The following is a 72,089-nucleotide window of genomic DNA, read 5'->3' on the forward strand; positions in this document are numbered from 1 at the left end:
CGTCTCTGTGAGTATTACAGAGAAAACAAAAACAACACACGAATTTCTAAATCACGGCAAAAGAAAATGCAAGCGAGTGAAGGACAGCTCAGTTTCGATTTAAAATATCCATTTATTGTTTCGAGGCAACTATAACGTTTAAGAATATATAATATAATATAAATATATTATATAATATATTTATATTATATTATAATATAAATAATTAACTTACTAAAGTATAGGATTGTTTTCATATTAAAACAGGACTCTTTAGGTTTTTGCCTATCTCTGATACGAAACAGCTGTCAAGAAACCTTCATTAACACAAGAGGAATATACGAGCACCTGGGTACGGCTAGCGAAACATTTTAAAGCTCATTTCTATACGTGGTTATAAAACGTGGACGGATCTATGATATCCTACATTTTAATAACTTAACATAATAAACATAATGCAGTAAGTTTAATCATTATGATATTTAATTTTCTGGTACACATCTAATGAAATGGGAATTCATGAAAATTTAGAAAACAGCTCTAAGCATAGAAATCTCTCCTTTAAGTGTTCAGATCTTGTTTTCCAGCGATTTGTTGGGAAACAGGTGGAGACAAGCCTGTTTCCCTGAAGCCGAACTATGCACTAATTTCTGAAGTTTACTTTTACATTAATTCCAACAGCGACGGTGTTCAAATGAAATGCATTTTTGCCACGACAGGAAGCATTCAGCCAGTTTCAAACTTAAAAAGATGACCTTTGAAGCCTTCACTCGCTTTGGTTTCGGCTTCTACTATACAGAAATGCACATTTCTGAAATTTTCGCGGTCATCCACGGACAGGTTTTCAATACGGTTGCCCACAGTTTGCAAATGTGTGTTGGATGCTGGCTGTAAACCGCGACAGCTTTGTAAATGTTGGCAATGAACACAGCTGTCGTGATTTCCAAGGGATGTGTAAAAGGAAATTTGTTTCTGAATAAGATGCAGCGTTGTTAACGTTTCACGCTGAAATGTGAACTTTTTTTTTTTTTTTGCTTATAAATGAATAAATGAGATGTGTCCGATTGAGAGGAACATTTTAAAATATCGATGCTGGGCTGAAATATTTGCTACCACACTTCGAGCATTGCACAATCACAAAAGAGTCCCTGCTATTGAATTTATTCGGTATGTACGAACGAAACTGCTAGTTAATACTTTCTCTCTCTCTCTCAGATTATCCAGTTCCTGCTTTTGTAATAACTGACTGCAATTCCGTGTGCAGTGAGTCCTAAGCGAATAAACTGCTTTACACAGTGGTGATTTTTATTACCAGAATTTTGATATTTCAGCGAGCGATATGTTTAATTTTATTTTGAAAGTAGGTAATGCGGCTATTATATATTTCAACAGGAGTGATCAGCATGAAGACTGAGATAATTCGCTCTTGTTTCATATATTATGATACTGTTCATCCACTAAATAATTTTCCATCCATGCCTTCTTACTAATGTTGTTTTACTACTGGAAACGATTCGTTGTGCTGCATGAATAGCCTTGTTAACAGGGCCGACGCTACAAATTATGTCGCCTGGGGCAAGACATGCATTTAACGCCCCTTACATACAATGAATTTTTTTTTTTTTCCGAAATGCCTTACCTATTAGAAATGGGAAGACATTTTCCAATGGTTTTAAATTTTAATTTTATTTTCATAAATAATTGATTTCACTGAATTTCATTAATTTCACTTACATGACTATAATAGTTTCACTGTTAGTTATTTTCATTCACGCAAACGAAAAGGCAGTGCTAAAAAATGTTAAAAATGTACTTTACGAGCTTTCTAGGCTGCAAATTCTTTAACAATTTCCTTGAAATCTAAATTTGTGCGAAGCTTTTGTTCGATGGAAATAGATGCCAAATCACGAAGTCGTTGTTCAGACATCGACGATCGAAGATAATTTTTAATTAATTTTAATTTGGAGAAGCTTCTTTCAGAGCTTGTAACACTTACTGGCAATGTTAATAAAATTCTCTAAGCCACTGCCACGTTCGGGAATAATTCATGTTGACTACATAACTCAATATTTCTAAGGGTGTGCTTTCTTTCTTAATAGAGCTAGATAAAACATCCAATTCATCTTCCAGTTCTATTGCATCTCTCTCTTTTGCATTTTTGGTGTGATCAGATAAGGCACTTTCTAAATCTTTACATTTTAAATCAAGATCACTTTTCTCAATTTCTTGTAATTTGTGAAGGCCATATAAAAATGAAAAACATGTACTATGCGTTAGAACAGGGCCGAAGGAAGCGGGCATGCAGAGCATGCGGTGCATGCGGGCGCCGCTACGATGGGGGCGCCGCCTCCAGGGTACGGTTCATAAGTTAATTTTTTAAGAAACAAAATTTTTATCATGAAAACAAAAAATTCTTAGAATGATCAATATTAAAATAAATAAGGCCGGACACACCGAATAAAAATTTAAAAAAAAGTATATTGCCGCCTCTTTAATCAGCCGGCTGTTTACAATTTTGCAGCGAGAGCAGGTTAAATGCTTCCTGCAGAATGTTGTGTCTACTGCAATCTATCGAAAGTGAAACGAAGAACGGTTTTTATGCACAGAAACAAATTTTCGTACAAAACATTTGTTGCTAGTTAACCAGTCATATGGTACGCATCTCAGTAGGCTACTGACAGTAGCGCAGTGCCGACTATTATTTCGTCTCTGTGTCGTGTTGTGTAATAATTTCTTGTGGGTATAAAATAGAAATGGAATCAAAAATTAAAACAAAGTTGTTCGGTGCACAAAATCATAAGCGTCATGCTGCGAAAGAAGCAGAGATTAAGAAACAAACTGGGGCTCTTAATAGATTTGTTAAAATATTAAAATATTCTGATGCAGATTGTAACGAACTCGATACATCAGAAATCAGAGTTGAAGAACCGTGCACATCATCCAGTATGCATGAAAGCATTATTGCAACTATTGATCAAGATAATTGAACATGATTTAAGTGAAAAATAGTTAGGATTTAGTCAACTACAACAAGATTTAGTTGTAGTTGACCACGAAACTAACACATTGTTAGTCTCTGTAAATTTAGAAGATCCAGGTGAATGGGGAAATATTGATGAAAAATTACGAGTTGGTTTAATTGAAATGGGGCCTGTTCAAAAGAAAAATATAATATATCCCAGAGAAACATATGGTCGTAAATTTGGCGACACGTATTATAATAGAAAAATGGAAAACGGGGAGCTCGTGCCAAGAACATGGCTCATTTATTCCGAAGCTTTAAATTCTGTTTTTTGCTTTTGTTGCAAACTTGTCGCACCTACTGAATCAACTGAATCACCTACTGAGGCTTGTAGAAATACAACTGAATCACCTACTGAGGTTATAACGATTGGAGAAATGTAAGTACAACTTTACATAGACATGAGACTAGTTTAACTCACATGAAAATTTTCTTAAAATGGAAGGAACTTGATAAAAATTTAAAAAAACAAAACTATTATTGATTTCCAGACTCGAAGCATGCATGAAATAGAAAAGAAACAATGATCGAATGTTTTAGAACGCTTGATTGAAATTATAAAATTCCTTGATAGTCGAAATTTAGCTTTTCGCGGATCATCTGATAAATTATATGAAAGGAATAACGGCAATTTTTTAAAATTGGTCGAACTGTTTGCTATGTTTGATCCCGTTATGGAAAATCATGTTGAAAGGGCTCTACAACGAAACAATAGAGTACACTATTTGAGTAAAGACAGTCAAAATGAAATATTGGAAACTTTAAGTAACGCAATCAGGGATACAATTTTATTATCAATTCGAAAGTGTAAATATCATTCCATAATTTTAGAATGCACACCTGATGCAAGTAAAACAGAACAAATGACCATTATTATTCGCTTTGTTTCCTGTGACAATGGAATTGTCAAGATCAGCGAAAATTTTTTAGGTTTTGCAGATATATCAGATTCCACAGGACGTGATTTATGTGCAACAATAATGGAACAACTGGAAAAATGGAACATTCCCATTGAAGACGTGCGAGGTCAAGGGTATGACAATGGGCAAATACGAAAGGGAAAAATATGGGCTCCAAAATTTGCTTTTGAACAAGCATCCTCGAGCTTTTTACGTGCCATGTGCTGCTCATACTCTAAATTTAATCATTAACATTAACATAATACAGCCAAAGTGAATGCAGATACAATTAGTTTCTTTGCAGTTATTCAAGAAATATACAATTTCTTTTCATTCTCTTACAAACGTTGGGCAATCCTTTTAAAGTTCGTAAAAAATTAACATTGAAACAGCTCAGAAACGCGACGGGAAAGTAAAATTAATGCAATCCGCCCTCTACGATATCAATTAGGAGAAATTTATGATGCTTTTTGAAATTTTAAATAATGAAAATTTTAATAAAGAAACTCAGCATGAAGCACATTATGTGCTAAAATACAGGACTACAAATTTATTTACTCTCTTATAACTTGGCATGATTTGCTTAACAGAATAAACCCCGTGAGTAAAATGCTTCAAGAGAAAAATATGAACATTATACTTGCTTTAGAATCTATCGAAAACTTAAAAATATTCTTACAAGAGTATCGATCAGATACAAATTTTAAAGAAGTTCTAAAAACAGCAAAAGAACTCAGTGAAGAGGTGGATGGAGAACAAGAATTTAAAACTGGTACGGAAGTTCGACGACGAAAGAAGACACTACAATTGGACTACGAGCATCATGACGAAACGCCACAATCGCCAGAAGATAAATTTAGAGTGAATGTGTTTTATACACTTCTAGAAGTTCCAATGTGTTAGTTAATAGAACGTTTTGAACAACTAAAAACATATTATGATAATTTCAATTTCTTGTATAGATTACTACAAATTAATAACGAAGATTTACGATAAAATTGTGACGGTTTAAAGAGTCTCTTGAAGGTCTGCGACAATAAAGACGTAAATGCAATAGAACTATATGACGAGTTATGCGCTTTCCGGGATATTTTTCGGAAGGATAATTTAAATATTCAAAACCCTTTCGATATTCTTAATTTTATTGTGTCCAATAATTTATCTTTCCCTAACTTTTCAATTGCTTTAAGAATACTATTAACCTCAACTGTTAATGTAGCGAGCGGTGAACGTTCCTTTTCCAAGTTGAAAATTTATTAAAACCTACTTAAGAACAAGCATGTTACAAAAAGGGCTTGTTAGTTTGGCGTTAATAGCTATTGAAAATGATATATGTGCGGAATTAGACGGTAAGACCATTATTTCTAATTTTGTGAATATGAAATCAAAAACCTTAAAATTTTAATTTAAAAAATTTCAAGTATATTTATGTAATTTAATTTTTTTTCTGTTATTCTGTAAATATGTTATTTTTTTGAATACTTATATTAAATGTTCTAATTATTTCTGACTTTTTTTCTTATTTTCCCATCTATCTTGAGTTTCTTTTATTTTCCTAAAAGAGAGTTCCACTTATAAAAATTAAGATTCAAGATTCTCCGTTGGGTCGCATCAATAGTTGTTTCGGACTTGACTCTAACTTCTATTCATTTGTTATGTGCGATTAAATGACTCGTGCTGTTTTCATGGTCAGTTAAAATTTCTGAATAATGTTTCCAGTCACTATTACCTGAACGCAATTTAATTGGTCGAAAAAAGCTTACAACAAAAGCAAAACACCGTATTGTTTTTACGGGAATATATTAACTACTATCTTCGCAATACTTCACCATCATGTAATTGTCTTTTGTAACATGATGGTTTGAAACGGCGACCACGACTGTCTTGCGGAAAATTAAATTTATTTTCTTCATAAGCGTTACCAATTTGTCCCGGTCCCTTCTCTGCCACAAACGCTCCAAATGAATCATTAATTATTTGAGGCCATTCTGCAGGGTCGTATGAAATTACACTTCTTTGAGTTTCGCTAGCGGCGCTAGTGCGTGTAAATTCTTGTGATTCTGTATTTTGCTTTTCTTCTAACACTTCGGAAACTGGTGTTTCGGAGATCGGTTCTTCCGTAAGTTCTAACGTTACGTTTTTCTCATTAGTTTCTCGACTTTGCGAAGTTGAAGCAACTATTTCACCAACACTATCATTAGAATTATCTGATTTTAAGAATTTACTCAAGGAACCACTCATTGCTGATTTGATTTGATTTTGACCACTCTTTTTTTTTTTTTTTTAATATTTGCGTCTTTTTCCGCTTCTCTTTTAAGGTATTGAGCCCCCGATAACCGTTTTCTTCCGTATTCCGACATAATTAAGGAGATTTGTCAAATGCTTCCCTATGAAGTTAGTCACGCCACTGCGTGCCACCAAAAGTCCTAAGATGCGCAAAGTAAGCAAATCTGCGCGATTGTGAATGTCAGCGCACATGAGGAAAACTCAGTCAATCAATATTCAACTCGCGCCGTGTAATATATATAAAAAATATTAAAAGAATAATACGCCTGAAAATTTTGTATAAATTTTTGAAAATTTGCTGCCCTGGGCAAATGCCCAGTTTGCCCATTCGGTACTGCGGGCCCGGCTTATTAACTCCACAGCGATGAGGCGATCGGTATTACATGTCAAGAGAGTCATTTATTTTGTCAGCCATACTTTCTAGTATGTCGTTTTCTTTCTTAAAGAAAACGACATCCAGCTTCTTATTCGATTCTGCTGAAGTTCCATTTTGGCATGGCAAAATTTACGGTAGCCTTGGCCATAACATTTAAGACGTTCTCCTTCCTAGGTAAATGTGAGGAGTGAGAGGGAGGCTCCTTGTTCTATGGGCACTAAGCTGTTCCCTGTCAGTTTATGCGTAAATCCAGCAGTGGATTTGAAGCCTGTTATTGATGATACGTTGAATTTGTTTTTCTTGTGCAAGAAGATTATTGAAGACAAAGTACTTGTTCATGTTTTTCTTTCGTCCATATTTATAATAAAATTCTGAATTTTATTATAAATTGCTATTATTTTATTTTTAATGCCCGTTTATTTCAGTTATACTTTATAATTTAATAATAATGCAGCCTGGAAGTTAATTCTTTGTTACTTTACGTTTCACGGCTAACTGAAGTGATCTGTAATATTTCTCGACGCTGTGGACAGCGTCATTCGGTACTCTTGTAATCCCCCAAGTTCTTTTGGAAATTCCAGAACACTGGCAGTGTTGCCACTGTTGACAACCTGTGCAATATGGCCCGTCCCCTTCTTCACACAATGGCTCACAGCACTTGTGTGCGTCACCTAGACTTCTCCGCGATCTTTCGACTTCTGTTCAGTCATCAGCAATTCACCTTCTTATCTCGGTTCACGTCACATTGTTGGGGCAATGTAATAGCTATTTCCGCAGCCTGTCTAATTGATATGCGATAGTGAAGAAAATGTCTTCTTAATCTGAATACTTTATCGTTGAAGAGAAAGATTTACGCTTCCTAATCCAAGCGGTTACGATTGTCACACTTCAGATTTCACTAAAAAATAACTTGATTTTGTAAGGAGTATCACAGTAGTCTAACAACTAGAGTTGCATTCCGATCCGCTAACTCGTTTCCCAATAAATATTTGTCATTATTTCGACATGTGATATCTTTTTACACTATTTCTCATCCCCGCCTTCTTTGGACAATATGCGGCTGGTTCTGCTTTGTGAATCACAATCCTCGAAAGTGTACACGAATTCCATTATCACCAAGCACCTGCCTAATTTTAACTGGGCTGCTTCTGTAACGGCATGCTTTAGGGCGCGATGCACTAAGGGAGCTTATTTGTAAATAAACTCGTCAGTTGGATTTTCCGTGTGTCCACATGCAAGCTTATCCAAATGTCGCAAGCCATTGTGGACCGGAGCGTGTGCTGCTCTACAATTCATGCCCATTGTCAGTATAACAAGTCTCCAAAATTATTGAAAATTTAACAGCCGGCTCGGACAAAGGGGGTGCTTGCCGCCTTCAGCACACTGGTTGTAGGTATATTTTATCGCCCAGTGTGAGACCACCACTTCGCTTGAAAATTATTGAAAATTCTGCTGCCTGCTTTTTGCAGATAGCGACAGCTGTTCAAAAGGTATGTTTCAAAAATATTCTGAAATGAAAGGTAATGATGCATTCATAGTTTATTAGTAGTTTTGATTATGATACGAACAACAAAGTTTCATTTGTTGTTCGCATTGAATAATCTTCATAGCCTGGTATGTCTCGAAGATCACCGCTTTCTGATCGAATAACTCCCAATGATTTCATTACCTTCGGCGATTCTGAAAGCTAAATGAGGTGCCTTATTACGAAAGAGTAAATACTTGACGAAAGAGAGAGAGAGAGAGAGTAAACCTTGGGAAAACGTCAAAATTCATTTGATTTGTATAAAAATAGAATAAATAAATGGGTCTAAATGGAAAAGCAAGTTACTCTTGTTTAGTTATAAAATTACTATTATGATGAATCACCAACCAAAACCTGAAATACTCTGTGCATTTGTATCAGACAATGAATATTTCATTTGACGGAGTAGCAGCGGCCAGAAAAAAATCGTATGCCTTGTGAATGATAGGATTATGACAGCATGCGGTGTGCTTAATGTAGGAAACAATGGCCTCTGCGAAAAATGTACTTTCATCGCACAATCTGGCAACTGGTAATTAAGTGGCGACAGTCAGGAGTTCGACATTTGGTCGTGCTGTTGAGAAAAATACATTCTTATTCTAATTCTAAGGTATTGTATCAACCGAAGGTATAATTGGAGGGAATGGTTAATGCAAGCACGTAGAGTCTTCTGAAATATTTATATTGTCATGGCGGCGTGATATCACCTCAGTGGGAAAGCGAAGTCTGCGTTTTGAAGGATGAAAGTCCTAATTGGCGTTTCGTTTCGTGATGAATGCCATCCTACAATCAGCGCTCCTTTTAATATTCGAACAATAATTCTGATAACAACTGAGAGCAGGTCGGTTCCTACTTGTGATAAATTCCAAAGGAACTGAGGGACTGCAAATGGTCTGGGGGAACATTTTTGCTTTTGAAGAGCATATTTCATTCTAAGGGACGCAACTGTAAAGTTAATGAAGACCATCACGAAGTCTAATGGATGTTGCATGATCTTATGTCGTTTGACTGTGAACATGCTGCGCATTCCGTCTTGGAAACGAGGTGTTCCCTTAAAGCACGTAATATCATTATCAGATACAAACAGAGCAGGATACAAAAATCTTTTTTGCCCTCCAATCTTGTTTAGTAGGAGGATATGGAAGTGTGAACTGCCTAGAGATGAGTCAAAATTGTGTTATAATCGGAAAATTTAAAACGAGCCAGAAATGTTGGTGATATTAAAATGAAGAAAGAATTTTATTAGTTTACGGTCACTGATTTTTAAGTTCAATAAATCCTTGACTATCTCTTCCGATTGGATAAACAAACACGTAGAAAGTGACTGGAATTGTACATACGTTCATCTCTCAGCTGAGAATGATTCTTTCTGTGAAAATAATAATCATAAATGAGCATCCTCTTTGTTAAATTTGGATTTACCGTAATTAAAAAATGTTATAAACTCATGTACACACAGGAGTATTTCGCAATCCTAAAAATTCTGCTAACATCCCAACGACATTCTTACTGTTGCGAACCAAGCTGCTCATCTTACCGTTCACGCACGAAGTTTGCTAAATGTTTCTTTTCTGTAGAACACGGGCATATTTGTTCAAAACGTTACTATAAACGCTACTATAAAGACAACCTAGAGCATTGAAACAGAACGCATTTGGCCAGCGATTTGCTGCAGGTCGCTCTTTCTACCCATTAGTTAATTTTGTTTCAAGACATTGGCTGATGGAGTGATCGTCGGGAGTTTGATCAAGCTTCGCATTCACGCAGTGATGGTGGTGGACAGGAAATCGAAACTTAGGGAATATTTTGCGATGGTGGTAAAATGTAGTGCAAAACATAACTGCCGTGCTGAAAAAATAACTAATTAGAAGGTAAAGTATCTGATGAAGAAAGCCGTAGTTTCCCAATAAAGTGACTTCATAGCGCTGTTCACAAGCTGACGCTTTTCACCTTTTTCAAGATGAAACTTCCTGTTGTTTGTTACTTCAGTTTTTCACATTGCTCTTGAGCAACAAGGTTATTTAATCATCTTCGTAAAGTTGCCTTTTGCATTAACAAAAGGTGGTCTTCCATAATATATGGAGCTTGAGTAGCTCAGTGGAAGGGGCTTTTGCACTCCTCAGCGCTAAACCGCACATAGATAGATAGAAAAATAAATCTTTCTACATGTCAGTTAGAATGATCTCTTAAACAACATAACGAACTGAGATATTACATACCCTCTTTTCCGCCTAACCTCTAAAGTTCATCCCTTCAAGGTTCCACTCTATTCTACTCGGAGCAGTTCCCGTCTTTCTCACTTGTTTCTAAATCCTATCCAGCAGTCCCTGAGTCGACCGACTGTATGTGTGTACAGTAGTAGTATTAGAGATGTTGAAGTACCAAAGCCACAATAAAATAAAATAAAATTAGTGTAAGCTGATGTTTCTAAATCAATATGAATTTTTTGCATCAAAACAGGAAGCAGCCTCACCTGGGGAAACAAGTTTTGAGCCTGTATAGCTCAAATCATCAGTGGATGTGGCGTTTGCATACCACGGCGCTTAGCCGCACTAAGGAAGACTTGATTTTGAGTCTAGTCGGCGACTAGAGGAAATTTTTCGACCGGTTCCCGAGTTAGTCGATCTCTGGCACGGGCAAGCGGGTTTTTTCTCCCGGAAACTCGGGTTTTTCGTCCCGTAAACTCAAGAAAATCGACCGTAGAACCGTAAAACATTATTTCACACATTAAATACGAGTGTTAGAGTTAGTGACCACGAGATGGCGACACTTGTTGAGCCGTCTCTCTTCACTGAGTGCCGCTTAATTAGTGATAGCCTTGGGCTAGCTATCTCTGATTGGGTACCAATGGAGATTGAATTGCCCACTCAGTCTCCAAAAGTTAGATAGGGCTAAAAACGGCCTCGCCTACTCCCTATATATACGGGAATAAAAAAGCCGTTAGCTGATTTTTATTTTTTTAACAGGAAGCAGTCCTCTCTAAGACTGCCACTTCTTTTGCCTCAGAGTGTGTGGAAGCTTTCACAGATCAATCAGAAATCGATGGTCAGAGATAAAATATACTCATTCCGAACTGTTATCAGTCTTCCTTTATATTTTGGAATATTTACCGTTCGCTGCTTTACTAGAAAATCTGCAAACAGATAATTGCGTCCAGAATTTGCGATCATCAAGGTGGACATGAGTAGGATATTTTAGTAACATTTTTCTTTTGGCATAAAATAGGAAGCGCTGGCTGTCTAACTGCATTCGCTCTCAGATTGGATACCGATGATGAGAATTATGCTTCAACACGCAATCAGAACTCTTTTTCGCGCTGAGGTCACAGCGATCTGTCAGGATACTTTGAATATTTCAGACGACGCATGCACTTCGGTCGTTCGTGCTAACGTGAAGCGTCCTTCCCAGTTATGTTAGAAAAATCCTGTCAGGGTTTAGAATTGAAGTAGGCGTGTTGTCTGTCGGTGATCAAATGTGGAAATTCTAATGACAAGCCCGCACAAGTCAGCAAATCTTAAAAAAAAAAAAAAAATGCAGAGTCTACTGCTGTTCCCTACTGCAGAATCAGCAGCAGTTGTAAACATCGATGACATTAATAATCATACGGTTTACTGCGTAGTCGCAGATTTTGAAGCAATCATGACCTCGTTTTTCCGATTCTCAATCACAACCACAGCAACACCCTAACTAGGAGAGAAAGTGCGGCTCCACTAATTCAGGTGAGTTCACTTCTTTCTGAATAGCACCGTTTTGTGTTCTGCTTTCGTTTATTTTTTTTAGATTTCTGAGATAAACATTTCACAGTGATTTGGTCATGCGGACGAAGTGATTCTGACTACGGTTAGTCTGCGGTATCGTATTCTATGCAATCGTTGACAGTAGTCATCGCAAGTTATCTTACACCAGAAGCAAAATTTACAAATTTCAGAATTTACCACGTTAACACATACATACACTATTGTTACGACCTTGTAGGACAAGGCTTCGTATTCTTACGTCAAAAAAATATTCGCCTTTCCTCTTAAATGCACGATTCAGAAGGCATGGCGTCTAGCATAGTTGAAAGTGTTTTCTTTTTTCTTTTTTTTTATGCCATAATATTTTACAGTTCGTTCACTGCTGTAATAAATATTGACCCTAAGCGAAAAGATGCTTATAAAAATTGAAGGTGCTTCGTTAGAAGATCAAATATGATGTTAAACTAGTGCGTGATTTTTGTGTTTTGTTCTCTATTTGTCTCTCAATAACTCAAATTGCCATCATACACTTCTACAAATTTCACCAACGTACTTTATTCATTTTCTGTTTTCTATGAAGCTTTCAGATAATGATGAAACCATCAATAACAGAAGTCTTTTCTAAATGTTCACTCCAAATTCAATGACCGCCATCACAATTGTCTAATATCTGCCCTTGCACGGTAGTAATGTACTTACTATAGGTTGCTCACCCTTTCGTGATTGGATTACCAATAATAATAATAATAATGGATTTGAAACATCTACATAATTTGCTCGATTGTTATTACTTTATGACTAATAAAAGTTGCCTCTTCATAGGGTTGGCCGCCTGTGCCCTACCTGCAGTTTTGCCTTAGACCCATCTGTATCTACGAATTTTATGCTTCAATGATCTTTTTCACTTTATCTTGAGTAAATAATCATTCACTTTATCTTGCGTAAATATGTACACTGCATGATGCAATATTCGTGTCCTCTCTACCACCTCTATCCGCTGGATTTTTCAATATATTATTAACCTTGCTATTGCTTGGTTGATAAGGTTGGTAAGAGCGCAAAAAGAGATCTGCTGTGGAATGAGAACGACGGAATCCTTTCTCGTGATCATGAAATAATTGGATGGCATCAGGAAGTGAAGAATTGACTCTTGATGACTTTGTCCGTAGTCTTTGAGATAACTGACGTTAGGGTAATGAGAGGAGAAATTAATCACTGACTTTAATCTCCCCTTATCAACGAGCAGGTTGGATATAAGCTGGTCTCATTAATCAATAATTAATGCTAATCAAATTACTGGGTGACGATCCATCAGCAGAACGCACTGTAGATAAGATTACAGTCAGTGTTACCAGGAGAAGAACCAAAGACATTTCAGGTATAATTTGAAATGCCTTTGGAGAAAGAGCGAGAGAGAGAGAGAGAGAGAGAGAGAGAGAGAGAGAGAGAGAGAGAGAGAGAGAGAGAGAGAGAGAGAGAGAGAGAGAGAGAGAGAACAACTGTATAAGGAAAGATAGGTGCTTAGGATTTGGGGTTAAAATGGTATTATCTATTGAAGAATCGCGAAAAGAACTGCGATTAAGGTACTTCTCGCGTTGGATGAGAAGATCCTTTATCACGGGTTTTCAACACTGGAGATAAGGTGCAGGTTCTCATACGGAGATACAAAGTTTTCCCTTGCAGAAGTTCTAGTTTTGTCACCCTATGAACAGTCAATCAGAGCACACGCAATTTACATACAAAAGGCTACTTATATTCATTGGGCTAACCAACGTATCCTCGAATTACCGTTACGAAACTCAACGATACTTGGAAGGTCGTGAGCGTTTAAGTGCTTATTAGAACTACTGATGATGATGATGATGATCAAGAGATGAAAATTTATGAAAAAATAATGCAACTGATCACTACTAACAGTAAATATATATTCCTTCCTAATCTACGAAATTAGAGAAAAAATGAACTCGGCTGCATTAGAAACTTTGAATCCTGTTTGGGAAGAGCAGAAAATGAAGAGAAAAAGAGCAGAAAAATGTGGTTTCCAATGAGGACTGGCATGGAATGTAAGATCAGATTTCATAACCAGTTTTTTTTTCTTTTGTTGTTATTTATTAAAGTAATTTATTTTTGCTTTTTTTTAAAAAAAAAAGCAGTCATGCAGAACGTTGGCCGAATGAGTTTTTATAAAAAAATAAAAATAGTAGACTTATGTACAAAAGATCAATCGGATTAATTAACATGGATATCTCTGCATTCTGGCAGTGAATTACGCAGACATTGAATGTTAAATGTGGCACTGAAGGAAATCTGTAAAATCAATTTTGGAGTAATTCTTCACAAGGTTCTAAACCATTGAATTCGCAGGAAAATTTCTTCCCTCCTTTTTTGTGGGGGCGGGTGGGATAATGCTGCGGCCATGAGGATAAATAATGCAACCGATGGGTGCGGATTCGAATCCAGCTGAGGGAATGGATTGTTGTGATTGTCTTTTTATATTGGAATCGTGTGGTGGCTTGAAAAAGTTCTGTGTTTCCGGATTATGTAAAATATATAAACAGTAAATACTGTATTAATAATTGAAAAAAATACTTACCCATTCTCGTACTAAATGTATTATTTGTTTATAATGTTTTGTGCGAGGAAACCGCGCGGTTAGCCTGGTGGCTTTGCGCTTCGCAACCATATGCCTGGGGAAGGAGTGTCCCAGGTTCGATTCCCGTTGTAGACGTGAGGAATTTGAGGATCTTCCTCAGGCATAGCCAAGTTAGCCGGTCTTGGGCGCGGTCAGTAGGGTTTTTTCCGCCAGTTCATCTGGCGTTTTTCATCCCGCAAACAGGCAAACCGGCCCCGTGAACATACCCATCTACAGTCAAAAATATATCCCCCCCAGCGGCAGACCAGGCGACGGGTCGGTTGGGAGTAGTACTAACAAGAAGTCGCATCTAAAGTAACACGCGGACCCTGCATGGGAAGCGGGAATAACGCGTAGTAGAAGAAAAAGAAGAAGAATGTTTTGTGCGAGGGTGGTCTGAAAAGTTCTCGACCTCAACGATAAATGGCAACACTATCAGCAAGTGTTTTATTATTATTATGATTATTATTTTATGTAACTTGGTACATCAGTAATAAGCATCGATGTGAAATTGCAAGTCATTCTATCAAGTAGTTGTTTTTATACAGATGTCGGAAGTCAAAGTGTCTGTATCCCTTGAAATGGATAAAACTGAGTATGGTGCGGTTATAAAATTCCTTGTAGAAGAAGGTTTAACGCCCAAAGAAATTCATTAAAAGTTCAAAAAAGTTTATGGGCACTCTTCTCCTTCGTTTTCGACAATTAAGAAATGGGCCGCAGAGTTCAGTGTGGCCGTACTAGCCTTGAAGGTGATCCACGTGAAGGACGTCCAAAAAGTGTATCAACACCGGAAATCATTGATCAGTGCACGATATGTTATTGGATGACCGGCGAGTCAAAATGCGTGAAATTGCTGAGAATATTGGCATCTCGAAAGAAGTAGGATATATTTGCATGAAGAATTGCAAATGTAAAAGCTTTGCACAAGATGGGTGCCGCGGAGATCAAAAACGCACTCGCATGAAAATCTCTGAACAGTGCTTGGAGCGTTTCAACAAGAATAAAACTGATTTTTTGTGTCGATTTGTTACCATGGATGACACTTGGATTCACCAGTACATACTAGAAATCAAACAGCAGTCAAAACGGTGGACAGAAGCCGGTTGTTCAGCGCCAAAGAAGACAAGGTCATGGCATCGGTGTTTTGGGATGCTAAAGGCATTTTTTTGTATTAATTATCTTTTTTTTTTATGTTGGGCCCATACACAGGAGGTTGATTGGTCAACCTATAGTACATTAGTACCGTGTATCGATGGTGGGTTGTGAAAGGAGGAATTTGTTTACATTTCATTTGAATGACTGTAAATTAATTGTATTCGTTGGGAAACACAGTAGGTGGGAGACTGTTCCACAGTGCAGCAGTTGCAGGAATGAAGGAGGAGGAAAAGAAATTTGTTCTGTTTGTTTCTAGGTGTACTGTGAAGGGATGTTGTGCAGCAGCTGCACGTGTTCCAATGAGCTTAGTACTGAGCGGGGGAATTATTGATGTTATTTCGGATGAGCATTTCCCATGGAAATATTTTTAGAATATACTTACTGCAGACTCCAAACGTCTGTGTGAAAGTAGGGGGGGGGGAGGGTTGGTAAGGGATGAATCATTGATAAATCTAATTGCCCTCCTCTGTATTGAATCGAGCATTTTGAGAGAGCTTTTAGGGGCCCCACTCCATATGTGGGAGCAGTATTCAATAGTTGGGCGGATTTGTGACTTGTATAATGTTAGTAGCTGTTCGGGGGTGAAGTAACGTCTTGAGCGGAAGAGAAATCCTAGTTTTTTTGAGGCTGAGGATGCAATGTTTGAGATATGTTTGTGCCAGGAGAGGTTTGATGTGAGGATGATTCCGATGAGTGAGATCTCAGGCTGTCTGGAAATTTGGGTATCGTGGAAAAGGATATTGGGAAAAAGTTGTTCTTTTTTATGGGAAAATAGCACAAAAACTGGGTTTTGTTGGCACTGAAATTTATGAGCTTATCCGAACCCCATTGTAGGATGGCTTGGAGATCGGAGTTGAGGGTGGTGGTGGTGGTGGTGGTGGTGGTTGATGTTCTGTAGGATGAGGTGAGTTGTGTAGGGTAAGGCTTATCAAATCCAAACGAGGAATGAAGTATGCTGTCATCTGCAAAACTGTGTATTGGGTTGGAGGTCAATTGCAGTAAGTCGTTGATGTACAGCGTTGGTGAGAGGACAAAACCTGGTGTCACCCCAGCATTAATTCAGTGGTGGAGGATATAGAGCCATCCACCATCACACACAGTGTGCGTCCAGACAGAAAACTGGCAATCCACCTACAGAAGTCCTGGGTCAGACCGAATGATGGTAGTTTGCCTAGTAGGCCTTTGTGCCAGACACGGTCCAAGGCTTTGGAGATATCCAGTGCAACCACTTGAGATTTGCCAAACCTCTCCATAGCATTTGTCCAGAGATGGGTGACGTACGTGAGTAGATCTCCTGTTGATCGGCAGTGGCGGAATTCATACTGATGGTCATTTATTTGGTGAGTATCTTCAAGATAGTGTAGGAGGTGGGAATTGATGATTTTTTCCATTACCTTTGACAGGACTGAGGTAAGCGAGATAGGGCGGTAATTGGATGCCAGTGACTTGTCACCCTTCTTGAGAATGTGTTGAATATAGGCCAATTTCCAGTTTGTGCGATAGATTCCAGTGGAGTAGGAGAGTATATACAGGTGACATAGGATAGGGGTCAGTTCTGGAGCACAATTTTTCAGAACAATTGGGGGAATGCCATCAGGGCTAGGAGACGTTTTTGTGTCTAATTGGGACAGTATTTTTCTGATTTCATCCTGGCAAAAGGATCTAGGGGGGAATTGTATGTTGGGTGTCTGGAAAGGTTGTGGGACATTTCCCATCGTCAGTTATGCATGTATTTGAAGCAAAGTATGAGGCCAGGAGATTGGCTTTTTCTGTGAGTGATGAGGCAATAGAGCCATCAGGGTGTGATAGGGGGTGGGAATAGTGTTGGACAGAAGTTGCGGCCAATTGCTTTGGCAAGAGACCAAAAGGCTCGGCTGCCGTTTGGACAGGCTGCTAGTTTCCTGGTTATTGCTCTTTCAAAGTCTGTTTTGGAAGCGTTGATTTTTTTTTTTTTTTTTTGCATCTATTACGGGCTTCGGTGTAAGCTTTGAGGGAGGATGAGGTTCTTGATTTCATCCATCTTGAAAAGGGTAAAACAATAACCAGGGAATATTATTCCGATCTTTTAACAAGACGAGAAGGAAAAATTCTTGAGAAAAGACCCGGTTTGTAGAAGAAAAAAATCATCTTTCATCAGGACAATGCACCTTCCCACAAAAGTGATTTGTCAATGGGAAAATTAAAGGATCTGCACTATGAATTGTTGGAACATCCACCCTATTCCCCAGATTTGGCTGCTTCTGACATCTATCTCTTCCCAAAACTAAAAACGTCTTCGCTGCTCATCGTTTTTCTTGGAATGAAGAGGTGATTGCAGCTGTAGAGGGATGTTTTGCAGATCTTACTTCGAACTACTACAGGAAAGGGATAATGGCGCTGGATCATCGCTAGAATGAATGTATTAAGTCTTATGGGAGATTATGTTAAAAACTAAAAATAATTTAGAAATTATAAATTCGTTTTTTTTTTTTTCATTTTTAGGCGGAGAACTTTACAGACCACTCACGTAGATTTTAGTCACACATACAAAAAATATAATAAATAAATAAATAACGTGGTTTGAATAGCCGATGTGGGACCTTGCGACTGCCATGAAGGTTCTGTGATAATAGATGAGGTATTCGCCTGTAATTTGAGAATTATTACATAAGCCATCTAGTATTAATTACTAATTAGTGAGGCCATATTGAGCAATGAATCGCTAATCTTCAACAAAGGAAAGAAGACTTTTCACATAAAATCTGACCTTAACTGAAATACGAGCAAAATTTTCTCTGTTTACTACGGGGCATCTCGTCATTGCACCAAAATGGACAGCTTGGAAGGGGATTTCTTCTAACGTGGAGTATTCTGAATAATTTTTATTTCTAGGATGGATGACTTTTAAGTAATTTTTACATACTGAATGATGATTAATATACAGATTAGTTTAATGGAATTTATTTGAAGAGCCCAATACTAAACGTTACTTTGCTCATCAAGTAGTGTTGAATTCTCGTCAGAGTTTAGAACGAAGTATGACAGATACTTTAGAAGCATTTCCAGCTTGTTTCAACTTTATCATTACTTGTCTCATGATCATTAAGAGATTTTTCAGTTCACTGCTGGACGAATACCTTTCCATGCCTTTTCCACTTTGGCCAATCTTCTGCATCTATCCACCATACATGTCCATAACATCTGGTTATTTCATCGCCCAATCTTACCACTGGGCTACCTGGTTTCTGACCACTGATTCGAGGTGTCTGTTCTGTTGTTCTCGCTGTCCATATGTTGTCGGACATTCTCATCGCATGATCTTCCCAGAACATTCTATAAGAGATGCCGTTTATTGCCTTAGTAAATGTAACATCCATTACCTTTGCTTGCTTCCTTATCCAAATATTCCACTTTTCATATGACCGAATTAATTCCAAAACGACTTCCATGTTTGTATGCGTTGTTTATTTTCCGTTTCTTTAGGTGTTTTTTTTTTTTTTTTTAGTCCGACTTCACGTTTATTAACAATAGGTGATTGGTGGAAGTGCAGCTGCTTGTGGATCTTTATTTGACTATGTTAAAGAACATCAATTGCATTTTCTCATGAACGTGGTCAACATGATTCACCAGAGTTCAGCGATCAACAAAATCTAGATATTGGCATTGATTGCTGCTGAAACAATCATCGGCAATCTGGGATTTTTTTTTTTTTTTGTGGTTCCTGAAATTAAAAAAAAACAAAAGTTGCACTCTGAAACATTATCATTAAATTTTTAATGAGCTTGACGTCGTTTTTTCAACGTAAGAGCAGTTCAGCCCATGTCGCTTTTTAAAGAGCAGTCGTATAAATCATGTCTTGTAAGCAGTGTACACACAAATTTTCAGACACCCGAATTTGAATTCAGGCATTAGTACAGGGATAAATGAATTTTACTCTGATGTCAAATACGATAAATCATAATGCAGGCAATTCGCAGACTAAATTTTCCCATGAAAGTTTCGTGAATTTTAGAACATTGAGACATCGTTCATTAGTCATATCGTAATTCAGTTTGCGATTAATAATAAAATGAAAAAAAAAATGGTGACAGTGGTATTTTTATCGTAATAACAGGGGATTTCTTCCCGTGTCCATTTCATAGATGGAGATCATAGAAAAAAATGTATCCTATCATTGATTAATCGGTCGCGCTTTATATAATCTGAGACTGCACAGGTTTGCGGAAATGTAAAACAATTGTAATGTGGTCGATGATTTTAATCCTGTACTACTGCTTCAAGCAACGCAGGAGATGAAAGCTAGAAAAGGCAAACTCAATTCGTCAAAAAAAGGCTTGTTTTCCAGTACTTTTTGGAAAATTTTGCCAATTTCATTTTCCACTTCTCTCTCCCTGCACCGAAAACCCTCTCACGGTATAAGACTCAATTTGTGTAAACTAGAAACGCATATACCAAACTGCTAAAGTTTGTTACAAAAATTGACCACTTCAGTTCACCTTGAAGAAGAAAAAATCAAACGTACCACTAATATTTACAGATGCAAATATAATTCAGCAGTAGAGATGATGGGACAAGAATTTTTTAGCGTTTTCATTTTTTAGAAATGCTGAAAACCTGTTAGAGACACCATTCGATGAAATTCATCCAGCAACTAAAGGCAATAACGAATGAGGTAATCCCATGACCCGATGGCACTTCAACCCACATTCTACTGGATATCTACTGGATAGAAAATGAATGCGCTAATCGCTTGGCTAAACCATGGCGGCAAAAAAAGTAATTTAAATTTATATAGCTGCTAGAACGAAACGTGAAATTTTTGCAGATGATATTTCTTTAGCATAGTTGAAAGCAACTGCATTTCGTTTGAAGATTGTTCAACAGTCCACAAAGAATCCTACCGACGGACGTATACGCGCAGAGCAAGAAATCCTCTGTTACTTTTGTTTGTAAATCGGATATCGAGCAGAAATCTTCAGAGAGAAATGATCATTTCGCTGTGAGGTTTCGAACTCGCTCTTCTTTCGCACTGCAAGTTTCCAGCATGAAGTTAGAAAACCAGTTTTGCTTTTAAGGATAACAGGTTTGTGTTCGCGGATCTGTAATTCATAATCTGTTTCGTCTTCTCATGAACCTTCCAGAATTTGTTTTTCATTAATGTATGCTAATAAAACTACATTTTTCATTTAAATATTATACTCTGTGAAACTCTTGTGCAGTAGAAAACTTGTTTACTGCTTACCAATGAAAATCTGCCCTTCCTTGCCTCTGTTATAGTAGAATACTAAAATTTACACGTAGTAAGTCGCAGTATTACTGGAAACAGAACTGAGGCATTTCCTTTTTAGGTTATTTACCGGAAGGAAAACGTATCCTGCGATAGCTTTTTTCATCTCGCTGCAGTAATACTCACTTAAAAAATTTCCACTAGAAATTACACCTCGTTTACTCAAAGTTGATGACTTTCAAATTTGCTATTGCTATCTCCCAAATGACGTCGTGCAGTTACTATAACACGCAACTTTGTTTCAGACACAGCAAATCAACAAAAATGAAATTATCGGAGCTATTATGGGCTAGTAAATCGAACTTAATTTCTAGGGGAGTTGCCATGGCAGTCCCCTGTGCATGATCCACAAACAATGTTTAGAGAAGTGGCTTCGCTCTTTTTAATATTGCAGAAGCATTTACTCCAGTGCGTTCTTCTCATCTCCATTATAATAGTACACCTCACTGTCCTTCGTAAAATATTGATACTTAACCTAAGTTTGAAAGACATTTTCCCTAATAAAATTTTCCTGCCTAAGGGAAAAGGTGCATCTGATTTCAAGTGTGACAACGAAACGGAACCACCTCGAGAGCCAACTCTGCCACTAAGTCGTTTTGTGCCTCATTTCATTGCGCACATCTGAAAATATACGGTTATAGTTCAGTTTTTGCAGCGACACTTGCTCATTTCTGAAGTATTAATTAAGGAAATTAGTATAAGCGAAGAAATTACGGAATCGGTCATTTCGATTCTGTAAACATTTCAAGTGACTTCGATTTTTACATCCCATTATCAGAATTGCATCGGTTATTTTCTACCTCCAATTAGCTTAAATTTTCGACAACACATGCCAATTATCAGTAGGTAATGCTCACCAGCTCGATATTCACCATTTAAGATGGAATCATCTAAGAAAGTTGTCATGCACTGTACTGCGTCTGTCACATTCAAATGCACAACACACACACACGTCTAATATTTTTATCAACATAAATCAAGATTCAATAGAATGACGCCAGTGGGAGAAATGACTTCTCATTATGCACAACTAGCGAATACTTACTGTCCCGGTAAGTTTGACAATTCTGACTAGAGACTTGAGAATTGAGTTCTTTTGACTTCGTACTGATAAACTGACTCGTCACAGCTGATTTATTTTTATAGACGCATTTCAAGTTGTTAGTCCGCGTGGTTAGCCTAGTGGCTTTGCGCTTCGCAACCATATGCCTGGGGAAGGAATGTCCTAGGTTCGATTCCCGTTGTAGACGTGAGGAGCTGAAGGATCTTCCTCAGCCATAGCCAAGTTAGCCGGTCTTGGGCGCGGGCAGTAGGGTTTTTTCCGCCAGTTTATCTGGTGTTTTTCATCCCGCAAGCAGGCAAACCGGCCCCCCCTTGAACACACAGGGATACAGCCAAGAATACCTTGAGGCATAGGAGTGACCATTCTATCCTCGTATTTCGGTTACGAAATCCAAGCATGCTTGGAAGGTTGTGGGCCTTAAAGGCCTGTTAAAACCATTGGGATAGATTTCAAGCTGTTAGTATTTTTTTCTAACAACTTGATATATTTTTCTAACAACTTGTATATATATATATATATATATATATATATATATATATTGTGAGCCTCCGTAACTCAGTCAGTATAGACGAAGCCCTTCGGTTGGAAAGACCTGGGCTCGATTCTCGTCCATGATGGGAGGAACCTTTATCTGGTTTCTTTCTACTAAAGGTGAGTTAGCCGGTCTCATGCGAAGGTAGGATTTTTTTCCTTCCGAAAACTCGGGTATTTCGTCTCCCAGAAGAGGCAAACCGACCCGTGAACACACGCATAGGACACACCGGGAGGCACAGGGCTTATTCACCTTATCCTCGATACGGTAGCCGTTAAATGTAAAATACACGGCGGTGTAAAAGAGGAGGGAAGGAATAATAATATTTTTGCTGACCTGGAGTTGTCCTGTTAAATACGAATCCAGCTACTTTAGTCAGAGAACCGCAGCGAATAGTACAGTATAATGTCACGTTGTAGAACAAACTCAATGTCATCGGAATTCAAGAAAGACACAGGAGACGCATCAAAAGAAAAGAAGTTGAAATGGCAAAGACGTTGAGAAATACCACGTGGACATAATTGGTGTTACTGAGATAAAGAAGAGTTAATCAAGATGATACCGGTAAATAATAAGCATAGGGTATTATATTTGGACAATAGTAATCTGAGAAACGAAGGGGTATCGACAGCATACAACGTGGAACTGAAGTTATGAAGGCTACTTTCAAAATGGAGAATGGGACAATGAAAAGTAAATTGTTCCTATAGTCCTATAAAACATTTTCTGAAAGAAATATAATATTTTGGTTATTTGATAAATCTTCTGGCATCAACATGACGGAAAAGGTGGTCTTGTTGGGGATTAAAACAGCAAGAGAAGAAATGAATCCTAGGCATATAGAAATGTTCTTGAAAATTTGAAGAAAAGAGCATAATAACGGTAAATGCTTATCGGATTTATGTGCAGAACGTGGAGCAGCCATCACTAACACCATATTTCCACATAAAGATGTGCACAAATTCACTTGGAGAGAAAACACTAGGGGTGCGGAAAGTCTTTTTGACTACGTTATCGTTGAATATGATGCCATCTCACTGATCCAGGATTCATGGAGGGTATTTGAAATTGGAAGTGATTATTACTTTAAGCAGGATAAAAATAAATACCGTATTAGAAAGAATATACATAGGAAAGTTTTAAAAAGAAATAAGGAGAACAGGTTTTGGTAGCGAACTGCAACCTCAACTATATAAATGTGAAGGAATAACAAATGAACCTTTGTAAACATGAGCCTAACACAAGTCTTAGTTGCAAACTCTGAAGAAAACATTGATTCAGCTGGAGATGCACGTGCCGAAGTTACTTGCAAGGATAGAAAAATCAGAACTCCATGACGTACACAAGAAGTTAAAGAGGATGTTGTGTACATCCTCTTTAATAATTACATTACATTATCTAATAATTACATTAAAAAGCGCAAAATGTGATCCACCACTGCCAGACAATCAGCATAAGACATGCACTGAGGAGTACATAGCAATACTTGAAGTAGAAAAAGTAATCAAAAACTGAAACTTGTAAAAGCAGTTGGAGTTTATGATAATTCGACCAGAAATGCTCGATAATGGACGTTTAAAAATTTTACCGTTTATAATTCAAAAAGCCTGCTGGCCGTATAATTCTGGATGGTTGTTGTAGTGCTCTTGAACACTCGTGAGCCAAAGCATAATGCCCACGTGCCTAACAGCATTCTGGGCCTCGATGACTTGTATCTGTCTTGGTATCGACTCCACTACACTATACAAGATATCCTGGACAAAGCTGACAGAATAACTTCCCGGAGGTCAGCGATTGGGCGAGGTACGGGGTTTAAAATATGAGTTTTTTTTTTTTTTCTGGACATTCGGCTTTTGAATTAAGCGGAACAGATAAAAGTTTGACTAGATACGGAGTAGGGAATACAATAGGCAATCTCGACAACCTTTGGTCTATCAGCTTAATTGTAAAAATCACAATGCTCAGTACATCAACACATTATCCTCATATCTACATAATAATGCGAGGATAGTAACTGTACATTTGGCCCTCAATGGGGAAAGGCCGCGAAACGTTTTGGCGAGAATGTTTTCGATTATGGTCGAAGCATCCCAAATTATTTGAAATGTGTTCATATTGTGATCAGGACTAGGGATTTCCCCAATGAATGTGTATGTGTCTGATTATTTACCCCTTATAGTTGTGAACCTTCCTTTCCCTACCACAAAAGAATTCAGGCGTTAGGAGTGCACAGCACGCAGATGAAAACCATCTGTACACATGCGTGTTCGTTAGTTGAACATTTTAAAGGAAAGCTAAATGTTCATAATGACGAGCATCCATTGCAGGTAGATAAAGTGTTCACCAATAGCGGTGGTGAGGGTTCGAAGTGTAGATGCATTCACATAATAGACTTGATTTCAATACTTTTACAGAGTGAAGGTCAAAAATAATGAAATTCGACTCTCATTCTGTTGAAACACGTCGGGAATTGAACGGTCATCTTCTCAGGATCATGTTTAACAAAAAACAAATGACCTAGATTTACAGTGCCTGCGCCAATGAAGAACTAACACACTGAATCATTTATATTGTCTGTCATCTTGTTTTCATGAGATGTACGTTATAAACGAGTCCCTCATAAACTACTTATTATTATGAATAAACGTTTTCAGCCATATTCTCTTTCTCTTCCTATATATATATGTATGAAGATTGATTTACTCAGTTCTAGTCATTCAATCTTTATATATATATATATATATATATATATATATATATATATATATATATATTTTTTTTTTTTTTTTTTTTTTTTTTCATATATATATATATAATATATATATATATATATAGTAATTTTTTTTCAGTTCTTTGTATTTACCACTGTTACTGCTATATCAATAATGTAAACCTTTCGATGTTCTATGATTGTGATGTGTCAGGTCTATTGTGTTCCAAATGCCGGTCCATTTGTATTCTAAATTCAAAGAGAATTTTTTCTTGTTTCGTTTTCCACTACTGTTTCTATTTTATGATGCCACCAGTCATCAGAAGTAGGAAAGCTACGTGTTGTGCATACATGCCAATGAATTATTTTGACCGCTTGATTATGGCGGTATTTATAGTCAGTTTGAGCTAGTTTGCTGCAGGCACTAATTAGATGTTCTACGTCTCATCTTTCTGATCGCATAATCTGTATTTGCTGTTATTGTTGATGTTCAAAATCTTTTATTATTATTATAATAAAATAAGCAATACTTTTAAGAAAAGTAAATACTGCTTGCACGCAGTTTGAATTAATGAGTTGATCTGTAACAGATTACCACTTGTTGGGATCATGTGGACTAGTATTGGTCATTCAAATATGATTTTAATTTCATAAAATAGGTTACTTTATTACGAAAGTCTTCAGGAATGAGTAGTCGGCGATTGATGCCAAGTTTGCACCACGATTTTTCACTATTTGGGATTGAGCTTTGTTAACATCATATTGCTGCCGAGTGCGCTATGACGCAGAGAATTGTGTTGGGTTAAGTACTTTTGTTCTCGTGCCCGTTTGTCTGTTTTACTGAAGATAAAAGAATTTAAAAAAATATATTTTCGGGAGGGAAAACTTTCCTACCACCGTATGAAACTGAAGGACTTTCATGGGACCCTTTACTTCGAATCCAAGGGAGGATTCCCGCCCAAACCTTTTCAGATAAAAGAACATCGCTGCACATGCATTCCTGATTTTGAAAGGAACTTAAAAATGTCTTTTGGTTTTAGCAGTGTGTATGAAATTTTATTCTCCTTTTTAATGTGTTTTTTATTTCTTTGTTTCTAGCTTCCGAAATGTCCGTTTGGCAGAGGAAGAGTTTTCGTTATTTTCTTCTGGCCTTGGTACAAACTATATTGCAGAAGCCCGACCTCATTGTCAAAATGAACACAGAAATCGGTAAGTTCGCCTTTAAACACACCACATTAAGTAAAATATAAAAGAATAAACACTGGGAAGGGAATATCAGTTGTTGTTCAAATTTAAATTAAAGGGGAAAACGGTAGGTTTGGCTCTTCACATTACTCGTAACATTTACTAAATGTGTAAAACATTCATGTAAAATATAACAAATTCGACCGAGTTTTCTACAGTTAGTTGCCACTTATGCTACTGTGAAACGTCAGCTAAAAATAAATAAATAAAATAAATAAAGGGAAAAGACAAACGCAATATCCAAGTAGAAAAAAAAAAAGCATTTATCTCGGTGAGATAAATGGTTTTACCAGTAAACTTTACCAGCAAAGTTTCACTATTTCAATAACGCTGGCTGCTTTGTAGCTCAATGTAGCTTCGCTGTACTTCCGATCTCATTTAGATCCGGAATACATCACAGGATTAATAAAAATTAATTATTGCAACCAAGCGTTGATTAATATAAATGATTAATAAATGATTAATTAATAAACAAAGTTTAATAAAAATTAATTATTAATAATTAATTAAAATTGTGTGTATTTATAGAACATCTTACAGATTTTTCCCGTTATAATTCCCTTTTGAATTACAGAACAATTAGAAATTGTAAGAATTCGTCCCTACCTTCGTGAAGTGTAATGATATTTGGTTTTCGATTTCTTATTTTTCGTTTTTTTGATGCGAAATGAAATAATGTCTACACTACAAACGCCTGAAGGGGCTGTAAGTTCGATCGTTGTCATAAACGGACCTCTACGAAAGAATAATTCTCTTGTAATTTGCAAATCGTCTCATGGACACTATTTTCACGAGTTTTTTATGCATGTTTAAAATTTCATTCATGAAAGTAATTCATTCGAACCATCTCTTCTCTCTCTCTCTTTCAGATACCAGAAACAACGTCCTTTCTTGGCTCCACGCGATTAACATCAAAACCGTTTCAATGTCTCGTTGGCCTTCTAATTCACGTCTACTAACAGAAATGTTGAGAAGCCTTCCAAAATCTTCAAGATATCTGCACATTTTCTACTTCCCAAATGACAATTTAACTGGTTCAGCTATTTTGCGAGAGGTGCGTATTTCTTGTCTTTCACTGTATCGCTATTAACACATTATTTATTAGTCTGCAAACAGATTTTTGTGCTCTTCTCTTTTCGTAAGTAGGTGGGGGAAAAAAACGATACATCGACGTTCTTTTTAATTTTTTCAAAAAAAAAACAAACAAAAAAACTGTGATGTAATTACCTTCTCAAGCAAGTAAGACAGTTTCCAGCTGCAAATACTGATTTCGAAGGTCAACTCTATATGTCGTACCACCAAGGATGAATTATGAAGAAATGTTAATGCGCGAGTTTCAACCAGGTCTTAAAGTATGATAATGAGTAGCTTATTTCCAGTAAACAAAAGTTTTTAGGAGGGGTATATTTAGTGACGCAAGCTCATATGAACAATACCCATATTGTGGAGAAGGCAGAATTGATTAGGTCAACAGGACGAAAGTTATCAGTCTCCAAGTATCATGGAACTATTTCGAGTATCATAAACATGAATGATGCAATATTCCAATTTCGTAGTAAACACCTGCTAAATTGTTGAAAGCATTTGCTGAATAGTTGATTTCTGATACAGAATCAAAATATGTTTTTTTTAATCATATTTCTGAGTTAAGAAAGACATCAGCATTTCTAAAGCAAACCATTGCTTTGCTTTAGAAGGACATAATCATGAGAAAACTATGCTTGTCATGCAGAAATTCCTTTATCTGTAGCACAGAGAATTTCTACTTATAAAAGCTGTTGAATCAACTATTAAGCTGTATTAAGTTATTTTCTTAATATCCTCTGAAATCACAATGAACAAAAAATTCATCTTCTCACGAAGAAGAATACTAATTGTTAGTGTTGTATATATGATGATTAGAGAAAACAGCATTCCCAAACAAGTGAGTCTTCTGCTGTAAATTTTGCCTCATTATTCTTTCCTCAGAAACTGAATAGTTAAACAGTGCCCCTCCAAATTTGTGAAATTTACAGGTGCACTCACCTTTTAATAACCGTGAGCGAGAGGGCAGAGGAAGATATACGTTATCCTAAAATCGTTGCCTGATACTTGTATTCTTCTTTCTTGCAGCTGAAGGAATGTGCTCCTTTGTCTATGAGGTGGTTTCTGTTCGTTCCATCAAATGCCTCTGCTGGTCGATTTCTGGCAAAGGCCACTGGGTCCTCTCCATGCATATACGACATCACACTGGTATACCCAACGTCTTCATCCCCTCACTTGGATTCATTCGAAATATTGCAGGTATTTAAATTCATAATTCTTAAGAGGAAAACAGTAGTACAATTATGATCACTTTCTCGTAATACATTCAAATTTATATGAATACATCGACTCCCACAAGAAGTTTCTTCGCTTGCTGGAACTGATGCTATCCGATAAAGTTCCATGAACAATGTCTTGTTATCAGGGCCACTACTTGGCACCAAACCAAAAGACGGATGGAATGCCATGGTGCAAGTATTTTACTCTCAAAACAAGAATTTCATATCTTTCGGACATAAAATGCATTTTTAAAAGTAATTAATGAGTAGCTAGTAACTAGTATTTAATTTTTAGATACTTAATATTTTAACATACTCCCCTTCTTACTGTTCAGATCCAGCATGACATGATGCGCGGTAAGCCCTACAGAAACCATTGGGATTACAAGAAAAGACGCTTCCAGAGATCTGTACCCCACACTCCAAAAGAAGGCAGTGCAGTCAGCTTAAAAGGCAGAGAACTTGTTACCACAGCGGTCGATGTAAGTTTTAAATTATATGTTTAATAATTCAACTATACCGAAACCTAACGGATTTGCACATGATTGTTTGAAATATTTAAACTATCTGCAGTTCTTTTTTATACTTAAGGTACTTTTCGCACACGAAGAGACAATCAAAGTACCTGCTGTCAATCAATTAACCAATCCAGAGTTCTCAAATCTCTGCACTGATGCTCACATCGTCACCTGGTCGCAATTAACTCTGCAATGCTTGTAATGCTTTCTAGACAATTTCAAATATAAGTGTGAGTTTGACAATATAACCGAGATTTTTCTTGTAAACGCAGAGTTGGTGGCAGAGGAAGCGACCATCACCCAATCTTAAACAACAATTATGCGCTTAAAATTTTTCAAGGGTTTGTACTACACATATTCCTTCATTTTGACCATCTACATATTCATTTGGCAGCATCACTACACCTTAGAGATTACTTCTTCGGATACAAATAAAGTTAGAAGCTAACCATCTAAACGTGAACCATCATAAAATGTATAGCAGTCCTTTTATTAATAGAATAAGGGTACAACTTCTTGTCACCTTCGAAATTTACTTACCACAATTATTTTTAGTGATCTAGGGTATATAAATGTAGACAACAGAACTCCTAATTATCATCGTGATTTGATGGTGCGAAAACAAAATTCAACCTATTAACGAATCCTTAATCGATCACCTAAATAACATACAGTTACTAAGACTATCAAAGGATTCTACGCATTTGAGAATCACTCCACCTGCAGTTATGCATTTTTTATTGACGAATTGCTCAAATGTAAATAAGTCTAGCCAATTCAATTTTCTGATACTTTGTGTTACCAGAAGAGAGCTAATAGTTTCACGTTTTTATGTTACCCATCCATGAAAGGTTCCAAAGGTACATTTAGTAACATAACTAAGCTAATAATTAGATAATCTGAATCTGGAAACACTGAACTGTAGACCAAACTGGTACTTGGGGCTCTAAAAGAAAAGTGTGAGCTGACAACAGACACCGAAAAAAATTCTACTACCGAAAGGTATTTTACAAACAGTCATCGGTTTGAACCCTACTGCAAAAATGGGTTTGATACCGGAGACATCCACTTGGCCAACAAATCCTACAAATGTTACAATTTAAAACTGTTTCTTTTTTCACTTGGTTAGTCTATAATAAATTTAGTTTAATCCTTTATCCAAGTGTAAGCAAACAAAGTTTGCGCCTGAAGTATCTTCAGGACTGAGGCAACTCGTGGTAAAGGTCGACCAAGCTCTCATCACTCCTAGTCTTAGTATCTCCCATAATGCAAAGCACATCCCCTTGCGGACATGTATTATGCTATGCATTAAGGAAAGAGCCACTACTCAGACTGGTTTCGACCTTCATTGAGGTCTCGTCAATGGGACCCTGCCAGACCCTAAGATGCCAAGTGAGATGCCAGCTCCTATTGACGAGACCTCAATGAAGATATTTCAGGAGCAAACTTTGTTTGCTTACACTTGGATAAAGGATTAAACTAAATTTATAACTTTGTTGTTATAAAGTGTAATAAATATGTACTCTTTAGGGTAATATAAAATATAAATTCAAATTATATAAAGAATATATTATAAACATCTTACAAACGGAAGTGTATTTTTCAGGCACAAACTATGTTTCAACTTAAAAACACTGAGGACGGTCAGCTCATCGGTTATGCAGGCTGCGATCATTATCTGCTTCAATTATTTTCGGAAATTTTGAATTTCACGTAAGTCTTGACTATCTGTTTAATCAGTCCTAATTTTGACCTAAAATTTGGAAAAACGTTTAAAATTAAGCATAATGTTTGGTTTGTTTACACGTGCGATATATTTATATTTTAAATTCATAAATTTTAAATTTATTTTACATGTTATCAAAATAATTAAATTTATAAATTTAAAATTTTAAAATATAAATTTTCTATTTATATTTTAAATTTACACGGACTTTGTAATAGATAGCTTGAATAATATTTACAAATATTATTCAGGAAAAAAAATAAGTTCCAAACCAATAACCTAACTTTCGAACTTCAGCGAAAAAAACCGAAGAAAACTTTCGTTCGTTCAGCAACAGAGGCACGTGTTAAGGTTATTTATAACGATAGAACATTCAGAACTCTGTGGTAGACTCCGATAGTTAAGGAAAAGAAGAAAACGTGTCGAGCATTTCTGGCAAAATTAGTCAGCTTGTGCTCTGAATACGGACATAAACGTAAGAAAGCGAAGCACTTGTGTAAAAACTTGTGTAAAGACTTTGGGAAGAACATATAAAATAAATATTACGAAGGTGGTGAAATATTTGGGAGATTATGGAAAAGATTAGAAATGCAGCAAAAAAGGAATCAGGTGATAAATCGGATGATGACATGAAAACTGAAGCCAAAGATATTCCGGATATGTTGGGAAACTATGATATTTTGAAAGATTACATTGCTAAGTGAAAAAGGTGACAAAATGGCAGTAGATAACACTCAACAGGAATGCAAACACGAGTACATATAAATACTTAAGGTAATCAAAATTCCGAAATCTGGAAAGGCAGCTGGAGTCGATGATATTTGACCAGAAATACTTAAATATGCATAAATATTGAGTTATAAAAGTTTTATATTACGTGATTCAGAAGGCCTAGTCACGTGGCCGAATTCCCGATGAGTGGAAAAGATCTGCCAAAATGGGAATGAAACTGAATGTGAGAATCATCTTTCTCTACTGAACGATCCTGGGAAGATTCATGCAAGCATACTTGAAAAGAAGCTGAAAAAAATGAGGAAGTGAAATTTGGAGAAGAACAATTTGGTTGAAAGCCAAATAAAGGTTGTCAAGATCATACTTTTACTTTAAGACAGATAGTTGCGAAATCTTTGGAATACAACAAGGATCTGTATTTAAATTTTGTAGATCTGGAAAAGATATATGACAAGGTGCCAAGAGGAAAGCTCTCCAAAATACTACAAATTTAATGGGACATTACTGTATAATGTCCCATTCGTGTAAATGGGACATTATACAGTGCAATACTTAGTCTATACTTGGATTGTAAGTCAATAGATAAAATTGAATAAATTACAAGAAGATCGTTTGATCTCAAACCAAGTCTGAGATAGGAGCGCACATTTTCTCCACTGCTATTCGTTATCTACAGTATATATGGATCATGTTATGAAGGAACTTAGCATTAGTTCTGATATCCGAATTGGAGGTGTTAATCTCAGCTCTACAATTTAAGCAGATGGTGTCATACGCCTAAATAATTCGATTGTAAGTGTGCAGGTAACTCTAACTAAACTAATATTTGATATAATACATTTGGTATGAAAACAGCAAGACGGTGAAAATATGGATAAATATTGTAAACATCAACTGCATCCTGAATGGAGATCCTATAGAACAAGTAAAATATTTCAGATATTTAGGCACAACGTTTTGTTGGTTTTGGTCCTGGCCAAATTAAATATGAGGATTGACAAAAGAATTAGCAATGCATATTTGATAGGAAATGAACTGAAAAAATTATATAGAATTAGAGAGAAATTGGTCAAAACAATAAATTGCGTGCATACAGAAGAGTGTTCAAACCAATTTTGGCTTAACGATCTGAGAGCTGGTTTAGAAATAGAAAAGACTGGAGATCACAGATATGAGAGTACTGAGAAGATTAGGAGCGTAAACAGGACATCAATAGCACTATCATATTAAAATAAGGATGTTAAGAAAAAACATCATATTGTAATAATTTTAGGACGTGTGAACAGAACCTGTCTAAGACGGGATGGTTACTTATACAAATGAGGCGAAAAATGTTAGCAAAACACTAGTTTTTTTTTCTTGCTCGGATTGCAGGAAAACCTAGTTCTAGGTGTATCAATACAGTAAGAACACCAAAATTTAAGAATTGACGTCACTAGAATCTTGGCAGAGAACATATTAATTTTCAGGAAAATTGCCGATAGGAAGTTAGTAATGATGTAACTTTTCCATCTAATACTCTCATAATATTCTTTTACATCCCATGAAGGCACAAATAATGAATTTGGTGATGATTTATTGAGGAGGACAATTGCGCAGTTCTTGCTGTTCTTTAATTTTTAACCTGATGACATGAGAAATATTCCAATATCGTAATGGAAATTAATTTATTATTTAAGATTTAAATAATTTAATGCTTCTCAAATAACATATAATTGTGCTCCACTTTAAACATTTTGGGCCAAATCTCAATTATTAAAGCTTTAAACTGTTAAAGCGGATTTATAGTGTTGTCTCCTATTTCGCTGGTACTTACTGAGCTATATTGTGTATATGAAAATCAAGTATATTAAACAGGAATTGTATCTATGATTTCAGGATATTTGAGTACTTCAAAAAAGTAGTACTTTTATTTCAAACGACAACGCAAGTGATCCTCATCAGCCATTTCGTGTCCATTGTTGAACGAAGGCCTTCCCCAAAGTTCCTCATTCATTCCTATCTTGAGCCTTTATATACCACTGAGTCCGCCATCTGTTTAACCACATCCTTCCACCTGGTCTTCCTATAGTTCTCTTTCCATCTCTACGATACCATTCTGATATCAACTTGATGGTGATTTGTGAAAAGTGCGCAGGAATGAAAGCGAACTGAAAGATTAACGCTGTTTACTAATCCAATAATTTGCAATTCTGTTCTAATGCAGGTACAAGATTGTTACTCCTTCAGACAGAGCATGGGGAAACCCCTTAAGTAACGGAACAATTACAGGAATGGTTGGGGTTGTAAGCAGAAAGGTAATGCCCAGCTTTATTTTATTCCAAAAAACTCTTTATTTTTAACTGTTTACGAGGGTGGTATGTAAAGTTCTCGACCTTGACCATAAATGGCAACACTATCGATATATTTTTTTTTTTGTACGTTGGTACATCTGTCATAAGCATTCTTGTAAAATTGCAAGTGATTCTATCAAGTAGTTTTTTTTTTATATACAGCTGTCTGAAGCAAAAGTGTTGCCTGTATCCCTTGAAATGGATAAAATTGAGTATCGTGCGGTAATAAAATTCTTTGTAAAAGAAGGTTTAACGCCAAAAAAGAAATTCACTCGAAGTTCATAAACTTTTATGGGTACTCTTTCCTCTTCGTTTTCAACAATTAAGAAATGGGTTGACGAGTTTAGACGTGAACGTATTAGCTTGAAGATGATCCACGTGAAGAACGTCCAAAAAGTGTAACAACACCAGAAATCATTGGTCATATGCCCGATATGGTACTGATTGACCGGCGAGTGAAAGTGCGTGAAATTGCTGAGACTATAGGCATTTCAAAAAAACTTGAAATGCCTATAGTCTGGATATAAGATACATTTTGCATGAAGAATTGCATATGAAAAATCTTTGCGCAAGATGGGTGCCGCTTTTGCTTACAGCAGATCCAAAGCGCACTCGCATGAAAATCGCTGAACAGTGCTTGGAGCGTTTTAAGAAGAATTAAACTGATTTTGTGCATCAATCTATTACTATGGATTAGACTTGGATTCACCATTACACACCAGTCCAAACAGCAGTCAAAACAGTGGACAGAAGCCGGTTGTTCAGCGCCAAAGAAGAGAAGGTCATGGCATCGGTGTTTTGGGATGCTAAAGGCATTTTGTTTATTAGTTATCTTAAAAAGGGTAAAACAATAACCGAGGAATATTATTCCGATCCTTTAACCAGACCAGACGAAAAAATTCGTGAGAAAAAGATCCGGTTTACAGAAACAAATTCGTTTTTCATAAGGACAGTGCACCTGCCCACAAACATGTTTTGACAATGGATCTTAAGGGATAATTAAGGGATCTGCACTATGAATTGTTGGAACATCGATCCTATTCCTCAGATTTGGCTCCCTCTGACTTCTATCTCTTCCCCAAACTAAAACTCTTCCTAGCTGGTCAACGTTTCTGAATCAGAGGTGATTGCAAATGTAGAGAGGTATTTTGCAGATCTTACTGAGAACGACTCCACGGACGAGCTGGAATCAATGTATTTGTCTTAAGGGAGATTATTTTGAAAAATGAAAATAATTTTGAAATTATAAATTCGTTTTTTTCATTTCAGAGAGCTTTTCAGACCACCATCGTTCTTTGTAGTTTACAGTGTTACGCGATGTACCTTTAGGTAAATTGATAAACGATTTCCAATGATAATTTAATTATCTGAAAGACGGTTATTATTTCTTATTTCCTTTAAGTAAAATGTATTCTTTGTCATATTATTATTATTTTTTAATTACACGATTATAAGAATGATTATCTCACTATTTCTTTTTAGTATTTTTTTATTATTTTGCATTCTTCTCATGGATAATATAAGAATTCTATGCACGGACCTTATTTCGCATCATTGAAAGAACATTGTCCAAAGAGATAATGTAAATTTTCTTATAGAGATAGCCATGGAAAAATGCTTTATTACTGAAGTTAGCCTTTTGAGGAAATCTAAAATATGGAGCTATTGCTTCTTGGAATTAACTTTAGGAAATCCTGCTGATTTCCACTAATCAAATTTATCACGCTGTATCTTCACATTGCTGAACGTATTCAAAGAACTGCATCGATCCCTCATTCAACAAGCAAACCATTGAACCAGAAGACGTTTTTCTAGGTGTGAACTAGGGAAGTATTAAATCCACGTTAGAAAGTCTTCAGTTAGAGTTTTTTTGTGCGGAAAGAGCAAAAGCACTTTCCGCACAAAAAAACAACGGTTGAATTCCAGAGCGTGTTTCCTTTCAGGAAACTTTTTCTTTTACCACGCATGTGACCTCTGAACAGAACTCGAGCAACAAAAATCATAGCGAGATCTCATAAGCTTTATTATTATTTGCGATGCAGGTACGATTTTATTCCACAGATAGTTTGTTATTCTTACATGTAGTTATTATTGCACATTAACTTCTAATATCCAAAATTTTAGATGAAAATTTCAAAATTAAATCTCAAAGTGAAATTACTTTTGTTCAAATTTTAATAGAATAACAAATATAGTTACAAACAGAAATAGATAGAAATAAAATTCATTAAATCCAATGCAGTTTGCCTCTCACACACGAAAGCTCAATGTTTCGAACAAAAATCATAAATCTTCGAGATGGCTAATTATAGGACAAAATAAATCATTCCATTTTATAAAAATTGCTCTTCGGTCACCACGGTTTAATTTCTTCAGAAAATCGTCGTATATCAAAATAAATTAATATGTAGTTATCGATTATGTTACTGTTTTTAAGAGCCTGAAAAAATAAAGCTTGCGGATCTGAGCAGGAATTCTTACGAAACTGATTATTTTGAAGTGTTGGGGATTTATTTCAGTGATAAAAATGAATAGAGAAGAAGACGTTGAAATTTGTTTATTCTGTTCATTGAAAAGTAATATATTGCAAAAATATACAATTTTAACGAGATCCAGTACAGGTTTGTTTGGCATATGTGCGCGCGCCACGATAGTTTTGATTTGGTAAACACGGGCTTGATTATATTTGCCACAGGTGAACGGACTGCATAAAGCACGATTCGTACAAAAACGCCTTCAGGTGGAGACGCTATTTCTGTCAAACAGTTTCATTTACGCCTTGGTGACTCTACAGCTGAAATGAGGTCTTGATTTTCTTCACTCCTAACAGATATTTTGTTCTTCGGGCGTATTAATGTTCCCAGTTACAGCGGACTTCCATTTGCTAACTGCGAACAGCAATGGGACTGAATCAGACGCATTCCCATTTCGAGGTTTGCAGCGCTTATAAGAGACAGTCCTGATTACTCCCCAAAACCGCTGGTGCTCTCCATCGATCAGTCGGAAAACTCTGTGCATATTTCTTCTCATGTAATGTCCAGCGTTATCCTAATGGCAGACCGCAGTCAGCGCGTGCGAAAAAAAGTTGTGCCCTTCTATTAAAAACAAATTTTATTAATACAATTAGGAACAGAATTTCCCTAATTCGCATCTTTTTCATTACTTCAAGCTAGCGGTTTAACACTGCAAGCTTAAAGTAACGAAACACATAAGAATTAGGCAAATTCGCTTCCTTTGAACCTTTAACAAGTTGAAAGGAAGCGAATGCTCTAATACTACGTCTGCCATCTATACCATCCATCTTCTAAAGTCATACACGCAATCGAAACCGCCCAATTTCTACATTATTTGTATACGATGTTAATGAGTAGCAGTCAGTTCAAATTCTATCTGGTAAGAGAGTGCGATACCACCGATATTCATTACTACTCAGTCGAAAATTTGCTGTTACGGAGTGATAATATGTTTCTCCTGTATACGCTACATTGTCACAAACATCATTGTCGGTTTTCTTAGTGTCTAGTTCGTTCATTACTGTCGTATGAGTGTGAACTATTAGTGGCAATCTAGGTTAATAATAATATATTGTCTGGTGGTAACAAGGCACAATTTGCGATATATCTGCGACACATTTAGCAGGTTAACATTTTATGAAAACTTAGCATTCAAAATAACAAAATAACTTAGAATAACAAAAGAAAATTGAGCGAAAATCTCGAATTTCAAGAACAATAGACAGTCTTATGTTTGGTTTGTTTGCGTCGTGGTTTGTTACGAATACAATTTAAAGCGCGTCAGCTTTCGAGGCAGAAAAATAAGTTTAATTTGCCTTAAGTAGAAACTACGAGATCTTTGTTTGGAAAAAGAGGAAAAAAACCGAGTCGACAAACAGTTTTCTTTTTTCTTTCGAATTTAGAAAGTATATCAAAATCACATTCTCTCTCTCTCTCTCTCTCTCTCTCTCTCTCTCTCTCTCTCTCTCTCTCTCTCTCTCTCTCTCTCTCTCTCTCTCTCTCTCTCTCTCCAGAGAAACAGCAAAAACAAAGCTGCCTTTCCTTTCACTGATGGAGAGTTTATGAACGAACATGCAACTGAAAATGCTCACGCTTTTGGCAAAGAACAAACAGGAAGAAAGTTTAAAGAATTTTGCTCTCGCATAAGAATGCGTCACGAGTTGCGGAGATTTGTGAGCATTTCAACTGCTTCACGTTAATTATGAGGAATACGTTAATAGTTTTCAAGAACTTATAAAATTAACATTCATCGCTGTTATAACCGACGGTACCAAATCTAAATCTAAGACTGGCGAACATATTAGGCTAGTGGGATTGCTTTAAAAAGACGTAATCAAGGGTCTTAAGATGGATTTATATTGAACTATCAAGCCTAACGAGGAACTTCTCTGGAACTGAGACGCATTTTAGCTAAAGAGGTTCAAGTGATTAAATTAGAGGCAGAAATACCATTCTTACGCATAAAAAATTTAAAAAGTAATTAATAAAAATAAAGCCTCAGTGCTACTTATGGCGATATAGTTTTAGTTTCGCTAAGGTCCAGTAATTGTGGAAAGAGATTTTAAAATCTCCAGAAAGAAGTTCACTTGCTTTTGTTTGTTAACAGAAGAGAGATCGCACAGAGCTTTTTAACAAGAAACGTTACCGATGTTTATTTTCTTAGTTCACAGATTTTCTTAAAGATATATTACAGAGTACTTGAAATTCTTCTTCTTCTTCTTCTTCTTCTTCTTATTATTATTATTATACCTCCAGGGAGACAAAAAGGCACTGAGGGATAGCATACATTACACAAACCAGCTGTCATACCTCCTCTTAAACTCATTCACACGAGATGCAATCACCAATTCAACAAGCAAACCTGTTCCACTCAATCATTCGCTGCTTCTAAATAATAATAATAAAATCATAGAAAAAAAGCATTTTTTAACTTAAAATAAAATCCTAGCTTTCGCCCAACAGCACATAATGTCAATTTCAGCGGATGCCCTTTGTCGTCATATAACTTTCGTCAGTCAATACGTTGATACTCTTTCGGATGTTCATTTGTGGCAATCAGTAGAAAATGTTTTCCGCACATTATAGCTTGGTTATTATACGGTCTCCCTTATATCAACGACTCTTTATTGATTACATTAAATGCTTTCTATTCCTGTACCTCCTCTTTCATATGTGAAGGTCTTTACTAATGCATACCTCTTTAGATACTCCGTTCCATTTTACTGCCGAGCAGAAACTACTAATTGGGCCTTTGAGCAATCAGTCAAAGAATTGTCAGGAGAAACCACCGTTTACATTTATGTCTCTATTGGCTAAGTGCTCTCCTGACATGTACTTCTCTATTGACCGCTAAATGTTCAGCGGTCTCTATTGATTGCTAAATGGAAAGTTTCTAGCCAATCTCTCTCTAAGAGTTTTTAATAGATTTTTGTTTTTCTCTCTCTCTCTCTCTCTCTCTCTCTCTCTTGGATTCACGCAATAAACTCATTATTTTTGGAATAGTAGATTTTCTGTGAATTCGGCCGTTTTTGTGAGCCCATTTCAATAATCTGTCAGTCAACACCGAACTAACTATACGTATAAGGATTGATTTCGCAATTGCAGTATACAGTTGAACAATCGTATAACCATATTTAGGCAGTTTAGTTTCAAAAATAAATCAGATCTATATAAATAAGTTGATTAATACCACAAGATCACAGCAGCACTAATGAGTTGGAAAATTTGTTGGAGTGCATGAGACCGCTGCAGATCCAGTTCTGCTCCAGCCACATCTGTTGCTGGAGCAGAGCTGGATCTGGCAGAAGGCAAGTTCAGAATGGGGGAGGAAAAGTTTGTCTGCGCTCGCACCTTTCGAAGATGATGATGGCGTAGTTTGTAACATATGCCATGATAAACAAAATTTCATCTATTCAACGGTTTCTATGATCTTTGAAAAAGGAATATTGTTTCCATTGTTTAACAATACTTTTACAATTTTAATAATAAATTTGCTCCGTTTGATACACTTAATCACAATATAATGTTAATATGGTGTGATGAAATGCGCGTAAAATAATGAAAAAAAAACACAAATTACAAATAGCAATTGGAAGTATACAGGACAGACGAATTGGTGCAGAAAGAAAGTGAACCGATTTATTTAAACTTCAACTAAAAGAGAATCTTGTCCAAACCAGAAAAAAATTTGTGCTTCAAATAACTTCTGTTTGGTGGTACATATATATCTGATAGCGACAACTTTCCATTATGAAGTTCATCAAATCAAAATACAAGAAATGCACAAAACACACTACACTTTTCTTTTTTTTTTTCTTTTTTTTTAATGTGGCTCCGATCCACGAGAGGTTGTAAACCTATAGGACGTTAGTGCAGTTTGTGGACACGTTTTTTTTATTATTTTTATTAATTTTTATAACTGTTTTGCATTTTAATCACTCTTTCCTTGTCCAGAAACCCTGCTCTAGAGATCGAACGTGGAACTTTTTCAATCCACCTGAGGTCCCCAACAAGCAAGGCTGTGGTATCACACCGTGAGATGAAATTCATCTCCTACCTAAAGACAATCATAAACATCCACGCTCGTGGCGGGATCGAACTTGCAAATTGTAGGTTGCAAACGGCCATTGTAATCACTCAGCCAACCAGGCCGGCTTAAAAGACCATATTGCCGCAGCTTCGTCCATATTACTTGGATTAAATAATTACATATAAATAGCTTTGTATGTAATTATTAACGCCTCTTCTTCAAAGGGAGGAGACATAAGAGAATGACGTTTGCTATCCTATCTAGCGCGTCAGAGGATTAGTTATTACAAATTTGATTCTAATCGTTAGATACAAGAACTATTTTTAGACGGTTCGCGAATTAATCGATCTTTCACAGGCAAACACTCTCGTTTTTATTTAAATCCAAACTTGGATTTTATAACCGGAACTCAATAAAATCGACAGTAGTACTCACACTATTTCAGACAATAAAATATAGTGTTAGAGTTAGGGACCGAGAAATGACGTCAGTTGTCCTCCGTACTGCCATTCCTGGATGTCTTAAAAATCCCTGACAGACTTAGCCAACCTATAGTGACAGCCAAGGATGGAGTTGTTTCTCCAATTATCTTAAAAATGTTAAAAGCAACCTTTTTTATTGCTTTGGAAATCCCACTTCATCTTATTTTGGGAATTAGTCCAAATGATCTGTCATGCCCAATAAATCTAAATAATTTTCTGTTAGAGTTGTCACTGTTGCCACGTGTGTAGTTGCGTATGTTCTACAGAGCTATTTTGCCATATTGTGCAAAAGAAATCCTTCCACTTAATTATCCCCCTATGGGGATAATTAATTTTTAATTGAAAAGTTAAGACAGTTCTTAATGCATCAGGTTCCGACCACATTTTGAAACGAATGCGTTTAGGCTACTGAGCTACAAATACTGTGGAGAACTTACTTTACAAATACAATTTTTTATAAAAATATTAATACAAGAAAATTATGTGATGGCGTTCTCTTGGGATGGAACATTTTATGATTTTTTCCATTGCGAAAAATACTCTCATCTGTTAGCTGGTTCTAATAAGATTCAATAAATTTCTATTCAACATCTTATTGGAGATATTTGGTCACTCTTGATGTAAAATCTATAAATCATCTAAAATTTATTTTAATCCTTTAGGAGGCTGATATTGCAGTCCAAATGGTTACAATCTCGGAACCTAGAAGTATAGTTGTCGATTACTCTTATCCCTATTACTTCGATGCAATCACCTTTTATGTTCGTAAACCAGGACTGAAGCCAAAAGCATTCGTCTATTTACACCCGTTTCAAGAAAAGGTGAGTACGCGACGTCTTATATTAGCAATAATAATAATAATAAAAATCAGGTAGCGCCTTTCTAATCCCGTGTAGGAGTATGCGAGGTCATTTTAGCCCTAACGTTTGAAGACTGAGTGGCAGTTCAATCTCCCCTCGTAGCCAATCAGATACAGCTGGCCCAAGGATATCACTAATTTAAGCAACCGGTAGTAAAGAGACGGCTGAACAAGTGCCGCTGTCTCGTGTTCCTTAATATTTTTAATATTAGGGAACACTATTTTTAATGTCTGAAATAACATAGGTTCTACGGTCGATTTTCTTGAGTTTACGGACGAAAAACCCCGATTGCCCGTGACAGAGATCGACTAACTCGGGAACCTGTCGAAAAAAGGCTTAGTAATAATATAAATAAAAATTAAAAATAAATAAGTTAAAAATAAATAATGATCTGTTTGTCTTTCAAAATAGCCTGAATAGTAAAATAGACAAATGAGTGTGCAAGTGATATAATTCAGAGACAGTCATTTGCAGCAAATGCACAATATACTTCCACAATAATGCTGTGGCTTATGAGTATAATCACGTTTTATTCTTATATATATATATATATATGTATTTTTTCCCATTAACAGTTATCAAGAGCAAGATCTTCGTAAAGCCTCTAAGGTGCTGTAAAATTCAATTCTTTACACAAGTTTACCAGTTCCTTACAGATGTAATGTAATCATTTTGCGTAAATTTCTTTAGCTGAAAGAAATATTGTTTATAATCTTGGGATAAGGAGTTATTTTTGAAACGTCAGAGAAATAAATGACACTAAATTGGATGAAATTAAACCAGTGGTTATTTTTTTAGATTAAAAGAGCAATCTCCTATTGATTTCACTTAAAGAAAGATCAGAATTAACCTCACTTTCATTTCCGTTATTTGCAGGTGTGGTTAGGACTAATCGTTTCAGTGCTGATTGGAGGAATAGCTGCATACACAGTCGGCTATTGGGCTTTCATCGCTTTTAAGGGTAATTTCCCTTCTCTCTCCGAGATATTTTGGTACATGTTTGGATCCTTAGTTTCTCAAGGTAAGAGAATATTTTCGCTTCGCACTTGTTATTCTAGTAGTTACAGGTGTTTGAATGTGTGTCGAGACTGGTTACTGAAAGTCATTTCAAAACTGGCGTATATTCAGTATCCTGTTTTCCTGTTGTAACTCCAAATATTTATTTTACAAAATATATTCACAGGCCATCGATACAGGTGGAACGCGTTTTCCGCTGTTCCGCAACATTTGGGTAAGTTTTGTTTTCCTGTCAGCAAACCTCTTTCTGTTTGATAAATCGCATCAGTGCTGTAGGAACCTTGTCGAAAGTTATGAAGCGTTTCTTACTGAATGGTTCTTTTGGCTTAGCAAAAGAATTCTGCACTGCTCATGTTAGCACTACAGAGAGGCTGAGGAAGCGCTTGCTATCCACACTTGTCCAAAAGATCATATGTCTCACATATAGCCTTGTTTTCTTATGCGAAATAAAATATCCAACTTGACTGGCATACTTTTCCCACTCCGAACAAGTTCAAGAACGGCAGAAACTGAAGACGAACAGGTGACGTTTTTATTCAGTTTGGCTTAGAAGCCATGTCCATATGGAAACTGTTACATCTTCCCACTGGCGACACTACGTTGTGTGTTGAACTTTTAAAATGACCCACGTATGTACGAGATAAATTTGAATTACTTTAAATTGTATAAATCTTAAGCGAGAACTTGGCTTTGAATGTCATAATGGATTTAACAGGCACTTAATCGCTCACGACCTTCCAAGTATCCTTGGATTTCGTAACCAAGGGTAAAGTGGATGAGGTGAGCAGCCGTATGTCTATACATATTTTTCTCTGTAAACTGCGTGTGTCTACTAGCTGGGTTGCCTGGTTGCAGAGGAACAGGCTGAGTCAGAGAGGAAGAAACCCTGCCACCACTGAGTGAGACAGGCGAAGTCGTCTTCAGTTGAAAAGCCCTCATTAAGGTTCTTTGCTTCCTAAACGAGATTCCAGCTCAGGTATTTCCAACCGAATGTTTTCATCTATACTGTCTGAGGGTCTTCACGTGATCTCAACTTCAGAAATATCTTGACTACAGGAATACTGTCTTGCACCTTCCTGAAAAACTAAGTACAAAATATTCTCACTTGTATTTCTTCGACGAACTACCTTTACGAAAAACAAGTGTCATTGGATTTTCTTATTCCCAAAAAATATACGAATAAACGATTGCACACCTGAAATTCGGCTCTTTTTTTAAAATTAAATTTACGCAGCTGATATTTTTCATTAATTTAATCGCAGATTAATGCGTGAATTGCAAAATAAGCATGCTCATTATTTGTAAAGGTAAAACGTTTTTGCTTTTCTAATATCTTTATTTTCTTATAAGAGGCTAATAATTTTTGATAAAAGAAGTCAACCCTAAATTTCCTTCATATATTTCTGCTTGCAATTTGCAGTGATCTTTGGTACCTCTTTTCGTGCAATTTCAGGAGGAAGAGTCTCTCTCTGGCGCACCAACTGCTTGAAAGTGTACTGCGTATTCTGGAGACTGTCGGCACTGATCGTCGCTTTCAGCTACAGTGGCGCCATCTTGTCGTACATTCTCGTTCCCGAAAGAGAGCCTCCGGTCGATACAGTCGAAAAACTCCGACAAGCTGTGATCGAGGGCCGGTTCACCTGCGGATCTGAAAGCGCTAGTTTCATGTACAACTTGCTTGCGGTAAATAAACGAAGTGATTTATTTTCCAGTGCATTTAGTTGAAGCCATCAGAGTGGGGCTGAAAATCAATATTTTTCTTCTTTTGCAGGAAGCTTCTGAGGGAATGTTCCGCATCTTTGGAAACGCGATGATGGCGAATCCCAGAAACATCTACCACTCTGACGAGGACTTGGTCTCTCGCACTTTAGAGACAAATTACGCAGTCTTTCACGAGATTTTATTTATAGAAATAAGTTTCGGCAATTTAGCGGTACGCCACAAGTTTTTACAGGCGAAAGACGCCTTTTTTATGGCCATGAATGCTGTGGTGTTCCAGAAAAGGTCTCCACTCAAGGCAGCGTTTGACGAAATGTGAGTAACCTCCACGCATTTACAAACAGTCGATAGCGCACTGTAGTAAAATGTAAGTTAAATTTACTGCTTTCTTAAGAATTGCAAGAGGGAGTCTTTACTCTAATACGGGATTCATTATCGGATAAGCAAAACAAACATAAACTTGCGTTGATTTTGTTGGTGACTTTCTCTCTCTCTCTCTCTCTCTCTCTCTCTCTCTCCCTTCACAGTTACTAGCTGTGTTTTCATAAGCTAACAATGCCTCCAGTTCTTGCAGAACTATTCGCATTCTTTTATTCAAAACATCAGAGTCCCGGTTAAGTATAGCGTGTGACTTTAAGACAGCACATTGCGTTCGCAATGCAGCTTTAAAAAGCGGGAATCCAGCAATTATATAGGTATGGTTAAGGAAAATACGTAATTTTATGTTATAACCTGACTCGGTACAAATTCATTTATATTTGGAAAATATCAGTGCTCCCCGCTGAAATAAAAGTCAAAATATGAACCAATACTGTTCACTGTAGTCGCGAATGAAATGTACCAAACACTTGAATTGCAATTTAGGAAAATGTGTCCACTTAATTAATGATATTATGTTAATAAATAATATTTCAGAATAGGATCATTTGCTAATTAACCTCTCTCTCTCTCTCTCTCTCTCTCTCTCTCTCTGTGTGTGTGTGTGTGTGTGTGTGTGTGTGTGTGTGTGTGTGTGTGTGTGTGTGTGTGTGTGTGTGTGTGTGTGTGTGTGTGTGTGTGTGTGTGTGTGTGTGTAGAGTTTGGAAAATTTAAAATTGAAGGAAAAAAAATGCTTGAAAGCTTTTGCACTCTTCTGGTATTTCTTAAATTATAATCCAATTCAGGAAATCAGCTATAGACGATCCCTCTCTTACAGATACGGGTCACCATCAATAAAATCAACTTCTGTCTGACAGATGCAGAATTTCGGCGCTGTGGTCATTGCCCCAGTGCACTGGCGACTATCATTCCTTCACTTTCAGTTGCACCTGTTAATACACGAGCAGCAGCAGCTGCCCAGCGTCCCTTCACTTTGCAGCTGCAAACACACCGAAGCTTCTGCTTCTTGTACTCTTTTTATTTCCTTGAAGTCTGCCCTCCTGAACAGTCTACCTCATGAAGTAGAAAGAGTCATCTCACTCTTCAACTGCACCCCACTCTCAGCATTGGTGCTTCGATCTCTCGTGCATGGAATCAGTATATAAAAATTGATGTTGTGGAATGCAAAGTTATGTCTCGTTTACAATGAAAACAAATTTGTTACAACGATTGGTTTCGATTTCTCGCATATTCTCTCTCAATGAACGTTGTGTTGCCATATCTAATGATATTCCACTCAGCACTCCTTATAAGCGATGATTAAATTTAAGAAGCATTCCAATTCCTGATATGAACTTTCTACGCGTATTCACGATGCTAGGATCAAAGTTGCTGATGCGAATAAACAGTTTTCTTCCAAATTAGTATGATATTATGTAAGCTACTGTTCTTAGAACGTACACTTCGGACTTCTAGAGAACTGCTATCCACATCAATCCACCGAGATGTTGGTGTTCCTGTGTGTGCGTGCGTGTGTGTGTGTGTTTCCTTTTCTATTCTTTATAAGCGACCATAACTTTGATTAACTATACTGAGACGTTCTTCAATGAATGCTATCAAGGTCAAGTTCTCCGTTAGTATCTTAATTTTCATGTGATCCTGCCGCTTATAACATCTGTTCATTCTGACAATTATTCACAGAATCGTTATATCTCTACTCTACTTCCTTATGAGTTATGTTTAGCGTAGATCGCTCTGAATTCCGGGAATTTTAAAGACTCAAATTATTTTGCATATTTATCGAATGTTAGGTATTGGACTTAGCCCTGTTGAAGCAACTAATTTTAATTTTAGTCTCTTTTTTTTTATCTATCGCCATCATGTCATATTTTATATCTCTTCCCATTGATATCTCTTCTTCTTCAACAAACGTTCTGTACCAAACTCCACAAAGTGTTAGGTTAATCATGCCTGTAGTTTTATTCATTATGCTTTCCTTTTGGGCAAAGTATTTACGTGGGTAATGTAGAAATGTAATTCTGATCTGACTTTCAAAAGATTTTTAAAATTAACGTATATTTTAATTAATTAGGTGTATTAATTTAGAAAGTTAAGTTTGAACTGATGGAATTTAAAAAATTAATGCAGTTAAAATTGTAATCTGTTTTATCCTTATTTCATATTAAACTTAACTATTTTAATTTTAATGAAATGAATGGCCTACTTCAAATTCAGTATGCCTCTTATATATGTTTTGTTCACATAGTATATATATTTTTAATATTGTTCGTGAACTTTTTATAATATTGTCAACTCAAGTAGTAGAAAACAAAAAAAAATATTTAAAATTTTAATATCTAACAGGGTATAAGATAAGGTGATACTTTTGAAATAATGGGTGAGAGTAGGAAGAAAAGAAAATTAAACTCTCCTGACACAATGAAAGAAAACGACGATAAAACCTCTCCATGCTCATCATATATATAATTAAGGGCAGTAAATGTCTGAAGTTCTACAGGATATTTCTTAGTTGTCCTTATTATATGTGTTCCATATTAACAGCTATCCTAACTTGTTTTTATATATTCGTCTGGCATCGAACCTACAGCAATGACACAAACGCTGTTCAGTCCATTAGATAAAATTAGCCACCAGACTGTTATCCAATGTTCTCACCTAAGTTTTCTAAGAATTAATAGAAGGTCATTAACAGCCAACTTCTTTACCTCCAGGACGACCACTTTCAAATTTTCAGTTTGAAGAAACTCTTGTGGTCTTTCTTGACGACCTCAAAGCAACCTTAGAAATCTTCCATAACCAATATCTTTAATAAGGACCAGCTTACAGATCTCCAATACAATTAGGATTGGCAGTCCAGTTAGCAGATATCCCTCCCACAACTTTCCTGATAGATTTCTTCTTTACGCCCATCCGTTATTCTTCCATTTTCGTTAAAGGAGAAGCAGTTCTCAACTTCCACTACACCGTTCCTCTTCGAAATCGTGAGTCAGCTTCTCCATTCCGTTTACCTCCATTTTTTGACCCGTCGCTATCACGCTGCTTAGCTCAAATACAATTACTTCTTGTGTTCAAGCACAAGTTCCTTCTCCTTTCATATGCACCACGCTAACGAACCCAACTGTATTATTACATAGATTTGATTGTTTTGAATATATTCCTACCGTATAGTGAATACTAAGCCTCCGTAGCTCAGTCGGTATTGACGAAGCCCTTTGGTCAGAAACACCTGGGTTCGATTCCCGTCAGTGACGGGAGGAATCTTTACCTGGTTTCTTTCTGCAAAAGGTGAGTTACCTGGTCTCATATGAAAGTAAGACTTTTTTGTTTCCCGGAAACTCGGGGTTTTCGTCCCCTGAATAGGAAAACCGGCCCCGTGAATACACACATTTACAGACATAAGACACACCGGGAGGCAAATGGCCAACCACCTTACAGGTTGCGGTTGAGAAGTCCAACTTGGAAAGGTCATGAGCACTTAAGTGCTTGTTAGGACCACTGATAGGATGGGGAACACTCTGCCGCTTGAATAATATCCGAAAAACTGTTCACTTTTTCTTGTATTAACGTGCGTCACGCCTCAAATATTGAATAGATGTGAAATGAAAGGATTGACAGCTTTCATTTTTTTTTTCAGACTTTGACATACAAATTGCCGCGTATTCAATGCGGCCGTGCCGTGCTTAATGTATTTCAGCATTCTTCGACAGCATTTTTTCCCTGGCAGACGTAGTACAGTGGCTATGGGAAAAGGCGGAATTTACGGTTTATAAGCAATCACATTTGTAAACTTGCAGATCGGCTGATCATGGATTATCGCCATTTGGTAATTTTGAGTGATAACGTATTTTGTTATATTTGTTACTCATTTCGAATTAGCTCATTAAAACATGTGTAATTCGTAAAACAACATTATCTGCTTGATTAGCAAATCAGGACTGAGATTGTTGTTGAATCAACAGATTTAAAGACGAAAGAACATACCCAAGTGAATATATCAAGCAGATCGTTAATGTGCGTCGCATCTCAAATATTGAATAGATGTGAAATAAAAGGAATGCCTGCTTTCGTTTTTTAGTTTTTTTTTTCAAACTTTGACATACAAATTGCCGCATATTCAAAGTGGCCTTGCCGTGCTTAATGTATTTCAAAAATTGTGCGAATTGAATTATTCAGTTTTATTAAGCGCTGCTTTAAATTTTAAAATTATCTAAATGAATATTTTATTTTATTTTTTATTTTATTTTTAGAATAAGAAGACTCTCTCCATCTGGCATCGTAGAAAAATTTGTTCAGGATGAAATCTTCAAGCTACAGTTGAAAAGTCCGATGATAAATCCACCTGAAGATTTGAATGCCCCGAGAGCTTTAACTATTGAGGACATCGAAGGTTCCCTGTGGCTGCTGATAATTGGACACCTGCTGGCTGTTTTTGTTTTATTCATCGAATTATGCAAAGGAAAGATGCATTTTCGCAGAGTCACCATTTTGCAATCAGTGGCATAATAAATCATTACTTTGGCTCGTTGACATCTATATTTCACTCTGCCTTCTGCACATATTCTGAGAATACGAGTAATTGCTAGTCAACATCCACTTACTGTCAGTTTTCACACACACACACACACACACACACACACACACACACACACACACACACACACACACACACACACACACACACACACACACACACACACACACACACACACACACACACACACACACACACACACACACACACACACCGAATGAACTTTCATGTGATTTATCTCCGACGATTTGAACAATTTCAGTCGCCCCTGTTTTTCCCAACGACTGCAACTTTCTAAACGGTCCAGAAACACATCAAAAGATTCCTTCTTCCTCCTTAATCTACTGCACACACACACGGCAGCACTCCTTAAACTACAGTCCATTGACTGTAAAACCTGTAGTATTGAAATGCTGCAGATGGTTTCAACTTTTCGTGTGCGTATTTAAAAATTACGAAGAAGAAAAACTGCAAACGTCAGAGACTAGTATTTCCATCTTCGTCCTGAACATGTTTTGATTGAGAAGGAACGTTTTTTTAGGTTTTGTATTTTCCTCTACCGGGGGACATATAAACAAACATATACGAACTCTTAAGAGTTAAAATGAAAGCCATTATTGTGCATCTTTTGCGTAGTATGGGTTTAGATTGCGTTTGGTAATTTTCCGCTTACTGACAGTTTAATGACAGTACATTCGTTTAACATATATTCAAACATTCTCTCCTTATCTGTCGAACTTTTCTCCTGTCTTCAATCCTGAGTACTTCATTCTTCTGTTGCCACATAACATACAGAAACTACAAAGTACGTGTATGTATTCTCATGGGGCGCATGGAGAACGAATAGCTGATTGATTGGGAAACAGTTTTAATAATCTTATAAAATATATCACCTCAGTAATGTGGAAAGAAGTTGTCCGCGCGGACAACTTAGAAAAATGTCGACGGAACAAACTTTGATATTAAATTTTTATTAAGATATTAATTCTTTAATTAATTAAAGATATTAATGCTACATTTATCTTTCTATAAAAACATCGTTAGAGTTGGGAAAAGGATTGGGAAATATTCTGAGTTACCTAAATAGATTATACTTGTATTTAAATTTAGGCTAAAATGTAAGTAAATTCGGGATTATTCCCGACAGTTCATGAAGGTTTTGAGAAGGTATTCTTAAAGTGTGTGTGTGCCGTGTATTCTCACACCTGCTGACTCCATATGTGACCGACTAATTCGAGCAGCTCAAGATCAGTTGGTCGTTTAGGATGAAATAATTTATAACGGTTTTATCATTGAAGAGGACTTAGTTCGTTCACGTGGAGATAGAAGCTTTTACCCTCCAAGAAAAATTGAATTTTTCACCACACAAAACACACAAAACATCCAAGAGAACAGACGCAGTTAACTGCTCAATTACTTCGGCAACGATTTCAGCTAAGAATATCAACGGAACACATTTCGAATTTGTTTGTGGACTTGTAACGATGAAACGTATTTTCGCTTTAGATAAACCTTCTTCATTTACAATATTTTTTAAAAAAACACTTTGTCGAGTAAGGTTTCCCTCCAGCACTGGAGATCGGGCCCTGTGTGTGTGTAATGCGAACGATCTCCTTCATTCATCTCGTTATTTGTAAACTTACTGCACACGTTTGCCGCGGTGGGCTAAAATGATTTAAATTTGTTTTTAAGTTTATTTTTCATAATCCGGAAATCCTGAAAGCAATCAAACACGGAACTTTCCCGAACCACTTCTTGCCGCCAATAAACTGGTCGTAATCTCACGCGCAGCGATGCGATGAGAATTATCTCCTACCTAAAAGCACAGATGAGCAAGCAGCCTGCAACTTTTATAAGCAGTAGGACAGGCGGTGAAATTTTAAACTAAGGAAAGAATCTCGAAATTAAGAAGGGCGTTGGCTCTCTTATTATTAGTTTATTTTCATGAACCTTCCCTTTTCCTCTGAGATACCACAAGTATTGAAATGAAAACAAAACGCGCAGCTGGTTGCCCAAATATACAGAAGCACATTCGGCTCAATAAAATTTAAAACTACATTTCACGTACGTGGCGATCAAGTGGAGCCTCCATGCGGTGTGTATGTTGTAGATCCGACGAGTTTAAGGGAATACCGAATGTCACACATGGAATGCGTGTTTCATTCTACTTACTAAAATTACTCAATAAAAGAAAAGCTCTCACTCACTGGTCCTCCAAAAATAAGAGCTTCTGCGAATCCTGTAACTGGTGTTTATGCTCCACGCACAGAGTTGCAATCGCACCCAACAGGAAAGGGGTGTCCACATGTTCACTGTTCGGCTGAAGTAATTATAGGTTCAGTCACTTCATCGCCGAGTGTTGTGAAAGCTTTCGTGACTGAATGATGACAAGAGAGTGAGAGAGAGAGAGAAAGAAAGAAAGATTAAACGTTTAACCGACAATGTTGAACTGAAGCAGCAAAGATCAAGCTTTACGGTTACTCTACACCACATCTATGTTCTAATCAGCGAGAGAGTCGCCGCGATTGGAAAAGAGATGTCTTCTTAAGCATCACAATCTCAATAAATCAACTGACTTCATGCTTACTTTAAAAGAGCGCTTACAAACACAAAAAATCACTAAATTTAAAATATTGTGAAGAAAGAAAACATTTCATCACAGCTATTCTGATCTTATATTCTGATATATATATATATATATATATATATATATTATATGTTGGGTATATTATGTATTCAAGATACCAAGCTATTTTATATAAACTTAGTTTTAAATCCTATTTCCCAAGTAAGCAAACACACAAGAAAGTCAAGTTTGCGCTGCACGTAGTGCAAGTCCAAGGCAATTCTTGGTAGTGCCAGTCGAGGCAACTCGTTGTAAAGGTGGGTAAAGATCTGATCACTTTCCTTAGTATTTTTCCCTTCATGTAAAGCACATCCCCTTGCGGAGATGTACGATGCTAAACACCAAAGGCAATGGTCACTACCCATACCGGTTTCGACCTTTATTGAGGTCTCGTCAGTGGGAGCCAGACCCGAAATGCTAAGCTTGAAGTAATGCAGAGCTTATGAATTTTACCTAAAAGAGTTGCTACAATGTGCTTTGACCTTATAAATAAAATCTCAGGATAAGAGATAGATGTAGAAATCTACCTTTACCACGAGTTGCCTCAGACTTGCACTAGGAGCAGGCGCAAACTTGACTTTCTTGTCTGTTTGCTTACTTGAGAAATAGGATTAAAAACCAAGTTTATATAAAATTACTTGGTGTCTTGAATACATAATATACCCAAGTTAAAAATCTTTCTATATCTATCTCTTATCCTGAGATTTTATTTATAAGGTCAAAGCACCGTGTGGAAACTTGATTAGGTAAAATTCACAATGAACTCTGCATTACTTCAACCTTAGCGAATTGGAGAACGAAGGTAAACAGGAGAGAAGGAACTGAAAAATGCCGATAGCAGTTATCGCATAAGAGATTGTGAATGAATGAATTCGAAGCGTTCTTCATTTTGTGAAATATCAAGGTAAGACTTTGATTAAATGCAATTTAATTGCTATTGCTTCCTTTAGCCTACGCTTGGTATTGCTGGAAGTCCTTTGCGGCTGCAGGATATTCTACAAAAATTTCTGCTGGCAGGCCTTTAGGCTTGCGGGATTTTTATTAATGCTCATACGCAGTTAAAACGATATGAAGGTACCTGACCTAGACGTATTCACTGATTTGCTCGATAAAGAGCCGGCTCTTGTACTTATTGATAAACTTCAAAAGAAGTTAAAGCTGACATAGCCTACTAGCATGATCGACCCCGACATCATTATCGAGTCACTCGATAAAAGGCTAGCACTCACTTTTATTAAAAAGCTTCTCAAAAAGTTTGAACGGGATTGGCCAGGCTACTTAAACTTATATTCTTCACCTGAAGTCGACGTTGAGGAAAATGAAGACTCTCCTCAAATGGAGGAAAAACTCAATCTAGTTGTCTCTACCTCCAATCCTTCTGATCAAGGAGAAATCCACGCTCGTAAGAAGAGAAAAACTCTCACTTCTGAGCCAACAAATGATGTTGGTATGGACAAGGATGTTCCCATTTCAGTCCCTCTGTCTTCCCCAATGAAAAGGTGCCACCGATTATCCTAAGGGAAAAGCAGAGATGGACAACACTAAGAACCATCATGGCTAACTTACAAATAAGTTATAGATCTGCTAAAATGTAGACGAATGCATAAAAATTCAGCCCACCACGGTGGCTGATTATAGAAATCTTACAAAGTAACTGGACTCAATATCACACATTTTCACTTACCTCAGAAAAAAATCTGAAAGTGGTCCTACGAGGAGTCGCCGAGGATATTGACAGGGATGAAATAGTTACTGACCTTAACTTACAGGATCTGCCTCCCATAAAGTTCACTAGAATGTTTAGATCAAATAAGACACCTATTCCTTAAGTCTTAGTTGAAATTCATAACATTTACAAAGACATCTATAATCTAAAATCAATCTGTGGACTCAAAATCACCCCCAGAACCTTTGAGAAAGAAAGTATCTTCTGCGCAATGCCACAGATGCTAAAAATTTGGCCGTGCCCAGAAGCTATGCAAAGCTCAGGTCAGATGCCTAAAATGTGGCGAGAATCACCCCACAAACACCTGCGCCAAGCCAAAATCCACCCTGGCTAAGTGCGCTAATTGTGTGGGTCCTCACCCTGCTAATTATAGAGGGTGTATACATCACCCCAAAAACAGATGGAACGATCCAAATCATCAATCTAGCCCGTCATCTAGTGCGAGAGTTCCTGAAGCTCAGTACTCCGAGAGTGAGATCATGACAACAGGTACTCGCTCATCATTAACTGAACCCCTTAAGAAAATGAATCTTCAAAATCAAGCGAGAACATATTCTGATGTGGCCTGCTCCAAACAGATAGTACAAACCCAGAACCTGAATAATCCACATTCAAATCTATCAGCTATTATCACCTCTTCTCTTGCAAACATGCTGCACGATTTCAGCAACTCAAATCCATCACTAAGTGTTACAAAAAGATTCTTACAGCAAACCCAAACCATATTATCTGCACTCTCTGATGCATAGGTAAAAAATCGCCCCGACTACCTTAGGATTATTGCTTGGAATGTCAACGGTATCAAAAATAAACTGTTAGAAATCCAGGAATTCAATAATAGATACAACCCAGATATATTTATAATCAATGAAACTCACCTGGGGCCTGCTGACACCCTAAAAATCAGAGGGTATCAGATTTACAGAAACGACAGACTTGGGTATAGAGGTGGAGGTACAGCCATCCTTATCAAAAACTATATCAATCATCATTCAATAACCAACCCTACAACCAACCTCGAAATCACAGGAATTAATGTCCTCACAAACTCAATTGCGAACCTTAAAATTTTTTCTGCTTACAACCCTCCATTGAATACATTATTGACCTCAGATCTGGATGCCATCCTTGGAGTAAAAGGACCGGTCGTCATCGCTGGAGACTTCAATGCAAAACATCCTGCTTGGAACCGTAAATCTACCAATAAAAATGGTCGCATCCTTTCCAGCTACACAGGATCAAACTATGCTGTTGTGGCTGGATCTACCGAACCAACTCATCTAAGTACATCTGGCACTGCTGACATCCTGGATATAACTATCCTGCAAGACATTAAACTACAGTACAGTCTTAAATCACTAAACGAGCTGTCGTCGGATCACAACCCAATTCTACTCAATTGGGAGAACAAGAATGCCTGTCTCCTCCCTCTCATTCAGGCATATCGTGGGAGATATGCCTGAATGTCTAAAGCAATTAGGGATCAAATTCGACCCGTCCCTCACATATGCACACCAGAAGATGTGGAATCTGCAGTGACTAGCCTCACGAAACAGATTAAGTCCGCTATAACGGTTGCAACCTTCCACAAACCTGTTCCCAAGCCTGATCGTTTGCCTGAGGATATTATGGACCTGATCAGAGAGAAGAACAGAGCTAGGACGAGATTTCGTATATTCTTAATAGATTGAATGGAGTAGTAAGAGACGCACTTAAAACTCATGGAAACCAAGTTTGGGATAAAAAGTTAGCATCTATCTCACTATTGATCACTCTATTTGGGGGTTACTGAGAAACATCAAAAATAAAAACAGTTCCTTCTCCCCATAATCTGAAACCAGGGCCCACACAGATGCAGATAAGGCAGAAGCCATACCAAAGAATCTTGAGGAGCAGTGCAAACCTTCTTATAACAACTTAGATTTTAATCACTTGTACAAAATCCACAGACAGGTCAGGCATGCATTAAATCTTCCAGATACTAGTGCTGACCATATTGCATCTGCATCACCTGTTGAATTATATGATATTATTAAAAAACGTAAGAACAATAAAGCTCCTGGACCAGACGGCATCTCAAACAGGGTGATCAAGCTGCTGCCTCGAAAAGCTGTAGTGCACCTGACCAGTATAATAAATGCAGTCTTAAGATTTCACTATTTTCTTTCCACCTGGAACCTGGCTGATGTAATCCCAATTCATAAGCCAGGCAAGGACCCACACATTCTACAAAATTATCGTCCAATCAGTCTTATCTCCAATCTGGGTAAGGTTGCAGAGAAGGTCATCCTCTCACGACTCTAAACCTCATAAATAACCTAAACATCCTCCCTAAAGAACAGTTTGGTTTTCGGCAGCACTGTAGTACTACCCAGTAAATCCACAGAATTGTCGAATACATCACCACCAGTTACAACTGGCGCCAGTGCACAGGAGCTGTTTTCCTAGACCTATCCATAGCATTTGACAAAATCTGACATTTTGGACTCCTGCACAAACTTATCTCAGCTGGTACCTCACTAAATGCTTCGTCTAATCCATTCATATCTTCAGAATAGATCAGTGCAAGTTAAAATCAACGGTTCTACATCGTCCCATTGCTGTTTTCTGTATACATATCAGACATCTCACATAATCCGATGACTTCCATTTTGGCCCTGTATGCGGACGATACGGCAATACTAAACAGATCTCTCAGACCCCATTTCATTACCATAAAGCTTCAAGAAAATATTCTAAAGCTGGAGGGGTTCTCCAAGTAAAGATTGGAAGTCAACACCCTGAAAAGCTCAGCCGTTCTTTTCTCAAAAAGGCCAATGTTTCCTGCAGGAGATGTGTTACTATTCAATACTAAAATTCCCTGGCGGACAGAAACAAATTACCTGGGTGTAATTCTCGACAAAAAGCTATCTTTCAACCAACACATCAAATCTACGTGCGCAAAGGCATCTAAAGCCATAGCTCAGATCTATCCGCTAATTAATAGAAATAGCAAACTTAGCAACAGAATCAAATTGCAGCTATACCAGATGACGATTCGTCCTAAAATTACCTATGCCTCTCCAGCCTGGAGCCACACCTCTAATACTAACATTATCAAGGTACAACGAGTGGAGAACAAGTGTGCTTGAGAATGATTCTGAACTCCCCGTGGTATGTTAGAAACAATCAACTTCATAGAGACACAAATATTCCCTATATTTTATCTTTTCTGCAATCCTTAGCATCAACGTTTTTCCTAAAGACTTCCACATATCCCAACGATTTGATTCAGCAAGCTGCAGCATACGAGGCAACGTACATATTCAAATATAGAAGACAAAAGCTATTTTAACCTCCTATAACGATGCATAATCTCCATGCCCATGTCAATTATGAGTAAATCATAATTGACATAAATGTCAATTGTCAATTCAACCTTAGCATTTTAAGGTCTGTCTTCCACTGACGAGACCTCAAAAGGTCGACACCCGTGCGGCTCTGGCTCTGATTTGAGAGGCTCTGCTTGGGGATAGAATTTTGCCTGTCTCTGAGTAGTTCCACCGCTGAGATTATGGATCTACTTTATAGCTGACAGTAGACATTCAAAAGGCTGAATCAAATGAACCGAAACGCTGTTTTCCTTCCAATATTTCCGTACAACAAACAGCGCTGTTGTTAGTGGACAGTATTTGGGATACCTGTCGTTCTAGAAACGAAAACGTTTAAAAATGTGACATTATTCGAGTTGCAGGATTAAAATGAATAAGTAAAAATGCCAAGTAGAATTCTCTAGCTCATATAGTGGAATTCAAGAAGTGGCTACCAATCAAGAACGTTTGTCCAATTTCATGCTTTCATTATGGCAGTGTTCTCCACCTTCTTTCATGTGCGCCCCATTTTTTAATATTAGTTTATGTGGCGTACCCCACCTTCCTCCCCTTGCAATTCTTGTGTTGAGGCACTGACGGAACCCATAAAAGTTAGCAAAACAAAATTAGGAATTAATTATAATTTTTAAATATTCATCCAAATTTAAATATGCCATCAAATCTTTCGAGAATTGTTTAGATCTGGCATCCCTGCACAGACCGTTGAATCGTATCAGCCTTTCGTAAACATTCGCGATTTCCACTTTTCTTCCATTTTCCGCTTTCTTCCCGTTCTTTGTAAGCCCCCATTTTAGGTATTTTCCGCTCCCCAAAGGGGGAGCGCCCAATAGGTTAAGAATCACTGATTTTTGATATATGAAATGAAACATGAAATTTTCACGAAATTATAAACTTGAAGCTGTGCAAACTGCGTCCAGCTTCAAGTTTTGTTGTTTCATGATTCTTATCGGTATCATTTATTTTATTTATTTATTTTTATTTTGTGTAAATGTGGATTGTGCTTTATTTTGCGCTATAAAGAGAATAGCACAAACCAGAAGAGAATGTTTGAAAGAAGAGTATGAGCATAAAGGCAGATGTTTTCGCTTTACGGAGGTTATTATAATTAAATTTCCTCCTGAGGCCAACATGCGCTTGTATGAGTTCAAGATTTCCTCAACATATTGATTGCTCTTGTGATGAAATAGCGAAAGATTTTAATAATCCATTAATAGAAGAAGAACTCTAAGCCTGAATCTAACCACGAACCTGAATTTAACCAGTAGCAAATAAATATTGGCACGAATCTTAGAGTAGCTTAACGAATGCAAACAGAAAGAAAGTTTTTCCAAAGCCCTATTTCTTATGAAGAGTGATGACTAAGCGCTGTTTCTTATAAAGAGTGATGATCTAACTGTGACAACAGAAGAAAGTATTTCTGTTGTTTAGACGGTGGAATTAATAAAAATTGATTCCACCGCCTAGATGCTTTTAAAAATTGCTTATAGGCTTTTCATCTCGGTATTTCAATGATGAGTCTTGTGTCAGAAACAAGAAAAAGTAAAGAATTCAAGTGATTCTAATGAGAACTTTTATTGGCATGGGTGGTGTCAGTACAGGCGCATCTTTATTTTTACATGTTTCGTTTTGATTGGGGCATGTTTTGGCTAGTTCTTCTTCGCCCGATGCGATCGCGAGAAATGGAATGGACAATGTTTGCCCCTCGCCCTACAGGCTCCTTTCATAATCCCCACTTCGAGTACGAATGCGACAATGCTCACCAAGTATCCGATGACGAGCAGCCAGAGAGCATCTTCAATGTCTTGGAGAGTTAACGCCTTCGGAATTTCTTCAGATGCATCAGGAGGATCCACCGCTACTCTCTTCAGTTGTGCCTTATACTCGCTTTCACGAAGAAACTGCTCGACAATGCCAGTCTGCGCCAGTCTTGATATTCTGGACGAGGAAAAAAAAAAAAAAAGCAAAATGAGAATGCCGTTGGGAAGGCAATAAAATTGTTACATTCGATCCATCATGGAATTCAGAGGGTGAAACCACTGAAGGGCACGTTTGTGAAGAATGTTCTCCGTATTCACATACGGAGAACATTCGTGATTTCGAGGTTATACTTTTGATCATTCGGTTCCTCTTTGTTTAAAAGCCACGAGTCAAGTTTATTTTATTAAATTACGATCATTGAGTCTGCCCTTAGTTACACATACATACAGGAGCACGAGGCATGTGTTCATATTGTAGATTTTTTTCACCCTATTTAGTTTCTACATTTCTTGATACGGCATTGAGATCAATCACAGAACGAACGTTTCAGTGATCTACTAATGTTGATTCTCACACTATTTTCGAAGGTTCTTTTGTTTAGCATTCGCAGTAAAGTCCGTCTGCTTCTATCAGTTCTAACCTTTACTCGTTTATTTATTTTTTTGATATAAATTGCAACCATAATTTCCGCATTTGTCATGATGTTATTAAAACATGAAGTTGAAACAGAACAATCTTACAATATGACTTAACGTATTTAAATCGTAATTCATTTTATTTTTTCCTCTAAGTCTGTCTTCGAAATTTTTTCTTTGGATGTAAAGACCTTCGTGAATGAAAAGGTATATTTTTATGGGTTGTAAATATATTATACTTAAAAGTAATTGCATTCTTATTGCCTGCATCTAGCAGGTAATATGATCTATTATGGTCTCTTGCATTTCTTTTGTTAAGTCTTTCTAGACTTTTCGATAGCTAATAGACTGAAGTGCAAAATAAAGTGTCACTTGAACGAATGCCAAACGAATCCAGTGGTAATGGAGTGTGGACAAAGTTAACGGAGATCTGATGAACGATCTTTAACAGTATAACCTAAGCATTGTGGGGGGAGGGAGTAAATAATGCTGCATTCAGATCCAGAAACATGACAGATTGAATTCTGCCACTGAATTTACTACATTCTGGGCAGCTATCAATATGTAGTAATCAGAATAACATTTGAGCCATAACGGAAAAGAGCAACTGAAATTTTATCTTGTTTTCATTGGTATTTATGTAAGCATAAGCAAACTAAAGTTCACACATGATTCTTGTTTAAGTTCACTTGTGAATGATCACAACGCAACTAAGGCTATGAGAACAGAGTCTAATGTCGGTAATTTACGTGTACCGTTCTGGCTGATCTGGTTTGTCTATTTTGGCAGATGAATACACTTATGTTTACAGAAGAATAAAACTCGCAACATTCGTTTGAAATTACTAATTCGACTTCAGCAGAAACACACGTGACTTGTTTTTTCCAGGCTACTCAAAGTTCGGATGCTTCCAAATGTCTTTTCAACCAAAGAGTTTGATCGATACTGATTGTGCTATGGAAACTAGCCTACGGATTATTGCGAGACGCACTGCTCACATCACTTTTGATCTCTATTAAGGTCACGTGGAAGGCAGGAAACAGCCCATAGTGAGAGCTGTCTAAATGATCTTAATTCGAACACTCACATTTTAAAGCAAAAAAATTAATTTCGCGAGAAAATAATACAAAAATAAAACTAATTTTACCTAATAATTTATGTGCTGCTTTGTTCGTAATAAGTTCATTAATTCGCTTAGGCATGGATTCTACCATGTTTCTTATTTCTGCATCTCGAAACCATACTTTTATAATGAAATGCATTAAGTTATCCTTTATATCACAATTTATCATATGGCCGAAACATTTTCTATTGAGTTAATATCAGGAGTGTTACCTGGCCACCACTGAAATCAATTGGATATTATGATTTTGGAGGAACTCTTTCTTTTTTTTTTAAGTCTGCCATGAAGCGAGATCCTGTTGGAAGACGAGTTCTTTGTCTTTCTAGATCTAAGGACCACTCTTTCCTCTAATATTTTTATGTATTTTGGTCCTCATGGCAACAGCCACCAGTGATACTGGACTGTCATGTGTAAAGCAATCCCAGAGCATCTTTCAGGTTGGGAGTTTAGGAACTTGTTGGAGGTTGAACGGGAGAATAAATGGCCATATCTGAGAATATGACCTGCTTCCACTTCTTAGCAGTCCAATCCACTGGAGCCTTTTTTTTCTGCACGGCCTTCACCAACAGTTGTTTCTTTTTTGGTCTGTGTGCAGTCCTCCCAACTTCCAACAATATTCGATGGACTGTCATGTCAGAAACATCAATTCCACCAGCTGTCAAATTTCTATTTATGTCTAATGCAGACAATCTCGGATTTATGTTTCTTTTTCTAACTACTAAACGATCTTGAGTTAGTGTAGTTTTCCTTTTTCGCCCACATTTTCCTTTTCTGTCAGGTGAAAGGGTACCTTTTCCCCTAAACCTCTTTAAATTCGCATTAACAGTACCCAAACCAACATCACACTCATTAGCAACTTGTCTTTGAGTCTTGGATGTGTGCTGAGAAAGAGTAGATATATTTGAACGCTTTCTTGGAGATGTATCCATTTTTAGCTACATAAAATTAATAAAACATTACGAATATTAACTTAAAACAAGCAGCACTCAACCAGCTTAGTGAACTCAAACCAAAACTGAAAATAATAAACCAAATCTAAAAGTATTGTGAAATAAAACCAAAAACTTGACGAAACGTCGGCTTGTTCGGATTAATTTGTTCGCTGCTGTAAATGTAGCTTACTGGTGAGGATATCTCACACGCTATTTTTGCTTTCTTAAGGATGAAATATTCATGAAAATATTAATATATTTCTGGAGCTGTCCGTTAGTTCTTTGATCATTATTTTATTTCTACTCCGCCGGTCTTGAAAACTATAACAATAGAAATGAAGCCATTTTTCTTTGCCAGAAGAAAATCATTAACTTCTAAGTCTCGTGCTTGGTTTGGATTTTTCCATTCCTTCCTTTCCTCCTTCGTGCAACTTTAGAACACGAGTTCCAATTGCTATTTCAAAAATATTTGAAGACAGAAAAAATAATTTCCCGAATAGTTTCACCCCTCCCACCCGAAATTCATGTTGTTATTTCATTAAAAGGAAAAAGACTGATTTTTTTCTAGTTGAATAAAGAGAGAAACGTATTGAGAAATATATTTGGAGGTCTGAGCTAAATACTTACACTATGTCGAAGTACATTTTTAAATCACTTCCTTTTTGGAAAACGACTCCCATCAGGTCAATGAAGAAGGCGTCCTTAGCTAGCATCATCTCGCTTGTGTCAGAAAGATTCAACTGCAGTACTGAAATAAGCTCGTTCTGAATGAAGGCATAATTTCCTTTCTTGATTCTTTCCACTATTTGGCTGGTTCCGTTAATCGTGTTCTGGGGGTCCTTGAGCATCGAATGGCCGAGTGTTCGGTATGGTTCCGTGGATGCATTCTGCAAGACATTAGGAAGCATTCGTGATTAACTCATATCGCATATAGTCCATTTATAGAGTGGAACGGAGAAAAATAGGAGATCCTAGAAAGAAGTATCATTAGGCGGGAGTCCTTTTTACAGATAGATACATTGTTTAGGAATACAAGGCATATTTTTATTCGTTAATTTATTCAATAGAAACCTTAAAATGTATATTTGACAACTATTAGCACATTTACTTACGAACATTTCTCCATTTTGTATGAAGCATATTATTCATTGCACTTGTACGATGAAGAATGCTAAACAATCAACTCTGAAGCGTGTGAAATGAAAACTTATAATTAATCAGACAATCTTATTTCCATTTGGTATTCGCTTCTTAATATTCTTAAGATAGAGTTAAGACACGAAAACTTCCTTAGAGTAGTTTCTGGAATTGTGAACATTTGAAATTAAAGAAACTTGAAGGAGCATAATAGATTTCGGCTGTGCAGATTAAAAGGAAGAACACACAATTTTTTTAAACATTATTTATAAACTTTCATTCCTTTCATGGAATTAGATAATATAAATCAAAGTTACAGAAATAAATGTTTCGAAAAGTTTAATAGACTTTCTCATATGTTCTTCAAATTTTGCTGACATTTTCTACTAAGCGGGGGACCTCCCCCCCCTCCCTCAATGATGGCTGCTTCACAATGCCACTGTTATCAATTTATTGTTAAAAGTAGGGAAAATATACCTCACCTTTAGTAGAGCGTATTTGCTATTCCCGTTGAGAGTGCCGCAAGAGAATCTCCCCTTGGATACGGCACGGTAGAGTTTCTCAACTGTGTCCACGACGGGATCTCGTTCAGGAATCATGAGATATGACAGGATCGCGCCACTGTAGCTGCATGTAATCAAAACGGAAAACGTTCTCCAGGTGGCACAGAGCAATCTCGCTGAGTCGGATGCCCAAAAAGACTGTCTTCCGCCTGTATGACCTGAAAATTGCAATACATGAGCCCACAAATAGGTTCGTAAGAAAACATTCTCGCTAAATTATGACGTTTTGCAATACTGTAATAATGTTGAGCAAAATATTCTCAGTTTTATGCCGTAGTGTCGATTACCTTGAGCCACGATAGATCCGAACAAATACCATAGAATAACAGTCGCCAAAGGAATCCGGCTCTTGAAGAGGAGGTGCCTCAAATAGCAAAGGGCAAACAAAGAAAATCCCACGGTGAAAAACGAAAGAATTAATCCCAGCCACACCTGCAGTGAAAAAAAAGAAAAGTGTAATAGTTCACATAATGATGTCAGACACTTCCTTTTACGGTTATACGATCAGATTTTAAACAAGTCATAAATTTTTAAGAATTAATTGTGAATAAATTATTTCTATCCATCCATTCAATTAAACAGTGGAGTCACTTCGAATAAAATCCCATAAAGAAAATAACAAAATAATGAAAGCATCACTGAATCTAATTTCTTGCAGACAAATTGAAATTCCAAATAATTTTAAAATGTACATATTTAATAATGTTAGATTCTGAGTAATTATTTTTCAATAAAATAAGACTATTGGGAAAATGTCTTTGTTGTTATACTGTTATTCAGGAAAGGATGTCAAACAAATACTTCATACCAGAGATCGATTCAACTTTTTTATTAAAAAGGAAAAAGAAATATGTAACTGGTAATAAATGTAATCGTCGATCCATTAATATTTACCTTTCTCTGAAAAGGTCTTAAATACACGAAGCTTTTGTTCCTTAGTGCTGGTTTAAGAGTAACAAAATTCACTCTGTCTAATAAATATGGGTACGAAAAATCCACGACTTTGCTTCGAGATTCAGTGATGGAAACTATTTCCACTGCGATATCCGCTTCCTGAAAAATCAAATCACACATGAGGAAAGTTTAAGCGAATAGTTGACTTAAAAGTATAGCATTTCGAAACAAAACTTTCAAACACGTCCCAGAAACCCATCAGCTCCAAACATCTCAGGAAATATTTCAAAGAGTCCACTGTTACTTCGGCTATTCATCTATGTCGACAGAGCGGACTGGACGAGTGGATTTCGTATCTACTCTCTGACAAACAAACTGTGGATGCACATCCCGAATATCATTAGGCGGGAGATGAATTTCATCGTGTAGTGTGAAACTGCCACCGTCACTGCCTTAACCTGAAGTGACTTCAAGAAATATAACGACGTCTCGAGAACAGGATTATTTACTGAATTAACAAGCTCTGTAGGTGGGATTAGCTTAAAACATTGGCCTTCTCGTCCTCTACATGGTACGTTCGGTTAAACATAACTCATTCTAGTTCTTTATACTTTCTTTACACCCGGGTGTGTGGTGCATTTAGCCGATTAATTTAAGAAGTATCACAAATCATGCTCCCAGGAACCTTCAGGCTCATATTTCTTTCTTAATCTTCTGAAAAATAATAATGAATAAAATGAAACGCGTTATAATGAATTAACACGACAGCGACTGAAGCCACCGTGGGTGTGTGCTCATTTGTAAAAACGTATTTTGTCCCCCTTCAATAATGTTGAAGTACATCTGATTTTCATTTAAAAATATAATATTTGCATGCATTTTGAACATAATAATGTGGAACATGACTTTTTAGCATTATATATATATATTTTTTTTTTCTCTTTTTTTTTAGAGAATGAAAGTCATTTAAAATTTATTCTCTAAAATGTATCATTACAACCGAGTGGAAGATCAAGAACACACACACACACACCCATATATATATATGAAAAAGATTTAATGACTGATACGGAGAAAAAAAAAAGGATGACATGGTATATTTGAAAAGATACTACTAGTTTACTAGTTTCGTTGAACTGCTCAACATCTTCAGGTATCACAATAAAAGAAATATATAAAGAATTACAGAGACTTAAAATTGCATTAACCGAACAAGTACAAAAAGACAGTAGCGTGTTTGAAAACAAAATGCGAGCTTGAGTTCCAAATAAGCGTATACTACGCGCTGTCGTGTGTGCGTCAGAGAGATTGAAACTTAGGCTGTTATTGATATGAGAAGAATCTAGAGAAATTTCTCTAGATTCGACAATCTTTCTCTCGAGTTCATCATAGCACACATGGATGTTAGAAGCTTGAGTCCAGTTCACAATGTGTTGGCGGCCTTCGTCTGAGTTAACTGAAAAGAGAACGAGGCTAGAGAGAGCGCTGGCTCTAGTCTTGTTATAGGAGATATCTCTACGGTGTTCTTCCAAACTTAGACGGATGGATTTAGCAGTCTGGCCATAGTATGGCTTTCCACAATCACATAAAATATTGTAAACTCCTGGAAACTGAGTTGGAAGATGTTTCTCTTTAGGTTTACTAAGTATTCAATCAAGTTTGAAGTTAAAGTTGAAGTTAAAGCAAGTTCTGAAGTTAAACGTCTTGAGAATTTTTGCCAGTTTTGGTGAAAGAGAGCTTATGTTCCCAAAACCTCGTTCAATACTTAGTAAACCTAAAGAGAAACATCTTCCAACTCAGTTTCCAGGAGTGTACAACATTTTATGTGATTATGTAAAGCCATACTATGGTCAGACTGCTAAATCCATCCTTCTACGTTTGGAAGAACACCGTAGAGATATGTCCTATAACAGGACTAGAGCCAGCGCTCTCTCTAGCCTCGTTCTCTTTTCATTTAACTCAGACGAAGCCCGTCAACACATCGTGAACTGGACTCAAATTTCTAACATCCATGTGTGCTATGATGAATTCGAGAGAAAGATTGTCGAATCTAGAGAAATTTCTCTAGATTCTTCTCATATCAATAACAGCCTAAGTTTCAATCTCTCTGACGCACACGTTGTCTCTGTTCAGTATTGGCGCACTGGCGACAGCGCGTAGTATGCGTTTGTTTGGAACTCAAGCTCGCATTTTGTTTTCAAACACGCTACTTTCTTTTTGTACTTGTTCTGTTATTACAATTTTATACAGGGTGTCCAATACGTTCCGAAATATTTTAATAATTCAAAAAAATCAGAAAAATCGGTAAATTAGAGTGCGGTTTGCATTAAAGGGAATTGCCAGCAGGGGGATTTTTTTTTTTTTTTTTTTTGCCGGGTAGCTACGTGCATCATTTGCAAATACGTGCAAATGAGAGTTCTATAAAACGCAGGATGTACTGCTGACAGCTCGTAATGAATGCTTGCAAATTCCCAGTCATGGGGGGGAGGTGAATAGAATTGATTTTGTGAAAACAAAAATTTGTTGCTGTGATGCTTATTTTGGTGGATAGGATAATTTCACTAACGTAAGTGGGGAATCGGTAGCGGAAGTTTTACGAAAGTTTCGAATGCGGAAAAGAATGAAGAAAGATCAAGGTCCTATCACTCCTGACAGAATACAGTCTCTAATACGACGTTTCGGGAAAACTGGAAATTTGTCAGATCGCCCTCGAACATGCAGACCAGTGTTATCCAAAGCGTTGTGGATCGCAAATGAATGCCCTAGCGGTGTAAGCAGTGCATGGGAAGCTGCCAGAATCACAAGCATAGCGAAAACATCAGTATTCCGCATCCTTCTTGGTGCGAAAGCATCACAGCAACAAATGTTTCTTTTCACGAAAGCAATTGCGTTCGTCCTGATGACTGGGAATTCGTACGCATTCATTAAGAGCTCACAGCGGTACACCCTACATTTTATAGAACTCTCATTTGCACGTATTTGCAAACGAGGCATATGATAGAGCTCCATCTATCGTGAAAATTTGAACATTTTTTTCTCCCAGCTATAAAAATCTCCCTCCTTGCGATTCACTTTCATGCAAACTGCACTCTAATATAGCGATTTTTCTCATTATATATATATATATATTAAAGCAAATTAAAAAACGTAAAAATCCATAGAAACACTGTGGTATTATAATAACAGACTTGTGAACTGAAGTTAAGTTTGAATTGTCGCTATAGTCCGTTCTATATTCTATTGTAGAAATGCGAGCGTATGAGATCACACGTACGCCAGCACCTAATGGCAGAACTATGCGAGTCAGGTAGACTGTAACCAAGATTGCTGTTGATATGAGACAAGTCTAGGGCAATTTCTCTGCACTCAACTATGCGCCGTTCCACTTCATCGTGACAAATATAAACGTTCGATGTTGCATCCCAATCTACTCCGTGTTGGCGGCCTTCATCGTTTGTGTTCACTGAAAAAAAGACGTGAGTTGAGAGTGCGCTTGCTCTGACTCTATTATATGAAATGTCTCTCTGATATTCCACTAGCCATAGGAGGATTGACTTCTCAGTCTGGCCATAGTATGGCCTCCCGCAATCACATATTACCTTACAGTATATACATCGGGGAACTGAAAAAGGTTATGAGCCTGTTTTTGGTGGCTTAGAACTGACCTTAGTTTTGGAGTTTAGAATTGACTTAGGTTATAGAGTTGAAAAACACGTTTTAATATTAAATGTTTTCAAAATTCTTCCTAGTTTCCGGGAGAGCGAGCTGATGAAGGTAAAGAAATATACCATTCGGGTTGTAAGGGATCTTTGTATTGTTTCGAGGGTGCTGGTATAGTTGCCCCTTAATGTTCTTGGAAGAGTATTATTATTATTATTATTATTATTATTATTATTATTACGAGAGACCTCCAGGAAGTCAGAGACTCATCGAGGGAGGCCTTATACTACACACACACCAGCTATCACAGTTATTCTTGAATTCATTCACACTGCTTGCACTCACAACATCCAATGGCAATCCATTCCAATCACGCACCACCATCTAAGAGAAAAATCTAGCCCTTACACCCTTCTTGGCAGCTTTCATTCTCAGCTTCCAAGGATGTCCTCTCGTCCTTTCCCCACCCTCCATAAATTGAAAAATCCCATCAATTGAAATCTTGTATAACCATTTCAGCAGTTTGTAAGTTTCAATCATATCATCCGTCTTTCTCCTGTTTGCTAGTGTCTGCACTCTACAAATTCTCAATCTGTCTTCATAATCAGTATTCCACAATCCTGATATCATTTTTAACACTCGCCTTTCTACTCTCTCCAATATATCAGAATCACAACGGAAACCAGGAGACCAGACCTGCGCACAATAGTCCAAGTGAGGTCTTATCAAGGCCTTGTAAAGAGACAAAACAACACCCTTATCTTTATATGTGAACATTCGTTTCAGCATTACAATTATCTTTTGTATTATATCACCAATATAATACGACATTGGATATCTAATCACCCCAAAGTGAATGATTTGAGATTTACTGACATTGAACTAACACCCATTTTCCCATGCCCACAATTCCAGCCTATGCAAATCATTCTGCAAAGACTGCATATCAGCAGCATTCCTGATTACCCTACCTATCTTTGCATCATCAGCAAATAACTGTACGTTTCTTGTCAAATCCTTCCCAATATCATTAATGTACAGATTGAATAACAGTTGACCAAGCACTGATCCTTGTGGTACACCACTAGTTACCTTAAACCTTGCAGACTCAGATCCCCCGTATACCACTTTTTGATATCTGTCAGTCAGCCATCCTCTTATCCATGCTAATGTTGTATAACGCAAACCCATTTTCTCCAGTTTATGCAGCAGTCTGTCATGTTGTATTCTGTTAAAAGCCTTAGCAAAATCCAAAAGTATCATGGTGTATCCATTCCCCTTGTCTAGTTCAGTGGTAACATTGTTATAGAATGTGAGCAAGTTGCTAAAACATAACCTTCCCTTAGTAAACCCATCTTGCTCATTGCAAAATAGAGATTCACTGTCAACCCATTTCTGAATGCTGGCCCTAACTAATTTTTCCAAAATCTTCACCACCACTCCTGAGATACTAATTGGTCGGTAGTTTGATACACCAGTCTTTGCACCACCATTATGCAATGGAATTACCATACGTTCCTTCCGTTCCTGCGGAATCTTACCTGTTCTGAGACTCATATTAAACATCCTGGTCAAAGGAATGATCAACTCAGCTGAACACTCTTTTAGTACACGTGCTAATATTCCATCAGTCCCTGTTGCTGAATTCTTAATGAATTTGTGCAACAGCTCTAATACCTCGGCCTCACGCATCTGCGTTTCTTCATCTAGAGAAGAGGTAACAGTGAGCTCAATGTTACGTTCACCAGGTCGATAACTTTTAACGAAATGGATACTCATTAACTGAATAACTTCTGCATCTATAACCCTTACGTCATCTGGATTTGCAAGAGTTATTCTTTCATATTCATTCTTTCTTTTACTTGCATCATGTCGATAGAATTCTTGGGGGTTGTCTTTCGCACGCAGAGCCAGTTTCTTTTCATAATCAGACTTTGCTTTCCGTACAACAGTTGTGACTATTCTCGCCTGCTGCTTATAAAGTTCATAACGGACGTCATCCTTATGCACACGGTATTCCTTCCACATCGTACTTTTCTTATGAATCACTTGCTTAATACATTTACACATCCATTTGATTCCAACTCTATTTATTCTTCGAATTCTTGGGACAAATTCTGATGTCGCATCATTTAAGTTTTGTTTAAATGCTTCCCATGCACTGTCGATATTCTTCCCATCCAGCTACCAATCCCATTCCACTGAACTCTGTATACTCTTGTCCTCAGTTGGTCATAATTTCCTGCTTTGTAGTTCAACATGTAACCTTTTCTGAATGGAACATTCATAAACTTAGTCACTTTCCTAGTGAGTACCACATGATCACTGTCACCAACTGGAGGCGAAATAGTTACATCTTTAACTGAAACGCCCTCTGACACTATAATCATATCTATCACTCTTTGACCTCGAGTTCCTTCTGTCACATGCTGTTTGAGAAAGTTGTTTCGCAACAGCTCAATAAATGCATTTTCATTCTTCTCATGAGATTGTACTGCTACCCAATCCATATTTGGATAATTAAAGTCTCCCATTATGATTACTCTTTTCCCGCTCACCTTTTCTATTTGGTGATGCATTTCTTCATCACCAGCAACAGATCCACCAGGTCTGTAACAACACCCCCACTGTGTAATTTGTCTCTTATTAGACTCCACTTCACACCAGGTAGCTTGAAACTCACTGACACTTGAAATATTATTAGCAGTATCCATTATTTAAGAAAGTTCTTTCTAGATATTTTAGTTCACTTTTTAGTTCTTCTTCATCGGATAATACTGAGCGAGCACGGTGAGCCAATGTGGAAATGATACCTAACTTTTGTGCGGGATAGTGATGTGAGGATGCATAGGTATCTATCCGTGTGTGTGTGTGTGTGTGTGTGTGTGTGTGTGTGTGTGTGTGTGTGTGTGTGTGTGTGTGTGTGTGTGTGTGTGTGTGTTGATTTCCTGAAGATTGAAAGTTTTAAAGAATCAGACATCCTAGTAAGTTTGATGTCTAAAAATGAAAGGGAACCATTTTCTTCAATCTCAATGGTAAATTTTATGTCTTGGTGGAAGTTGTTTAAATGATTTGAAAGATGCGAAGATTCTCTACTTGAAGATTCTCTGCTGAGTGAGCTTAAAATTTTAGCTCACCCGGATCCGCCTTCTCAGCAGTTTAAAAATACTACAACACTAAGAATTTGACCCGCAGCGCGCCCTCTTTGCATCTTTTCGAATGGCTCAAAGGTGTATGCATTTCGAAAGCACACCAGGGCTATTAACGCGAATGTGACGCAATGTTTACGCTGCAAAAAGTGCCTCTTAGTGAAGCACTAATGCTTTATTACCTTCCCGAAGAGGACAATATATATATATATATATATATATATATATATATATATATATATATATATATATATATATATATATATATAATATATATAAATTTCCCATATATATATATGGAAAATTTTGGAGCTGCCGGAGCCGAAAGCAGTCAAATAGTTCAGGCAGTTATTCGAATGACTGACGAAATTTGCTGAATATGCGTCCTGCCTTGCCTCAGCGTGCTTTACTTGTTAAGTTGTTTTACCTTAAACAGTGCAATGCAGTAGCAGCCCTTCGGATATTTAGAAGGCTTCAAAACCTGCGTACAGATCCTATGGAACACCTTGAGTAGCACTGAGAGTTATGATTTAGAAGTTTGAAGAAACTGGATCACTAGTAGTTAGACCTGGCAGAGGACAGAAAGCAGTTCAAGAAGAGACAGTAACAGATGCTACTGCGGTGTTCGACGACACAGGGACGAGTACTGGTCCAAGCGTTCGTGGCATAGCTCACAAACTTGATATGGTTTATGGTACAGTCTGGAAAATCTTACAGAAAATGCTTATTATCATTGTAAAGCGCCACATATCCAGCTGGAATGAGTGACGAGGCTGTCGCTTACACCGATATTATTATTCCATTTTATCAGATTGTTTTCGGCTCCACCAGCGCCAAAATTCCGCTGTCGGCGAATTTTGGTACTAAATCTTTTTACGCGGAAATGATCTCTCCATGCCTTCGAAAGTCTCGGTATAAAATTTGGTCTCTTTCCGTTTATTGGCTT

General features: G+C 37.0%; 1 protein-coding gene across 1 annotated transcript; it reads left to right on the top strand.

Annotated features, from left to right (window-relative positions):
• Positions 1-27,334: 27,334 nt before the first annotated feature.
• On the top strand, positions 27,335-42,523 carry LOC150107075 (uncharacterized). Its single transcript, XM_090391606.1, has 5 exons — positions 27,335-27,481; positions 28,540-28,710; positions 29,066-29,212; positions 41,727-41,885; positions 42,500-42,523. The coding sequence occupies exons 1-5, from the start codon at positions 27,353-27,355 to the stop codon at positions 42,521-42,523; spliced, it is 630 nt and encodes a 209-aa protein (XP_090247732.1). The 5' UTR covers positions 27,335-27,352.
• The last annotated feature ends 29,566 nt before the right edge of the window (positions 42,524-72,089 follow it).

Source organism: Typopeltis vanoorti, chromosome 4, assembly GCF_054136105.1.
Source record: "Typopeltis vanoorti isolate ZY-2024b chromosome 4, IOZ_Tvanoo_1.0, whole genome shotgun sequence".
NCBI classification, from domain to species: domain Eukaryota; kingdom Metazoa; phylum Arthropoda; class Arachnida; order Uropygi; family Thelyphonidae; genus Typopeltis; species Typopeltis vanoorti.

Excerpts from the sequence above, each read along its gene's own strand:
- LOC150107075 (XM_090391606.1), top strand. The coding sequence starts at position 27,353 with ATGTCTCGTTGGCCTTCTAATTCACGTCTACTAACAGAAATGTTGAGA. Across the intron at positions 28,711-29,065 it reads ATTCATTCGAAATATTGCAG|ATCCAGCATGACATGATGCG; the intron begins GTATTTAAATTC and ends CTTACTGTTCAG. Across the intron at positions 29,213-41,726 it reads TTGTTACCACAGCGGTCGAT|GAGGCTGATATTGCAGTCCA; the intron begins GTAAGTTTTAAA and ends TTAATCCTTTAG.